This window comes from Hordeum vulgare, chromosome 7H (assembly GCF_904849725.1).
Source record: "Hordeum vulgare subsp. vulgare chromosome 7H, MorexV3_pseudomolecules_assembly, whole genome shotgun sequence".
Lineage (NCBI taxonomy): Eukaryota > Viridiplantae > Streptophyta > Magnoliopsida > Poales > Poaceae > Hordeum > Hordeum vulgare.
In genome coordinates this window covers 14,465,482-14,537,027 of record NC_058524.1, presented here as the reverse complement: position 1 = coordinate 14,537,027, position 71,546 = coordinate 14,465,482, and the positions used below count along the sequence as shown (strand labels likewise).

General features: G+C 45.9%; 3 protein-coding genes across 3 annotated transcripts; 2 read left to right on the top strand and 1 right to left on the bottom strand.

The window, feature by feature from the left end:
* Window positions 1-26,991: 26,991 nt before the first annotated feature.
* LOC123412891 (probable transcriptional regulator SLK2) lies at window positions 26,992-40,666 on the top strand. Its single transcript, XM_045105852.1, has 10 exons — window positions 26,992-27,237; window positions 28,870-29,689; window positions 29,768-29,896; window positions 30,293-30,341; window positions 30,948-31,162; window positions 31,278-31,346; window positions 38,236-38,336; window positions 38,443-38,536; window positions 38,654-38,723; window positions 39,257-40,666. The coding sequence occupies exons 2-10, from the start codon at window positions 28,976-28,978 to the stop codon at window positions 40,441-40,443; spliced, it is 2,628 nt and encodes an 875-aa protein (XP_044961787.1). The 5' UTR covers window positions 26,992-27,237; window positions 28,870-28,975; the 3' UTR covers window positions 40,444-40,666.
* A 2,473-nt stretch (window positions 40,667-43,139) lies between these two features.
* LOC123411088 (protein YAE1-like) lies at window positions 43,140-45,380 on the top strand. The gene is made up of 4 exons (XM_045104009.1): window positions 43,140-43,258; window positions 44,375-44,490; window positions 44,594-44,715; window positions 44,818-45,380. Exons 1-4 carry the CDS (start codon window positions 43,150-43,152, stop codon window positions 45,074-45,076), a joined length of 606 nt encoding a protein of 201 aa, XP_044959944.1. The 5' UTR covers window positions 43,140-43,149; the 3' UTR covers window positions 45,077-45,380.
* Window positions 45,381-45,462: 82 nt separating this feature from the next.
* On the bottom strand, window positions 45,463-47,736 carry LOC123411087 (E3 ubiquitin-protein ligase BIG BROTHER-like). The gene is made up of 8 exons (XM_045104008.1): window positions 47,583-47,736; window positions 47,122-47,281; window positions 46,839-47,019; window positions 46,681-46,745; window positions 46,519-46,581; window positions 46,223-46,353; window positions 45,959-46,070; window positions 45,463-45,853 (listed from the first exon to the last, which is right to left on the bottom strand). Exons 2-8 carry the CDS (start codon window positions 47,242-47,244, stop codon window positions 45,812-45,814), a joined length of 717 nt encoding a protein of 238 aa, XP_044959943.1. The 5' UTR covers window positions 47,245-47,281; window positions 47,583-47,736; the 3' UTR covers window positions 45,463-45,811.
* Window positions 47,737-71,546: the final 23,810 nt, after the last annotated feature.

The following is a 71,546-nucleotide window of genomic DNA, read 5'->3' as shown; positions in this document are numbered from 1 at the left end:
ATTTAGTGCCAAGGCCAACGGAGGAACATAATGTCATCGGGACCAAATGGATATTCAAGAACAAGCAAGATGCCAATGGGATTGTGATTCTAAACAAGGCAAGATTGGTGGCTCAAGGCTACTCCCAAGTCGAGGGTATCGACTACGGTGAAACCTTTGCCCCTGTTGCTCGTCTAGAATCTATTCGCATGTTGCTTGCATTTGCTTCTCATCATAACTTCAAATTACAACAAATGGATGTGAAAAGTGCCTTTCTTAATGGTCCTTTAAATGAGTTGGTCTATGTCAAACAACCCCCGGGATTCGAACATCCCAAGCTCCCCAATCATGTGTACAAACTTAATAAGGCACTCTATGGCCTTAAACAAGCCCCACGTGCGTGGTATGAGTATCTTACTGAGTTGTTACAAGATCGTGGGTTTGAAATTGGGAAGATAGATCCCACTCTTTTTACTAAGAGGGTTAAAGGGGATTTGTTCATATGCCAACTGTATGTGGATGATATTATCTTTGGCTCTCCTAACATTTCCTTCAATGAAGAATTTGTTGCACTAATGACTGAGAAATTTGAGATGTCCATGATGGGAGAGTTGAAGTTCTTCCTCGGGTTCGAGATTAAACAAGGCCTAGAAGGGACCTTCATCAAACAAGCCAAGTACACTCAAGACATGCTCAAACGGTTCGAGCTTGAAGATGTCAAACCGGTCAAATTCCCCATGCCAACAAGATGCAAGCTTGACAGTGATCCCAATGGTAAAGCAGTGGATCAAAAGGTATATCGCTCCATGATTGGATCCCTCCTTTACCTTTGTGCATCTAGACCGGATATTATGTTGAGTGTAGGGATATGTGCACGGTTTCAATCCGCACCAAAAGAAAGTCATTATATGGCTGTTAAGCGAATCTTTCGATATTTGGCTCATACCCCAAACTTTGGCCTTTGGTATCCCAAAGGAGCAAACTTCAATCTAGTTGGCTATTCTGACTCAGATTGGGCAGGAGATTGTGTGGAGAGGAAGTCAACTTATGGAGCATGCCAATTCCTTGGTCGCTCACTGGTAAGTTGGTCTTCAAAGAAGCAGAATTGCGTCTCTCTATCATCCACCGAAGCTGAGTATGTGGCAGCTGCAAGTTGTTGTGCACAATTGCTATGGATGAGGCAAACTTTAAAGGATTACGGTGTCACTTGTGACAAAGTGCCTCTTCTATATCACAATCAAAGTGCTATCAAGATTTCCCTCAACCCAGTGCAACATAGCAAAACCAAGCATATTGATATTCGCCATCACTTCATCCGTGAACATATCAAGCTAGGTGATATTGAGGTTCACTTCATCCACACTGAAGAGCAACTTGCAGATATTTTCACTAAGCCCCTAGATGGAGCAAGGTTCCGGGAGTTAAGGCATGAGCTAAATATCATTGATTCAAGTAATGTGGATTGAAGCTAGGCACGTTGCACCTCACTATGCATTCTATCTTGCTCTAGATGTAGGCATGGACATAGGGGGAGTGTTGTTCTCTCAATGAACTTTTCCTCCCCCCATTATGCATAAATCGATCTAGTCCTTCACTTTAGCCATTGTCAAATGGCACTTGTGCTTCAAAGACGAGCATTGGTCATGAACCCAAGGATAATTCTTCGCGGTGTCATACCTTTGTCTCAAACATAGGTGGCCTCGGCCACCGCCCCCCCCCCCCCCACCTTTCTCTCATATAGAAGGAAGGATATAAAATGACAAGTCAGTATATCTTGCTGGTGCTATCTTCTTTTTCACTTACTTGTCATTTGCCCACGTTCTTCTCTTATCCTAGGCCCCGTGGTGACATTTGCAGCGGTACTACCGCCAGGACCCCAGCGGTACTACCGCCAGGGGTAGCGGTACTACCGCCAGGGATAGCGGTACTACCGCCAGGATCCCAATCTACCACGACCAAACTAGGACATTTTTAGGGCTGTCTCAGGGGGAGCGGTACTAGCGCCAGGGGGAACGGTACTACCGCCAGGACCCCAGCGGTACTACCGCCAGGACCACAACGGTACTACCGCTGGCCCGTACCCCTTGGGCTATATAAAGGAGGGGGAGCCCGTTTTTCCTGCCTCTTTCTTCTTCCTCGCAGCTCCTCCCTCCCCAACCTCGAACTCCCCCGATTTCGATCTCTATTCGTGGAGCCCCTTCTCTCCGTTGAGTTGGAGGGTTTGCTCCACTTCTCCTTCCTCCTCCAAGTGCCATGGATCCCGGTAAAGCTCCTCTCCTTCTTCTCTTGATTATTGTTCTTGTTCTAGGGTTAGGAGCATTGATGGTTTGGATCCATGTCTTTGATATTGTGCCTTGTTCTTGGATGGCATGAAGGAGATGTTCAAGGGGAGTGTAGGTCCTATGAATATGTGCTTTTATTTTGCCATGCCCTAGGATTTACATGTTTTAGATCAAGCACTTGGACTATGTTTGGATTAGATCTAAAACTTGCTCTCTCTTGACTAGGCATGTGCTTATTTAGATGGTACTTGTGATCCTCATGTGATTAGGGCTATGGTGGAGTTCTTAGTGTTCATACACAGCCCATGGCCCTCGTCAAAATCCATGTAGCCATCTCTATGGGTTCTATTCATATTTCAGATCTAAAAAATCAAACCCCAGCGGTACTACCGCCAGGGTAGCGGTACTACCGCGAGGACCCCGGCAGTACTACCGCCAGGGGTAGCGGTACTACCGCCAGGACCCCGGCGATACTACCGCCAGGGGTAGCGGTACTACCGCCAGGAGGATTCTCTGTGTATTCTTTTCACGTGCTTGGCAATGAGTGTTTACTTTTCTGCCTTCTCTTGTTCATTGCCTTGACTCCTTTTGTCACTCTTTTTCGGTGTGTGTTTTGTGTCACACGTGGTGCTCGCCGCTCGAACCCCCCACGGGACACGCAGTCAAAGCATTATCGTAACCCAGAGGATCCAGAGGGCTCCGCCACTTCAGGTCTGCAACCCAAAAAGCAGGCCTTCAAGAAGACTGCTCACAAGGACAAGGGGCTCAACGTTCGCACCATGCCCCCTAAGGATTTTCTGCGGTTCCGCACCCAAAACCACTATCTCCAAGAGCGGGCTATGATCAAGAATGTCGAGCATGTGTGGACAAGGGATCACTGCAGGATCTACCGTGATATCATCAACCATTTCAAGAAGAACTTTGTCCCCGTCCAGTGGATTGACCTGGCTCACCTTTAGCGGAACATGGATTACTTTGGTGATGCTCTCTCTCTGATTGACAAACTGGGCATCAAGGAGATCATCTCTTTTAAGACAGACTTTGACCCCAATGTTGTTGCCCAGTTCTATGTCACGGTTCACTTCTCTCCTGATGACGAGCGCTCCATGGTGTGGATGACTGGGACTCAGAAGATGACCGGTTCCTGGCGTGAATTCATGGCATTCCTCAAGGTTGATTTCCAGGGAGCTGACACTCCACTTGGGTCGCGTCCTCATGCTGCAGCTCCCACTGATAGGGCCTCCACCAAGGACAGATTGCAGCTACTCTATGTGAAGAAGGGTGTGCTCCCCAGGCATCTGGACATCATGCATCGGATCTTCTGCAACACCCTCTTTCCTCGCATTGGCAACTTCGACGAGGTACATGGCTCTCTGGCTGAGATGCTACTGCTCTGTGAGGAGGCTATGACTAAGGAGTCTGCCCCTCTTGATATTTCTGATGTGATGTTCCCTGAGCTCTGGAACTGCATCATGATGCGCAAGGTTCCCATCTACGGGCCCTATTTGTTTGCTTATATCCGTCAGAAGTGGCAAGACACCTATCCGCAGGAGGAGTTATACATTCAGCCTAACTACATTGTGCACGATCCTGTCAAACTTCGCGTCAAGGACAAATGGGCCAACCCATCAACTTCATCTCAGCACATGGACACTGACACAGAGACTGCTGCTGACAGAGGGACCGCCCCTCGGTCCCGCTCTTCTGCCATGCCATCTTGGGCCATGAAGCTGCAGGATAAGATGAAGACTCTCTTGTGTATGCAAGCTAAGGTCCAGTATCAGACGCACGTGGCTCAGAAGGAGAACCGCCAGAGGCACAAGCGTGTCCTGAGGACGCTTGATGTGGACATCTCCAGCGGATCAGAGGACGACATCACTCCAGAGGCTGCTTGGATGCGGGCTCAAGGTTACCAGTGGTCTGGCGCTGAGGAGGAAGAGGACAACGAAGAGTAGCAGGACGATCCGGAGGGTACGGACGAGTCTGGCGATGCTGAGGATGAGGAGTAACCACCTGTCGCGTTAGGTGTGCCCCATTTTGGTGTCTTGTGCCAAAGGGGGGGAGTCTAGGAGCTGAATTTGCTTTGAGAGTTGAACTTTGCTTAGCTTTGCTTATCTTTCTTGTTTTGCTTCGAACTTGGTTTGCTTCTATTTTGCTATCTTTCGTGAGACATGAACTTATGTGAGATTTATTTCCATCATATGCTGTGAGTCATATGCTCTTTATTTTCATATTTCTCTATCTTTTTGTTCTCATATTATTCTCTGTGCAAATCCGGTATTGTCATCAATCCACCAAAAAGGGGGAGATTGTTGGGGCATAGTTTATGCCTAATTAATTTTGGTGATTGATGACAGTACCGCAAAGGACTAACCGTGTGTATTAAGATTTCAGATAACACACGTCAACGGCACAAGACGACTCGCCCCCTCTTTCGTGGAACAGAAGCACGGTGTTCTCTACGATTCTCTTTATTTGAGTCATAGGAAAGCCGTACTATTAAGAGGGGAACCGTAGTGGAAAGGTTTGGGTGGAATCAATCTTGCGCGCGCACACTTCACATATTTTCCCCCTTGCCGGCAACTTTGGAGTGGCTCCCGCCGTAGTGTTTCCTTCATCTCTGCAAAGGGTCCCCCAGCGGTAGTACCGCTGGCCCTAGCGGTAGTACCGCTCGCCCTAGCAGTAGTACCGCTGGAGTGCTAGCGGTAGTACCGTTGCAGCCAGCGGTAGTACCGCTAGCTGGCGGTAGTACCGCCCCTGGTCAGCGGTAGTACCGCTCCAGGAGCTTAGTACCGCCTGCCTAGCGGTTGTATGTGGACGGACCTTTTTGTGAAGCCTTTCCTGGCGGTGGTAGTGCTTATGCACTACCAGGGGCCCAGCGGTAGTACCGCTAGGCACGGGCTGTGAGTGAGAAAACGGTTGGATTTCCCCCCCATTATATAAAGGGTTCTTCTAGCTGTGGAACCCTATCTCTTACTCTCCCAAGCTCCATTGTTGCTCCCTAAGCTCAAAAGTGCCCGATCTCTCTCCCTAGCCAATCAAACTTGTTGATTCTTTAGGGATTGGTTGAGAAGGCCTAGATCCACACTTCCACCAAGAGAAAAGTTGATTCCCCCACCAATCCCTTGCGGATATTGTTACTCTTGGGTGTTTGAGCATCCTAGACGGTTGAGGTCACCTCGAAGCCACATTCCATTGTGGTGAAGCTTCGTGGTCTTGTTGGGAGCCTCCAAGCTTTGTGTGGAGTTTGCCCCAACCTTGTTTGTAAAGGTTCGGTCGCCGCCTTCAAGGGCACCTATAGTGGACTCACGGTACCTTGCATCGTGCGAGGGCGTGAGGAGAATACCGTGGCCTTAGTGGCTTATTGGGGAGCATTGTGCCTCCACACCGCTCCAACCGAGACGTACTTCTTGTCAAAGGGAAGGAACTTCGGTAACACATCCTCGTCTTCATTGGTTCCACTTGTGGTTATCTCTAACCTTTACTTTGTGTATGCTTATGTTGTTGTCTTTCCCTTACTTGTCTTAGTAGCTATCTTTGCTAGCTTCATTACGGTTCACCCCATTGTTGTCATATTTGTGAACCCGTATGTTGTTTACCCTAACTTACTAAGATTAATTAAAAAGTGGTCGTTGCCTATTCACCCCCCCCCTCTAGTCAACCATATCGATCCTTTCAACCCCCCCCTGTGTTGCAAACGCTGGATAAAAGTTTCAACCGTGTGTAGAAAAAGCTTCAACCGTTAAGAAAAAACAGTTTCAACCAAAAACTTCAACGAGGGAAAGTTGCAAACGCTGACAGAAAAAACTTCAACAGTGTATGAAAAAAGTTTCAAACACCGCTCCGAGTGTAGCATCTCGCGTGGTCACTCCTCAAAAGTTTCAACCGTGTATAGAAAAGCTTCAACCGTTAAAAAAAAGCTTCGACCAAATACTTCAACGAGCAAAAAGTATGATTTGCCTTGCAGCTTTTTATATGTATGATTGCAGCTTTTTTAATCAACGGTTAAAGCTTTTTTAAATAGTCGTTGCAACAATTTTGAGTGAGGTTTTGTAAACACCTGTATACGTGTGCCCCGACCATGGCGGGCAGACGACGAGGACGACGGGCGAAAGCTGGATTCGGCGATGCGGACGATCGACGGTACCGGGAACTGGCGATTCGGGCGGGTCGACGGGAGCAGGGACCGGCGCAGGGACGGCGGCGGCGCAGGGGCGCGCAGGTGATGGGGTGCACCGCGCGAGCCGTTTCAGGATGGGGAGGAGATCACGGGCCGTTCAGGATGGGGAGGAGATCGCATGATCAACGACGTGCGTGCACCGAATGTTCCGCCGGTGCACGGGCGGAAAACGTTTACCTTTTTGTTTTGTAGGGGTGGCTATACCGAGCCTGACATAGTGGCAACCGGGCCCACCAGTCTCTACACATGGGCCAGACCAATTAGGTTCCTCCACAGGTTCATTTTTCTCCTCTATTTTTTTCATTCGTTCGCTTTTTCTCCTTTTGTACATATTTTCAAAATATAAATTCCAAATAAATATTTAATAAAGCTTGAATTACTTTTAAAAAAAATTAACAAGTATAGAAAAATTGTTGGCATAGTCTGAATTCTTTTTATAAATAAAAAATAAATGTTTGTGGCATAAAAAATCGTTCACGTGTTTCAATAAATGTATCTCACATTTTTAAAAATGTTGATGGAAAGGAAAGGAGTGTTCATTTAATTTTGGGGAAATGGTCTGTGGCATTCCGAAAATCTAAGTTACATCTCAAAAAACGTTCATACATTTCCAAATAATATGTTTGCGTGTATAAAAAACTATATGATTTAAGAAATGTTCAATTAATTTTAGAAAAAAAATTAGCATTCAAAAATGTTTCATCATGTGTTTGAAACATGATTAACTTATATTCACAAGCATGTGCTCGAAAAAAACTTAATCATGTATTTAAAAATGTTACATGTGTATAAAAATGTTTCAAATTCATATAAATAATTAACAATAAGTATGAAAAATAAACATAACATATATTTAGAAATAGTATTAAAATATAATAATGCATTTGGAGAATCTTAAACACATACAAAAGTTGTTTTATATGTATACAAAAATTGTATGATGTGTATGCAAAAAGTAGACATCAAAATATATACTTTAAAACATGTTAATGATGTATTTGAAAAAATCTAAACATATATGAAATATATTTCTGATGTATACGAAAAGTGTACAATGAGTATGAGAAAAGTACACATGTGTTGATAAAAATGTAAAAACTAAAAATACAAAATATGAAGAAAAAAATGTTAGAGAAACAAAAACCCAACAAAAAATTGCTGAAAACCAACAGAAAAAACAAAGAAAAATTTGAAAATTGAAGAAAATAGCTAAAAGAAACATACGAAGAAAAAAAAACTGCTCAAGAACTAAAAATACTGGTTGAGGAAAAAACCTAAAAAATGGTTTTGAAGCTTCCCTAACCTTTGTAGGAGCTTTGAGGAACCTTCCAAAACCACCCGCTCGGGTAATGGTCGATGCTCTATCTCTTGGTTAATGGGTCGGCCCATTCACGGGATCGTTGAAGGCGAGCATAACTATGCCTTGCAACGTGTGAGAAGCTCTCATGTCTCGCACATGTCTTGTATGCGTACTCCGCAATTGCGCATGGCCGTTGCAATCTAAAACACTCTATTTACACTGAACATTCATCTAGATATACATGATTTACTATTTTCATGGACATGTGTGCATAGATCGCCACAAATTGAAGAAAATACACGCGTGCACCAATCTCATGACAGAGATGCCGAGATGCACACACTCAAAGTTTGGTATATTCACACATCATAGTAGAGGGGGAGAAAAAAAAAGAAAAAAAGTGCTCACAAAATAGCTACCTCCTTCTGGACGTGGAATTTTACTCGTGAGCTCAAATACTCTCCCATAAACAGTAATATGAAAATAAATAGTAAAACAAACAAAAAAATCTAACCTTGTTGGCAACAAATATTAACGACTTGTTTACATGCCTATAATTTTTTGTGAATAAAAAACATTTCCTAAAAGCTCAGGACAAAAATAATAATTCATAAATGCTCAAGACAAGAAATAAAATGGATGCTTGAAATGACTATTACTCAAAGCATTTCAGAGATTTTTTCTGCCCAAAACATTAGGAATGTTTTTTCTCGGTGAAATTTTCACGTATGTAGAAAATTCGCCAAAGTTTGTTGTAAAAAAGTCATATGTGTTTTTGAATTTTTTTTACTATTTATTCAGTATTGTCGTTTATCGCGGGTGTATTTGAGCTCACAGGCAGAAGATTTTTTTTTCCCACTTCCTTGTCCCATGCAGATGGTGAAATAAAGGAGCAGCCCAGAATGGCAAACCTAGACAGCCGAAAAAACACTAAGAAAACAAAACGTGTAATTAGATGTGACTTGACTTGACTCTTGTTTGTTTATTTTTGTATTTAGAAGAGAATGAGCAAATGCAGTATTTACGAGTGAATCAGAACTTGAATCCCGATGAACTGAAAATACCACATTCCTTCTTAACCATACAACTACATGTTGGTTCTTGGTGGGGGTGATGCGTGTAAACCCGGCGGTAGAGGTACGCCTAACGACAGCGATGGCTTATTGGCGACTAATTAACCTCCTCGTCACGCGCTCACGTGTGCCTTCCTCGCGAAGGATCCATTTATATGAATGGATGGCAGTGCTGCAATCTTTCCTAATTCGCATGCCCAGATGTACACGTAATTGGCTAATCTCGGCTCTTGGGGTTAGTTAGCTTGGCCGGGTTACCAATCGCTAACCCAAGGACGCACGCATTGGAATTGGACCGATAGATCGCAAATACCGGCTGCAAGTTTCACGATTCTTTGACCAACGAGCCCAACCCAGCAGCTGCAGGAGCAGTTATGTAGTGTTAATCTACATGTTTTTCTTTCCTGCCGGTTGGAACCGTAACCCAGAGGCCAACTTCCATCGTCCTTTTTCAACGGCTCCCTTCCGCCAGCCACCTCGGTCGTCGGTGATGATGTACAACACTTTAAAATTTATCCATATTTTTATTTATTAAAATTTTGCCAGGTGTGTAATTTTTTGTTTTTCTGGATCCTCTGTTGGTTTCAGAACCATTTTACTTTAATTCTAAAAAAATTCCCTACATATAGAAACTTTGAAAAATATTATGGGACTTGAATATTTGATTTAGAAGTATTTCTTTCTTTTTTTAATTCAAGTAATAAACGTTTTTGCCAAGCTTTATTTCTTTCAAATGACACTTTCATTCTTTTAAGGGTCTCTATTGCACTACAACCATTTTATATATTCATATAAAGTTTTCATAAAAATTTGGAGATGTCATGTGATGCATGTAGATCTCTTTTGTGCAAAAATCCTTCTTCACCTTTTGAAAATTTTGAGCAAACCATCATCATTTCTATTCTGGTCTAGGTTAGTAGTTTCAACTGCAACCCTATTTTATTTTGCTCTAATGACCATGAGATTTTTCCTGCTTATAGTCCTCCCTACTAAACCCTTAAGCCCAAGAGTTTAGCCCCATTCGAATATTTCAACTGCATAAAATAATTCCTTGTAGTTTTTGTCCAGAAATGTTTTTCTTCAAAACTTGCATTACCAAGTTTGCCTCTTAGCCAAACAAACCATACCACCTCTGCCACCACCTAAAGAGATCCCATCCTGGAAATGTTGGCCCCCAACAGAAAACCCTAGATGCCCTAGCATTCTGTCAAACACCATGTGGGCATGACAGGATTTAGCAAGCTCATAAGAGCAACTCCAACCGGCTGACCCAAACTGACGGCGATTTGTCCTGTTTTTGTTCGTTTTGGTTGGCCGCCCGCTCCGTGTCTGCCCGCTTTTATTTTTTGAATTGTACATGCGTCCAACGCAAGCGATCCATTTTATGTCCGCACATTTAGATTAAAAAGACCTCCATGCCAACGTCCAAGAGGTCATGTTGGCACCATGCCAACGGTTGACATACATTGCGAGCCTACAGAAAACCACCACACAATTCATGTTGGCACCATGCTAGCGGCTGACATACATTGCGAGCCTACAGAAAACCACCACGCAGTTCATGCCGGCACACTTGCCAATGGCCGACACACATACCAGCACACCAAAAAGGGCGGGAATTCGACCACGCCATGTCGGCTCAAAAAAGGGATTGTGATCTCCGTCGCAGATCACAACTGGTCGAACATGAGCATTTAGGCCTGCATCTTCTTGAACCATAGTCTCTTCCTCGGCGACACGGTGTTTAGATCAACCTTCATGATCTCCACGCTCGTCTTCATGCTTGCGAGGGCCACTTCTTTCGCCTTGGTCTTGGCATTCGTGACCTCGATCTCGAGCATCTTGGCTTGCTTCGCCTCCTCCAACTCAAGCATCTTGGGTTGCCTCTCCGCGGCCATCTCGAGCCTCCTCCTTTGGATTTCCATGAAGGCGTTCATTTGCTCATCCTTTTCTTGTCGGCGCTTCTCCTCCCTCAAGTCCTTCTTGCTTATCATGCCCTCCAACTTTTCAAGCAAGGCGATCGACATAGTGTCCCACTTGTCCTCCTTCTTTGAGTTGGTCTTCCCCCGCGGCCGGGCCTTCTCGCCGTCACCATGGTCCTCCACAACTTCTTTCCTGCCACGTGCTAAGAGGGTGGCATATTGCGCCTTGAACTTCTCCTCCTAGTTGATGATAGTCCAACAATGGGAGAGATGGAAGGCTTTGCCGTCATGTTGATCCTTGAATGCCTCCAAAGCTTGGAACACCTACAATTCAAACCAAGCAAGCATATGTGGGAAAATGGACATGCAATCCACGGGAAAAATGTGTGACACCAAAAGGGAATGAGAGGGCATGCATACCATGTCTTGCATGTCGAGGCCGCTCACGGGGCGTGCCTTAATGCTTTCATAGGTGGCACAAAACTTGTTGCACTCTTGTTGAATCACCCTCCAACGCTTCGAAAGTGACACCCATCCACGCTTGCTTTGCATTTGGTACAGGGGAAACTTCTTGCGCTCATGGAACTCATGATGAACACGAGTCCATAAGGCGGACCACTTTTGTTCGGTGCCAACCTTCGGGTCTTTCCCAATGTCCCTCCAACACTCACAAAGGAGTTTGTCCCAGCGTGTATGTATTCGTCCGCTTGCTCTTGCGCTTCGGCTTCACCCCGACAACAGTTTGCTTGGCGATCTCCTCCTCGAACAAAGGCTCCCCTTCGATGTCCATGTAATCCTCCTCCTCCTCAAGGTCGTGGTCCTCCGGGAACTCATGGTCGAGCGGGAAGCCGTTTAGGCCGACCTGATCTTGCATGAAGGCGTCATGTGGATCGTTGGTGGCTTGCGTGAATGGCGCTCAGCCGTCCTGGCTTTGGGTCTCACGGGATCTGATACGTCCATTTTGCATCATGCTTTCATGTTGATATTTATTTCTTTTTGGGCTGTTATATTACTTGTGGTACTATATTTATGCCTTTTCTCTCTTTCTTTTGCAACGATTATTTGAAGAGGGAGAATTCAGGCAGCTGGAATTCTCGACTGGAAAAGGAGCAAATCCTAGTCTACTATTCTACACATCTCCAAATGCCCTGAAAATTTACGTGGATTTTTTCTGGAATATATTAAAAATACTGGGCGAAAGAACTACCGGATGGGGGCCACCAGGGCCCCACAAGCCCCCACTCCGCCACCACCCCCCTGGTGGCGGTGGGCAAGCTTGTGGGCTACCTGAAGGCCCACTAGCCCCCCTCTTTTGCTATATGATGCGTCCTGACCTGGAAAAAATCATAAGGGAGCTTTTTCGTGGTTCCGCCGCCGCCACGAGGCGGAACTTGAGCAGATCCAATCTAGAGCTCCGGCAGGACGATCCTGCCGGGGAAACTTCCCTCCCGGAGGGGGAAATCGTCGCCATCGTCATCACCAACACTCCTCTCGCCGGAGGGGAGGCATCTTCATCAACATCTTCATCAGCACCATCTCCTCTCCAATCCCTAGTTGATCTCTTGTAACCAATCTTCGTCTCGCAACTCCGATTGGTACTTGTAAGGTTGCTAGTAGTGTTGATTACTCTTTGTAGTTGATGCTAGTTGGATTACTTGGTGGAAGAGTTTATGTCCATATCCTTGATGCTATTCATTACACATCTGGTCATGATTATGATTATGTCTTGTGAGTAGTTACTTTTGTTCCTGAGGACATGGGATAAGTCATGCTGATAATAGTCATGTGAATTTGATATTCGTTCGGTATTTTGATATGATGTATGTTGTTTTTCCTCTAGTGGTGTTATGTGAACGTCGACTACATAACACTTCACCATATTTGGGCCTAGAGGAATGCACTGGGAAGTAGTAAGTAGATGATGGGTTGCTGGAGTGACAGAAGCTTAAACCCCAGTTTATGCGCTGCTTCGTGAGGGGCTGATTTGGATCCACTAGTTTAATGCTATGGTTAGACTTTGTCTTAATTCTTCTTTTGTAGTTGTGTATGCTTGCGAGAGAGGTTAATCATAAGTGGGATGCTTGTCCAAGTAAGGGCAGCACCCAAGCGCCGGTCCACCCACATATCAAACTATCAAAGTAACGAACGCGAATCATATGAACATGATGGAACTAGCATGACAGAAATTCCCGTGTGTCCTCGGGAGCGTTTTTTCTCCTATAAGACTTTGTTCAGGCTTGTCCCTTGCTACAAAAGGGATTGGCCACTTGCTGCACCGTTGCTACTACTTGTTACTTGTTACTCTTTGCTTGCTACGTTTCACCTCGCTACACAATCACTTGTTACCGCTACTTTCAGTGCTTGCAGTTATTACCTTGCTGAAATCCATCTATCAGAGCCTTCTGCTCCTCGTTGGGTTCGACACTCTTACTTATCGAAAGGACTACGATTGATCCCCTATACTTGTGGGTCATCAGGATCGTATGCAGCCGCGGAGTAAGCAGCAGTCGTCGGTACACCGCCTTCGAATATCATGTTCTTGAGTAAATGGTTGGCCGTGTCATCGTCGACGGCCGCTGACATTACGTCGAACAGATTGCGGGCGTCGGTGAGCATGTCAGTTGGCATCTCGCGATGGCGTTTCCTCATGCCTCCGGACGATGATCCGCCTGCCACCGGCATGGCCTTGAGGTTGGTGGTCACCGGCGCGGGCGTGGAAGGGACCACAATGCTCACCTCAGGCGAGCATTCCCGGAGAAGCGGCTGCCTTGCGGCTAGACGTGGAAGCCGGGAATCGGCTGCACGGAAGACGCGTGCGGCGAATCCGACAACATCATTCGAGGATATGCTGACGTGCCCGTGCTGGCCGCGGCCACGACAAGTCTGTGCTGGCTAGGGTTTACCCCTAGGTACAACAAGGCCTCCCTCGTTGCCGTCTTCACCCGGACATTGGTGTCTTCCTGTTGTGCGGTGACGGCGATGGGGGCAACGGCAGCTACCTTGCCCTTGCATCATGCGTGTGCCTCCGGCCCTTCCTCTTGGCCAACTCTACGTCCGCTCTTCGGGCGTCAACTCTTTCTTCTTCTTCTTGGGCAGCGCGGGCCTTACCTCTGGCTTCAGCGGCGACGGTGGACGAGGCGAGGGAGGCGGCGTCCTCGAGGTCGTCATCCATGTGGTGGGAGCGGGCGGGAGGGTTTGGGGAAAATGTAGCCGCTTTGCTGGAGACTTGCGGGCCAAGGAGGGGAGTAGACGCGCAACGCGCATCTCCGCTTCACGTTTGCACCGAAGCAAATTAGGCTCAAAATTGAGCCGGGAAGAGAAACTCCTACAGGGCGACCCATCTCGCCCGTCGTCGTCCGTTTGGATCCGCGTGGACAAATGTGATGGCTCAATGCGCGGACCCATTTCCAAAATGGGTCCGCTTCGCGTCCGCCCCGACCCATTTCCAGCCCAAATCTAGGACTAAAATGCGCTGACGCGGACGCAAAGCGGACGCGCGCCCTCTCGGTGTCCGCCCCATCCACACCTGTCGGCCATCCAAGTACCCGCGGTCAACTTAATTAATGAAGACAACCCTTCGCGAGCCCACGCGTCAGCGACCGCGGTCGGCCTTTTTTAATCCGAGCGTGCGGAGGGGTTCGGCCTCATTTACTTCTAGACCCCCCGTCCCCATCTCGCCACCTCTCTGCTTCCTCGTCGGCGACCAAACCATAGCCAGCAGCCATGACCAACTCTGCCCAAAACAAGGGCAAGCCCCGTGTCGTCTATCCTCCCACGCTGCGTCTGGAGGAGGTCGCCTACCTCCAGCATAGGAGGGCGCTGCGCCTGGCGAAGGAGCGTGCCGTGCTGCGCTACCACCGCCGCCGCCGCCACCGGCAGAGCCCGCCCTCACGCCGGCACAACCCGACCTCACCGCATGTTGGAAATATGCCCTAGAGGCAATAATAAATTAGTTATTATTATATTTCTTTGTTCATGATAATCGTTTATTATCCATGTTATAATTGTATTGATTGGAAACACAGTGCATGTGTGGATACATAGACAAAACACTGTCCCTAGTAAGCCTCTAGTTGACTAGCTCGTTCATCAAAGATGGTCAAGGTTTCCTCACCATAGGCAAGTGTTGTCACTTTATAACGGGATCACATCATTAGGAGAATCATGTGATGGACTAGACCCAAACTAATAGACGTAGCATGTTGATCGTGTCATTTTGTTGCTACTGTTTTCTGCGTGTCAAGTATTTGTTCCTATGACCATGAGATCATATAACTCACTGACACCGGAGGAATGCTTTGTGTGTATCAAACGTCGCAACGTAACCTGGTGACTATAAAGATGCTCTACAGGTATCTCCGAAGGTGTTCGTTGAGTTAGTATGGATCGAGACTGGGATTTGTCACTCCGTGTGACGGAGAGGTATCTCGGGGCCCACTCGGTAATACAACATCACACACAAGCCTTGCAAGCAATGTGACTTAGTGTAAGCCACGGGATCTTGTATTACGGAAACGAGTAAAGAGACTTGCCGGTAAATGAGATTGAAATAGGTATGCGGATACTGACGATCAAATCTCGGGCAAGTAACATACCGAAGGACAAAGGGAATGACATACGAGATTATATGAATCCCTGGCACTGAGGTTCAAACGATAAGATCTTCGTAGAATATGTAGGATCCAATATGGGCATCCAGGTCCCGCTATTGGATATTGACCGAGGAGTCACTCGGGTCATGTCTACATAGTTCTCGAACCCGTAGGGTCTGCACACTTAAGGTTCGACGTTGTTTTATGCGTATTTGAGTTATATGGTTGGTTATCAAATGTTGTTCGGAGTCCTGCATGAGATCACGGACATCACGAGGGTTTCCGGAATGGTCCAGAAACGAATATTGATATATAGGATGACCTCATTTGATTACCGGAAGGTTTTCGGAGGTACCGGGAATGATGAATGGGTTCCGGATGTTCACCGGGGAGGGGGGCAGCCCACCCCGGGGAAGCCCATAGGCCTTGGGGGGTGGCGCACCAGCCCTTGGTGGGCTGGTGGGACAGCCCAAGAAGGCCCTATGCGCCATAGATAGAAAATCAAAGAGAAAAGAAAAAAAAAGGAGGTGGGAAGGAAGAGAAGGACTCCACCTTCCAATCCTAGTTGGACTAGGATTGGAGGAGGACTCCTCCTCCCCTTGGTGGCGCAACCCTTGGGGCTCCTTGAGCCTCAAGGCAAGCCTACCCTCCCCTCCTCCTATATATATTGAGCTATTAGGGCTGATTTGAGACAACTTTTCAAAGGCAGCCCGACAACATACCTCCACGGTTTTACCTCTAGATCGCGTTTCTGCGGAGCTCGCGCGGAGCCCTGCTGAGATTAGATCACCACCAACCTCCGGAGCGTCGTCACGCTGCCGGAGAACTCATCTACCTCTCCGTCTCTCTTGCTGGATCAAGAAGGCTCAGATCATCGTCGAGCTGTACGTGTGCTGAACGCGGAGGTGCCGTCCGTTCGGCACTAGATCATGGGACGGGTCGAGGGACAGTTCGTAGGATGGTTCGCAGGGCAGATCGAGGGACGTGAGGACGTTCCACTACATCAACCGCGTTTCTTAACGCTTCTGCTGTGCGATCTTCAAGGGTACGTAGATCGGAAATCCCCTCTCGTAGATGGACATCACCATGATAGGTTTTTGTGCGCGTAGGAAAATTTGTGTTTCCCATGCGACGTTCCCCAACAGTGGTATCAGAGCTAGGTTCATGCGTAGATGTCTTCTCGAGTAGAACACAAAAGTTTTTGTGGGCGGTGATGTGCGTTTTGCTGCCCTCCTTAGTCTTTTCTTGATTCCGCGGTATTGTTGGATCGAAGCGGCTCGGACCGACATTACTCGTACGCTTACGAGAGACTGGTTTCATCGCTACGAGTAATTCCGTTGCTCAAAGATGACCGGCGAGTGTCGGTTTCTCCAACTTTAGTTGAATCGGATTTGACCGAGGAGGTCATTGGATGAGGTTAAATAGCAATTCATATATCTTCGTTGTGGTGTTTGCGTAAGAAAGATGCGATCCTACTAGATACCCATGGTCACCACGTAAAACATGCAACAACAATTAGAGGACGTCTAACTTGTTTTTGCAGGGTATGCTTGTGATGTGATATGGCCAACGATGTGATGTGAATATTGGATGTATGAGATGATCATGTTGTAATAGTTAATATCGACTTGCACGTCGATGGTACGGCAACCGGCAGGAGCCATAGGGTTGTCTTTAAACTAACGTTTGTGCTTGCAGATGCGTTTACTATATTGCTAGGACGTAGCTTTAGTAGTAATAGCATGAGTAGCACGACAACCCCGATGGCGACACGTTGATGGAGATCATGATGATGGAGATCATGGTGTGGCGCCGGTGACAAGAAGATCGTGTCGGTGCTTTGGTGATGGAGATCAAGAAGCACATGATGATGGCCATATCATGTCACTTATGAATTTCATGTGATGTTAATCCTTTATGCACCTTATCTTGCTTAGAATGACGGTAGCATTATGAGGTGATCTCTCACTAAAATTTCAAGATGAAATTATGTTCTCCCCAACTGTGCACCGTTGCGACAGTTCTTCGTTTCGAGACACCACGTGATGATCGGGTGTGATAGACTCAACGTTCACATACAACGGGTGCAAAACAGTTGCACACGCGGAACACTCGGGTTAAGCTTGACGAGCCTGGCATGTGCAGACATGGCCTCGGAACACATGAGACCGAAAGGTCGAGCATGAATCGTATAGTTGATATGATTAGCATAGAGATGCTTACCACTGAAACTATTCTCGACTCATGTGATGATCGGACTTGAGATAGTGGATTTGGATCATGTACCACTCAAATGACTAGAGAGATGTACTTTTTGAGTGGGAGTTCTTAAGTAATATGATTAATTGAACTAATTGTCATGAACATAGTCTAATGGTCTTTGCGAATTATGATGTAGCTTGCGCTATAGCTCTACTGTTTTTATATGTTCCTAGAGAAAAATTAGTTGAAAGTTGATAGTAGCAAACTTGGCAGACTGAGTCTGTAAAACCGAGGATTGTCCTCGTTGCTGCGCAGAAGGCTTATGTCCTTAATGCACCACTCGGTGTGCTGCACCTCGAGCGTCGTCTGTAGATGTTGTGAACATCTGACATACACGTTTTTATGACTACACGATAGTTCAGTACAAAATACTTAATGGCTTAGAAGCAAGGCGTCGAAGACGTTTTGAAACGTCACGGAACATAAGAGATGTTCTAAAGAGATGAAATTGTGATTTCATTCTTGTGCCCTTGTTAAGAGGTATGAGACCTTCGACAAGATTCTTTGTCCACGAAGTAAAGGAGAAAAGCTCAATCGTTGAGCGTGTGCTCAGATTATCTGAGTACGACAATCGCTTGAATCAAGTGGGAGTTGATCTTCCAGATAAGATAGTGATGGTTCTCCAAAGTCACTGCCACCAAGCTATGAGAGCTTCATGATGAACTATAACATATCAAGGATAGATACAATGATCCTTGAGCGATTCACGATGTTTGACACTGCGAAAGTAGAAATCAAGAAGGAGCATCAATAGTTGATGGTTAGTAAAACCACTAAGTTTCGAGAAAGGCAAGGGCTAGAAGGGATACTTCGTGAAACGGCAAAGCAGTTGCTGCACTAATGAAGAGACCCCAGATTAAACCCAAGCTCGGGACTAAGTGCTTCTGTTATGAGGGGAACGGTCAATGAGGCGGAGCAATTCTAGATACTTGGTAGATAAGAAGGCTGGCAAAAGTCGAAAGAAGTATATTTGATATACATGATGTTGATGTGTACTTTACTAGTACTCCTAGTAGCACGAGGGTATTGGATACCGGTTCGGTTGCTAAGTGATTAGTAACACGAAATGAAAGCTACGGCATAAACGGAGACTAGCTAAAGGTGAGGTGACGATACGCGTTGGAAGTGTTTCCAAGGTTGATATGATCAAACGTCGCACACTCCCTCTACCATCGGGATTGGTGTTAAACCTAAATAATTGTTATTTGGTGCTTGCGTTAAGCATGAACATGATTGGATCGTGTTTACTGCAATACGATTATTCATTTAAAGAGAATAATGGTTACTCTATTTGCTTGAATAATCACCTTCAATGGTTTATTGAATCTCGATCGTAGTGTTACACATGTTCATGATATTGGTGCCAAAAGAAACAAGGTAATGATGATAGTACCACTTACTTGTGGCACTGCCGCTTGAGTCGTGTTGGTATAAATTGAATGAAGAGGCTCCATGCTGATGGATCTTTATACTCACTTGATTTTGAATCACTTGTGACATGCAAATCATACCACATGAGCGAGGCCTTGTTTTCATTGAGATGAAACGAGATAGTAACTTGCTGGAAGTGATACATTTTGATGTATGCAATCCAATGGATGCTGAGGCACGCAATGGATATCATTATGTTCTTACTTCAATGACGATTTGAGTAGATACAAGAGAATTACTTAATGAATCACAAGTCTGAAATATTGAAAAGTTCAATTCTGTTTCAGAATGAAGTTCGTCGTAACAAGAGGATAAACTGTCTACGATGTGATCATAGAAATGAATATCTGAGTTACGAGTTTTGGTACGCAGTTAAGACAATGTGGAAATTGTTTCGCAGTTCATGCCACCTGGAACGTCATAGTGTGATGATGTGTCTGAACGTCATAGCCACACACTATTTGGTATGGTGCATGCTATGATGTCTCTTATCGAATTACCACTATCGTTTATGGGTTATGCATTAGAGACAACCGCATTCACTTTACATAGGGCACCGCGTATTTCCGTTGAGATGACACAGTATAGACTGAGGTTTAGAGAAATCTAAAATGTCGTTTCTTGAAAGCTTGGGGCTTCAACACTTATGTGAAAAAGTTTCAGTCTGGTAAGCTCGAACCCAAAGCGGATAAATGCATCTTCACAGGATATCCAAAACAGTTGGGTACATCTCCTATATCAGATCCGAAAGCAAAGTGTTTGTTTCTAGAAAGGATCCTTTATCGAGGAAAGGTTTCTCTCGAAAGAATTGAGTGGGAGGGTGGTAGAACTTGATGAGGTTATTGAACCATCACTTTAACCAGTGTGTAGCAGGGCGCAGGAAGTTGTTCCTATGGCACCTACACCAATTGAAGTGAAATCTGATGATGGTGATCATCGAGCATCGAATCAAGTTACTACAAGCCTCGTAGGTTGACAAGTACTGCAGAGTGGTACGGTAACCCTGTCTTAGAGGTCATGTTGTTGAGCAACAGTGAACCTACGAGTTATGGAGAAAGCAATGGTGGGCCCAGATTCCGACAAATGGCTGGAAGCCATGAAATCCGAGAGAGGATCCATGTATGAAAACAAAGTGTAGACTTTGGAAGAACTACTTGATGGTCATAGGACTATTGATTAAAGATGGATCTTTAAAAGGAAGACAGACGATGATGGTGATAAGTCGCTATTAAGAAAAGCTCGACTTGTCGCAAAGATGTTTCCGACAAGATCAAACAGTTGACTATGATGAGACTTTCTCACTCATAGCGATGCTGAAAGTCTGTTAGAATTATGTTAGTAGTTGCTGCATTATTTATGAAATATTGCACATAGGATGTCAAAACATTGTTTCCTCGACGGTATCCTTGAGCAAACATTGTATGTGATACAACCAGGAGGTTTTGTCGATCCTGAAGATACTAGCAAGTATGCAAGCTCCAGCGATCCTTCAATGGACTGGTGCAAGCATCTCGGAGTTGGAATATACACTTTGATGAGATGGTCAAAGATTTTGGGTTTGTACAAGGTTTATGAGAAACTTGTATTTCCAAAGAAGTGAGTGGGAGCACTATAGAATTTCTGATAAGTATATGTGGTTGACATATTGTGGATCAGAAGTAATGTAGAATTTCTGTAAAGCATACAAGGTTGTTTGAAAGGAGTTTTCAAGGGAGTACCTGGATTACGCTACTTGAACGTTGAGCATCAAAGATCTATGGAGATAGATCAAAAGCGCTTAATGGAAGTTTCAACAAGATGCATGCCTTGACAAGTTTTTGAAGGAGTTCAAAATAGATCAGCAAAGAAGGAGTTCTTGGTTGCATTGTAAGGTGTGAATTTGAGTAAGACTCAAAACCCGACCCCGGCAGAATAAAGAGAATAGACGAAGGTCGTCTTCTATGCCTTGGCCGTAGAATCTGAAGTATGCCATGCTGGGTACCGCACCTGATGTGTGCCTTGACTCAAAGTCTGTTGAGAGGTACAGAGAGTGATCCATGATTGAATCACTAGCAGAGGTCAAAATTTATCCTTAGTAACTGATGTACTAAGGAATTTTCTCGATTATGGAGGTGGTTAAAGAGTTCGTCGTAAAGGGTTACGTCGATGCAAGCTTTGACACTAATCAGAATAACTATGAGTAGTGAAACGGATTCGTATAGTAAAGTAGATATTTGGAGTATTTCCGAATAGCACATAGTAGCAACATCTATAAGATGACATAAAGATTTGTAAAGAACACACGGAGCTGAAAGTTTCAGAACCATTGACTAAAACCTCTCTCACGAGCAAGACGTGATCAGACCCCATAACTATATGGGTGTTGGATTCGTTGGAATCACATGGTGATGTGAACTATATTATTGACTCTAGTGCAAGTGGGAGACTGTTGGAGATATGCCCTAGAGGCAATAATAAATTAGTTATTATTATATTTCTTTGTTCATGATAATCGTTTATTATCCATGCTATAATTGTATTGATTGGAAACACAGTGCATGTGTGGATACATAGACAAAACACTGTCTCTAGTAAGCCTCTAGTTGACTAGCTCGTTGATCAAAGATGGTCAAGGTTTCCCGACCATAGGCAAGTGTTGTGACTTAATAACGGGGTCACATCATTAGGAGAATCATGTGATGGACTAGACCCAAACTAATAGACGTAGCATGTTGATCGTGTCATTTTGTTGCTACTGTTTTCTGCGTGTCAAGTATTTGTTCCTATGACCATGAGATCATATAACTCACTGACATCGGAGGAATGCTTTGTGTGTATCAAACGTCGCAACGTAACTGGGTGACTATAAAGATGCTCTACAGGTATCTCCGAAGGTGTTCGTTGAGTTAGTATGGATCGGGACTGGGATTTGTCACTCCGTGTGACGGAGAGGTATCTCGGGGCCCACTCGGTAATACAACATCACACACAAGCCTTGCAAGCAATGTGACTTAGTGTAAGCCACGTGATCTTGTATTACGGAAACGAGTAAAGAGACTTGTCGATAAATGAGATTGAAATAGGTATGCGGATACTGACAATCAAATCTCGGGCAGGTAACATACCGAAGGACAAAGGGAATGACATACGGGATTATATGAATCCCTGGCACTGAGGTTCAAACGATAAGATCTTCGTAGAATATGTAGGATCCAATATGGGCATCCAGGTCCCGCTATTGGATATTGACCGAGGAGTCACTCGGGTCATGTCTACATAGTTCTCGAACCCGCAGGGTCTGCACACTTAAGGTTCGACGTTGTTTTATGCGTATTTGAGTTATATGGTTGGTTACCGAATGTTGTTCGGAGTCCCGCATGAGATCACGGATGTCGCGAGGGTTTCCGGAATGGTCCGGAAACAAATATTGATATATAGGATGACCTCATTTGATTACCGGAAGGTTTTCGGAGTTACCGGGAATGACGAATGGGTTCCGGATGTTCAGGGGGGGGGAGGGCAGCCCACCCCGGGGAAGCCCATAGGCCTTGGGGGGTGGCGCACCAGCCCTTGGTGGGCTGGTGGGACAGCCCAAGAAGGCCCTATGCGCCATAGATAGAAAATCAAAGAGAAAAGAAAAAAAAGGAGGTGGGAAGGAAGAGAAGGACTCCACCTTCTAATCCTAGTTGGACTAGGATTGGAGGAGGACTCCTCCTCCCCTTGGTGGCGCAACCCTTGGGGCTCCTTGAGCCTCAAGGCAAGCCTCCCCTCCCCTCCTCCTACATATATGGAGTTATTAGGGCTGATTTGAGACAACTTTTCAAAGGCAGCCCGACCACATACCTCCACGGTTTTACCTCTAGATCGCGTTTCTGCGGAGCTCGCGCGGAGCCCTGCTGAGATTAGATCACCACCAACCTCCGGAGCGTCGTCACGCTGCCGGAGAACTCATCTACCTCTCCGTCTCTCTTGCTGGATCAAGAAGGCCAAGATCATTGTCGAGCTGTACGTGTGCTGAACGCGGAGGTGCCGTCCGTTCGGCACTAGATCGTGGGACGGATCGCGGGACGGTTCGTAGGATGGTTCGCGGGGCGGATCGAGGGACGTGAGGACGTTCCACTACATCAACCGCGTTTCTTAACGCTTCTGCTGTGCGATCTTCAAGGGTACGTAGATCGGAAATCCCCTCTCGTAGATGGACATCACCATGATAGGTTTTTGTGCGCGTAGGAAATTTTTTGTTTCCCATGCGACGTTCCCCAACACCGCCCTCGACGCCGACGATGAGGGCGCATAGGGTAGCGCACGGTTTAGCTTTTTTTAACGTTTAATTATAATGTAATGGGGACGCGTGGACTCTCGCCGACCTTCGTGGCCGTCTTTAATTTATGTTTGTTTTTATTTTTGGAAATGTGTGCAATTTTTTTACGTGCCGTCACAAAAATGGGTCGGACCAGCGTTGGGCCCATGCGCCGACCCAAACGCGGAAGCAGACGTTGGTGTCCGCTGGGCCGACCCAAACGGACGGCCGGTTGGATTTGCTCAAATGGGTCAGCAGGCGGACAAAAAGCAGATGCGCGTCCGTTTGGGTCGGCGGATTGGGCTAACTTTTTGTCTCCACGGACCTAAAAGGACGGCAGCGGACGGAATGAGTCGCCTTGTTGGAGTTGCTCTAAGATTGCATTCTAGACCAGTCCTTATGACCAAACGAACATGTCCTAAACCTCCACCGAGACTCTTATAACCACCCTGCCAAAGGTTAGCTCCTCGGGACTAACCTAACGCACTCTGGCATTGCGGCGAGCACCCGGTGCGCATGCATGCCCAGAGCACGAGCAGAGCACGCCTATTGCAGGAAACCGTTTCGAGCCGCCGCGCCCCTCGCCTTTACCATCTCGCAGGGCCACGTTAGCGCCCCTCCCGCTCTCTAGCGCCGCTCAACGTTGCCGTTGTAGCCTCTTGGTAGCACGTCAGCGTTCGCGACCGCCTCTGCCCTGATCATTGCCGTCCAAGCTCTCCCCGCTTGCCAGCTGCCCCTTGAAACCGCACCGCGTCCGTCCGCTAGCTCCTAGATGCGCTGGCCTCGCCATGTTAGCTCCGGTGACAGTAGCGGCGAACTGCCATAGTTGTCTCCGAAAAGCATGGGACCGACATCGCCGCGCTATAAACAGGCCACCCCCGACTGTGGCACGCGTCTTATTATATTTCTCATTGTTGTTATATGCCCTTTATAAGGCATCGCTCAGACGCCCGATTGTGACACGCATGTTATTATTTCCTTTATGACCCCTTTTCGTGTTGTCGTTCCAGATGTTCGACTATGGCAACTCTTATTGTTTTTATGTAAGTCCTTTATGTGGCGTCGCTCATACGCCCGACTAAGACATGTTGTATATGTTTATCCTTTCGAGGCGTCGTTTTAGACATCTGATCATATCATTTTATTTTCTTGGAATTTTTGGGAGGACTACCACCCGATTTTCCATTTTATTTTATTCCTCATTCTTTGATTGTTTAATTATTTTCAGTACGAATAAATTTCATACTTACTTGCATTTATAAATTTATATTATGACTCATTGAATATCCATAAATAACTTTCAGTGCATATTAATCACCTGCTATATTATGTTTGTTTTCATTATGTTTGCGAGTACATTCAAAAATACTCACTAGCTTGTTCATGACTATTGTCTTGGTCAAATTGTGTATGTGGAGAAGAGCATTATGACGGCAGCCCCGAAACCTAGGCACCGAAGATAGCAACCACGCAAGATAGAAGTTATCCAGGTCATCCGTTCCTGTGGAAAATGGAGCCCCATAGATGCTGGAGATCCACGAACCGCTTCCGTCATCAGCCACTAGAAACCTTGTTGTACTTCGAAGACCATCATGGTCTTGTACTACAAACTTTGTAATTGCTTGAATATTTTGTATCAAGGATGTGTCCACCAGCTAACAAAATCAATCTTTGGGCTGGTGAGCACAAGGATCATTTGCTAGGAAATTTATATCCTGGAAATCTGGCCCTGACAACCTTAGTATGAGAGCCAGACTGACCATTAGCTAATCATATCTTAGCTGTGTCAATAAACCCTAGGTTACCACGAACCCAAACCTTATCCTAACCATAGCGCAACCTATCATAACCAATAGTCTGTATAGTGATAAACGACACCTTTCCGTAGTCCATACCCAACCTACCAGACTAGCCCAGTGATCATACGTCCATGACCGACGCCTAAGTTGTCCCATTCGCAAGCATGCAAGAACAGACTCCATTTTCTATAAAGGGAACAATTGCCCGAGCCAAGTACACTACACCCACTTTGCAAGAACCAAACCTCCAAGATGTCGGCCCCGTTGTTCACAACAAGACCACCGCATCTAAGCATGGAGGTTTTGTAACCGTCCTCGGCAACCTCACCCGCAGTGTCTTTGCATTAGAAGAGCCCCCAGAGTATGCTGCGTACCAAGAGCACGTGAGTGATGCCATCCCTCACTTCTGAGCCACAGTGCACGTCTACGGCAGGGGTATCTCACCAAAGCGCCCCTACCTGTTCACCGGAAGGTTAACTTCCTATAAGCCACAAGCCATCCAGCTAGTAGCTTGAGAGGATGTAGTTCAACATATAAACGTGTTGGACGTCCGTCAATCAAATAAGGCCTTTTTTAATAACCAGGGCATTTTTTTGTGTGTGGAGAAACACCAAGGCAATTTGTGTTTGGCATTTTTGTAGGTTTGATACGAATAATACATTATAAATTCGGACATGGAGTTTTTAATCCCGAGCTCATATGCTCCTTCATAAACAGTAAAATTGAAAAAAAATAGTAAAAACGTTCAAAAAATTCTGATTTTTTTTGTGATCAACTTTGACAAATGTTTTGTATGCTTACAAAATTTCAGCTCGAAATAACATTTGTGAAAGTTGTGACGAAAAAAAACAAAATCGCTACTCTAAAAATGCTAGTTTTGGATACATTTTGGACAGTTGATTTTGTTTTTTCGCTGCGACTTCCACGAATGTTGTTTCATACTGAATTTTGGTACGCATGTAAACTATTTGTCAAAGTTTACCATAAAAAAAATCATAATTTCTTAAACTATTTTACTATTTGTTTCGCTGTTACTGTTCATGAGGGAGCATTTGTGCTCGAAAGTAGAATATGTCTTTTTTATAAATTATGTTTTCTTTGTACCTAAATATTTATAGCCGAAGAGAACTAGTCTAGTTTATCCAAACTATAAATATTCAGAAATTGAGGGAGTATCATTGTGTTATTTTTGTGTGTTTTCCTTGTTTTTCTTTTTAGCAGCGTGTGTTTTCCTTGTTGTTGTTATTGTTGGGTACCAAAACACCCACCAGTCCCATGATTACGTCCCCTCCCCAAAACATGTGAGCAGCAATAATCACCAAAAGCTACTCGCCCCAGCCTAGCCTTAGCCTTAGCCTTAGCCTAGCTTAGCACACACAAAGCAAAACTAATAACAATAAACAAAAGAAAAGAAAAGAAAAGAAAAACAACTCGTAGTACTAGTCAAACTCAACCAGCCTGCTCCTCCCCGGCGGCCCCACCCCCGCAAAAGCAAAGCAAAGCAAGCGACCCGCCCCCCGCGCGTAGGCGCGTAGCAAACGCGCCCGCGGGCAAATGATGCGCAGTCGGCCCGATAACCAAAAAGCGCTGTCGAACCCCACCCGCCCACGCCGACACGCGGGGCCGGGACGCCCCCGGGCCCGCGGGTCGGTCGCCCGGGGTGGCGTGGGGGCGATCGCGCCTCTCCGCCGGAAAGACGCCCCCCGTTTGCTCCGCGCACCGGATCAGCCAGCAGCATAGCCGCTTACGGGTGGGCCCGCGTGCGCTCGTGGCTTTCGCGACCCGTCAGCGGCGGTCACCGCGTGCCGGGCCACGGGCTGGCCCCGGTCGCCCCCGCTCCGACGGAAGGAAGAATCTATTTAGCCCGGCCGCCCTCGCCCGCCCGCCGGCGACGCCACCGCCGCCCGCTCACGCACGCAGCCAGCCACCAGAAGCGGAGGAGGAGGAGAAACAAGAACTACGTAGACTAGTAAGCAGAATAAAAAGGGGGCAGAAAGAATAATATCCGGAGCACGAGGCCAGCCAGGAGGGAGGGAGGGAGGGTGAGCTCAAGAACAACGGCAGCATCATCACCGGAGGAGGAGCAGCGACCGACCACGACCGACCACGCCCGCCGAGCCCGCCCGCGAGCTCCCGAGGTGAGGATTTCTCTCCGCACCGCACTCGATTGGTGATGCCTGCCGCTCCGGCGGGGCAGTAGATTTGCTCGATTCGCTGCTCCGGCGGGAGCGAGTAGTTAATCCGTCCGTCTGGCTACTCAGCGGGGATTTGCGTTCTTGATGCGGGGGGCGGGGCGAACAGCGGGGGATTTCCGCCGTGGACGCGCCAATGCGGCGGCGCCGGAATTTCGGGGGCGGACGAAAAAAAAATCCTCTTCTTGCGCTAGGAAAGGTGTGGAGTCCACCGAAAGCGAGAGGTGAAAAGGGAGTCGAATTTCCCCGAAGCTCACGAACGCTCTGGATCTTGAGAGGAGCACCGCCTCTGGCGTTGCTTGAGTTGTTGGGGAGGCCATTATTGCCTGGAGTTCAAGGCTTTGTCTTCTCTTCCTCTGCCTGTGTTGGTCGGCGGTATCGGTTTGCCTGCAGCTTTTGTAACCACGAGCTGGGGGTGAGGTTGGCTCGGGGTGAACTCTGACGGCGCAATGCCGCTCCCTGCTCGCTAGGTTTAGTTTATCTGCTTGTGGTTTCTTGAATTGAGGCCACGCGCCTTGTGTTTCGATCGATTCCGCTTAGGATGAACCACACGATTTCGATGAGGAAAGGAAAGAAACCGATTTTGGGGAACCAACAGGGCGAGATGATCATTCACCTCTCCAATGAATCTTCGAATTCCCCTGTGACTGATGACCACCTTAGAAAAGGGCACTCTTGTCTGTATGGAAGGATATAATTCGTCTCCCTTTTTGTATTTTTTAACCTTTTCTTTATCTTGGTGAGGTGGACCTTCTTATTCCCATTACTTTGACCTTCTCTCCAGTGTCCTGTTTTACTTAGGTTTTGAAGCAGTTTTTGTTTATCAGGGTTTCTTGTTTTAGTTGCAGTCCTGCGTAGTCTGTATTTCAGGTGTAGCCGCCATAAAAGAATTTGTCCTTTCTGTATTTGTTTTTCTTTTTCTTGGTGAGTTAAATCTTTTTATTCATTACATTGACCTTCTCTTCGAGTTTCTTAGGTTAGGTGGTCTATCTGCTGTGTCCTGTCTAGTTAGGTTTTGAAGCAGTTTTTGTTTATCATCAGGGTTCCTTGTTTTAGTCATAGTCCTGCATAGTCTGTAGTTAAATATCCAAACAAAGTGGCAGGTGATCATGCAAGATTGTATTTTCTTCTAATTCCTTTTGTCAGGTTTAATAGAAAGCAACTCTCTTTGCTGTTAGGAACTTGGATCATGCGAACGTGTAGTTGTAATTTGCACTGATTGTATCTATGTGCTAGTTTGTAATTCAGGTGAAATATCCTGTCTCAGTCAACTTCTCTTGCCCTGTTTCCTCTCTATTTGTGTTATTTCTGGCTTTTTTTACGTCGGCCATATAACCTGTATTTTTTGTGGAAGTTAAGTCAATGTATTTCATCTCTTAAGATCGGATTAACACTTGCCTTTTGATGATGGCTATTTTTATCGTTGATGTCCTCAAACGAGTCCTAATTTGGAGACTTAGAAGTTAGTAACTTAGAATTATGCGTCCTGGACTGTTGGTTCATAACCTCGTTGGTTGTGAAATTTTGTGGTGACTGTTTTCTTGATTTGCATTGCTTACTGATAATTACATTTTGCAGTTTCCAGGGAAAATATCCGAAGATCCTTGCTAGTTTCCAGTGACGTTCTATCCCATTAAGCAAGACTCTTCAAGGTGATGGTTCGGTCTCAACCTAGCTGACCTCCATGTCCGGGGCCCCACGCTCCAACCTTGGACTTGTTCCCAGGGACATGAATGGTAGCCTTCCAGTTAGTACTACAAATTCCTCTGGGCCAAGCATTGGTGTTAGCTCTTTGGTGACCGATGGAAACTCATCACTTTCTGGAGGTGCCCAGTTTCAGCAAAGTACGAGCATGAATGCTGATTCATTCATGCGCCTTCCCGCCTCTCCGATGTCGTTTTCGTCCAATAACATTTCTGGCTCTTCAGTCATTGATGGCTCCATCATGCAGCAAAGTCCACCCCAAGAGCAGATGCAGAAGCGGAGAGCATCTAGTGTAACATCACAACCTGTGATTGATGCTGCTGCCGCATTTCATGCTCAAAAAAAGCCAAGAGTTGATATTCGGCAAGATGATATCTTGCAACAACAGTTGATTCAACAGCTGCTCCAAGGTCAGAGTTCTCTTCATCTCCAGGGTCAACATAACCCACAGCTTCAAGCCTTGATCCGGCAGCACAAACTGGCACAAATTCAGCAACAACAGCAGCATCAGTTATCGCAGCAATTTCCTCAGCATCAACATTCTCAAGTTGGCATACCTCGGCAACCACAGTTGAGGCCGCCGCTAGCACAGCCTGGAATTCAGCTAGCTGGACCTGTTAGGACTCCTGTCGAGAGCGGGCTTTGTTCTCGAAGGTTAATGCAGTATTTGTATCACAAGCGTTACCGGCCAGATGTGAGTTTCTGCGTTTTTATACATTTATTACAAGATACACAGCAATGGAAGTACAATTTACTCAAAATTGTCTTGTAGAATAATCCCATAACATACTGGAGGAAGCTCATTGATGAATATTTTGCACCACGATCAAGAGAAAGATGGTGTGTGTCATCATATGAAAAATCAGGGAATACCTCAGCTGCTATTCCACAGACATCCCCGGTCAGTAAAAATTTCATATCTGAAATTATGTTGAATAGATTTTTAAGTAGTATCATATACACCCATCTTTTTGAAGTTCTGCTAGGATTATTCAACACTGTTTATTATCGATTACCTTTGATGGCAGTGAGAAACATAGTTTGTATGTGTAGCCTCCTGAGGAAATGTTTGTTATTTTAACCTGCAGTAGTTATTTTAATTGAAAGTTTGAAACCGTCCTGCAATGCTATTTTAAATTTTAATTGTATATATCTATTTTGTGTAATGAACCCATTGAGAGCTGATAAAGCTAATTCTTTGTCTGCTCTGCATGCATTGTCAATATCCAGGTTACTTATTCCTTGATGTCGTATAAGATCTATGAAATTTCACATTCCTATTCTTTTCTTGTTACAGGGTACATGGCGTTGTGATATTTGTAATACGCATTCGGGGAAAGGATACGGTAAAATGTTATATCCTTGGTTGTTTGCACATTTCCCTTCAAGATTGCTCACTGAGTATGAATGCTAATTTGTTTATGCTTATTCTGTTATTCCTCTATTTGCTAAGCTCAATATTCTTGTACATGTCTTGTACTCCTTGACTGTCCATTACAGAAGACAATCAACAATATTACTTTCTAAGGAAGCCATAAGCATCAAGAGTGCAAATAAAAGTAGCTTTACAGAATACAATCAACAATATTACTTTCTAAGGGAGCCATTAAGCATCAAGAGTGCAAATAAAAGTATCTTATGAATTTGTTAACTATCTGGAGCAGTACAGAATACGTTATCATAAGTAGTGGGTTACTGTCATGAATGAAGAATAACCTTAGTTTTGGCATTTTATTTCTTCCACAGCAAAGCTTTCTTTGTGTTATCATGCACTTTGCCCATCTTGTTTTTTAGATGAACACCTTGACTGTCTGTTTTTTTGGGGCCCTTTCTGTTTTGCTTCTTCATTGTGCAATTCTCATAAATAAGATTTTAAGTTTTTCTCTGCAATGTAATCAATATATATTTTTGAGCTCACCCAGTTCCCCCCCTTTCTCTCATCTATCATACAGAGGCTACCTCTGAAATACTTCCTAGACTCTGTCAAATTAGATTTGACCACGGTGTTAAGGATGAATATCTATTCCTTGACATGCCGAACGAGTTTCGGTTGCCCAACGGACTGCTGCTCCTGGAGCATGCTAAAGTTGTTCAGAAGAGCATCTATGAGCACCAACATGTCACACATGAGGGACAACTGAGAATAATATTCACTCCAGAACTAAAGGTATGTTCCTAGTTGTAGTAGCTAGCCCATACCATAGCACCTTTTGGGTGTCCTCTTGAGCATTTGTGGATATCTCGAAGTGAGAATCATTCTTATGTGCTGATTGCATATGCAGATTATGTCTTGGGAGTTTTGTTCACGCAAACACGACGAGTATGTCACCCGCAAGTTTCTAACAGAGCAGGTAAAGTTCTTAGTTTTATGGTTGAGCTGTTGCCTGTGGTTCCAACTCCTGTTCCTGTTTGATTAACCTTTGGTTCAAAGGCTGTACATGGTTGAGCTGTTGCCTACATATACAGTGTGATTTAATACCTGGCATCTTGTAGTTTTATGTTTATGGCGTAAGTCTAATGGGCATTGCTGCTCCTGGGTGATTGGGGTGTGAAAAAACCAGATCCCTCCCATGGTCACTATGTTTTTCATCCATTTGCTTAACTGTCTACTCAACTAAGTTACAGATAGCTGCAGGCGGAAAACACCAAAGACGATTAAATTATACTCAACCTTTAGAGTAAGCCATAATTCATTGCAACCCTCATGTTTGCACTTTGCCATATCACCTTTCAAAATCACTTGCTACAAGTGGGGACATCTCTCCACCGTCTCAGCCATCTTGTTTTGTGATTCTAAATATTTACTATGATTATTTAATGGTTTTGCAATTTGAAAGCTTCCTGTCCTTTTCATAATTTTTTCTTCCAAATGGATTTATTTTTTACTTCGTAGGAAGTAGTAAAGCATGGGCATTTAACCAGTTCACCTAATTATAAATCTTAATATGTGGCTTTGTTTGATGTGCTTTATGTTGAGTAAATAGGCAATTTTCCGAGTAGATTAATCCATAAAATAATTACTAACATGGCATTGACTAGGTTCATGACATACTGATCACGGAGTATACTAGCAAGTACTACGCATATAGCAGAAACATCTACGCATATAGGCAGTACTACTAGTGCAGACAGAAACAGGAGAGAGATAAACATATCATACCCTTCGATCGACCAATTAGCCGTAGCAGCAGCGGTGGCGGCAGCAGCATCCTCTGCCGCCTTCTTCTCGGCTTCGGCCTTCTCGCGGACGAGACGGTCAGCTTCGCTTGGTGAAGACATGGCATTGACGAGGGCGACGCAGACGTAGACGAAGCAGATGGACGGAGGCGAGCAGTCGCGTGATCGCTCCCCAAAAACCTAATCGCCCCTCTCCCGTACAGGAACCGGAGAGGCGGGGTTTCGGAGGCCTGCTCTCCTGTCGACCGTGTACGCGGTAAACGGGACGGAGTCGCCGGCGGCAGCAGTAGCAAAAGGAACGAACGCCTGAGGCAGATGCGATCTGATTCTCGTGACGGCTAGGGTAGGCGATAGCCTGCTTATAAAGGCGGCTGGGTGGAGAGACGTGGGCCGAACCCACGTCCGAGTCGGTAACAGCCCCACGATCCGATGTCTCGGATCGTGCCGTGTCCGTTACGTATTCTCCGTTCCTGACCGGCAAAAATAAGCGCGTAGGTATGAGCTCGGCTCGGCTCATTCCCGCAACCCGCGGCGCGTCGTGACGAGGCGTGGCGAGGCGGGCGGCGGAGGAGGAGTGCGCGAGGGCACCTTCTCTTCTCACTCTCCAATAGCATGTGGAAGAGAGACCCTTATAAAGGGGTCCAACTTCTCCTCCACTAGCGTGGTGGGACTAAATTTCCCACCACCTTGTCATGCCACCACCTACATGGGCCCTTGGAGATTTTTCTGAAATTCTCTAGTGGGCCTAAAGCCCACTACCAATTTCAGCAATCCCCCACCAGATCTCAAGGGCACATTGTGTTCCCTCGTTCCAATCACTGTTTTAATATACCAACATTTCAGCGAAGACCTGTTAAGGTTGAGCTTCACCTAGAGCAAGTAGCTACACCCCTTTACAACTGAACAATGGACTATGCCTTGAATTGTCAGTTTGGCGTAAAGGAGCTTCACCACAAGTCTTACTAGTACTAGACTGCCGAAGGTGACCCCTCGGGTGGAGCATATTAGTCACACTCCTGGCCTATTCATGAGTTTACTAGAGATCACCCAAATCTCATAGACTGTGACCAACAGTCAAGCTCATATAGGTGTGTTCCTCCAAAGATCGCTCTGTAGGACAGCATCTTGCTTACATATAAGCCTTAGAACACATTAAGACAGTAGTCATCCTACCATACAGTATCCGAGAGTATTGCATCTCCAACGGAGTGGGTTAGTAAAGTTACTCTCCTCAGTTCACCACTGGCTTGTTTTCCCAGGTCCTACTTCACGGGATCTCCGATCATATAGGTTGGGTTACTACCATGGCAACTCATGTGGGTCTCATACCCATCTCCCTCGATGCACTATCTATCACAACACGTGATAGCCCTTTAGTAAAGGGATCTGCCAGATTCTTAGCCGTTTGGATGTAATCCAACGCTATCACTCCAGAGTTTCTCAAACGTCTGACAGACTTCAATCTCATTCTTATATGTTTGTTGGACTTCATATTGTCCTTTGAACTCTTCACTTTAACAATAACTGTTTGATTATCGCAGTTCATAAGGATAGCCGGAACCGGCTTCTCAACCACAGGTAAGTCCATCAAAAGATCTCAAAGAAATTCTGCTTCGACACCAGATGTGTCTAATGCTGTTAATTCTGCTTCCATTGTCGATCTCGTTAAGATCGTTTGCTTGCAAGACTTCAAGGAAACAGCACCACCGCCAAGAGTAAACATATACCCAGTAGTGGCCTTCATCTCATCAGCATCAGAGATCCAATTCGCATCACTATACCCTTCAAGTACCGATGGGTATCCCGTATAGTGAAGCCCGTGGTTGACAGTACCTTTCAAGTAGCGCATAATTCTTTCAACAGCACGCCAATGAACATCGCCCGGGTTTGCAACAAACCGGCTAAGTTTGCTCACAGCAAACGCGATGTCAGGCCTTGTTGCGCTAGCTAGGTACATAAGCGAACCGATAATTTGAGAGAATCTCAATTGATCTATAGCTGTGCCTTTAAACTTTCTAATAAGCACACTAGGATCATATGGTGTTTGAGAAATTTTGCAGTCTGAATATCCAAAGCGACTCAAAATCTTATCAACATAGTGGGATTGCAGAAGTGTAATCCCACCCTCATCATCTCTCAACAGCTTGATGTTCAAGATAACATCAGCCACCCTAAGGTCCTTCATCTCAAAGTTTTGAGACAGAAAAGACTTGACCTCCTCAATTACTTTGAGGTTGGTTCCAAATATCAGTATGTCATCAACATACAAGCACAATATAACTCCTTCGCCCCCACCATGGCGATAGTATACACATTTGTCAGCTTCATTAACAACGAAGCCAACAGATGTCAGAGTTGTATTAAACTTCTCATGCCATTGCTTAGGTGCTTGTCTCAGACCATATAAAGATTTCAGCAACTTACACACCTTTCCTTCCTGACCTTCTATCACAAAGCCATCTGGCTGTTGCATATAGATTTCCTCATTTAGCTCTCCATTCAGGAAAGCCGTCTTAACGTCCATTTGATGAACGAGAAGACCATGAGAGGCCGCCAATGAGAGTAGTACTCGAATGGTGGTCAGTCTAGCCACAGGTGAATAAGTATCGAAGAAATCTTCTTCTTTCTGGGCATAACCCTTGGCCACAAGGCTAGCCTTGTACTTTTCAATCGTACCATTGAGCCTAAGCTTCTTTTTGAACACCCACTTGCATCCCAATGGATTGCAACCATAGGGACGATCAGTGATTTCCCATGTCCCGTTAGCCATGATGGAATCCATCTCGCTACGGACCGCAACTTTCTAGTAATCAGCATCTGGAGAAGCATACGCTTCTGAAATAGACGTGGGATTATCATCCACGAGGTATACGAAGAAATCATCACCAAAGGTCTTTGCAGTCCTTTGTCTCTTGCCCCTACCACGGGCTTCCTCGTCATCCTCCTCAGGATTTTCATCATGTGTTTGTTCATAGTATTCCATAGGAATGGCAGGCTCAGGAGTTATCTCAGATTCCTGTCTAAAAGTGCTTTGCATATCTCTCATGGGAAATATATCCTCAAAGAATGTAGCATCCCTCGACTCCATTATTGTACCGACCTTCACGTCAGGTACCTCAGATTTCACTACTAGAAATCTATAGCCTACGCTATTCTTAGCGTATCCTAAATTAACGCAGTCCACAGTCTTTGGTCCAAGCTTACGCTTCTTGGGGTTCGGTACATTGACTTTCGCCAAGCAGCCCCAAGTACGTAAGTACGAGAGCGTCGTCCTTCTCTTCGACCACTCCTCGTAGGGAGTGACCTCATTATCTTTTGTAGGAACTTTATTCAGGACATGACACGCGGTCAATATAGCCTCCCCCCACCATGCCTTGGATAAACCCGATGTATCTAACATGGCGTTAACCAAATCAGTTAGAGTACGGTTTTTTCGCTCGGCAACCCCATTTGACTGGGGTGAATAGGGAGGCGTCCTCTCATGAATAATGCCGTGTTCCGCACAAAATGAATCAAATTCGTTTGAGAAGTACTCTCCACCACGATCAGACCGGACTCGTTTAATTTTCTTTTCAAGTTGATTCTCAACTTCTGCCTTATAGATTTTAAAGTAGTGTAGAGCCTCATCTTTAGTATTTAACAGATACACATAGCAATATCTAGTGGAATCATCTATCAATGTCATGAAATATTTCTTTCCACCTCTAGTCAACACACCATTCATCTCACAAAGATCAGAATGTATGAGTTCTAATGGTGCCAAGTGTCTCTCCTCTGCAGCCTTGTGAAAGGCTTGCGAGGTTGCTTTGCTTGCACACACGAATGTCACTTAGAACCTTTGGCTAAAGTGAAAGTTGGGATTAAATTCAGTTTTGCTAGCCGCGACATAACACCGAAACTTATGTGACAAAGACGTGAATGCCAAACTTCAGATTCATTAACACTCGAATGAATATTGTTCACGACTTTATTACAAAAATCTGCAAGAGAAAGGCGGAACAGACCTCCGCATTCATAACCTTTTCCAACGAAAAGTCCATATTTCGTAACTACTACTTTATTAGACTCGAATACCAACTTAAGCCCTTCTCTACACAGAAGGGAACCACTAACGAGGTTCTTCTTGATGGCGGGGACATGCTGCACGTTCTTCAGCTGCACGATCCTTCCCGAAGTAAACTTCAGATCGACCGTGCCAACACCAAGAACAGAAGCACTCGCGCCATTCCCCATCAATACGGACCCGCGACCGGTGGCCTGATAAGAAGAGAACAATGATAAGTCAGCACACACATGAATATTTGCACCCGCGTCCACCCACCAATCGGTGGACTGACAAACTGTAAATACAGTAAGTAAATTACCGTACCCAGATGCACCACTTTCATTGTTGCCCACAATCATATTGGCAGACTTGGAGTCCTGCGTCGGCTTCTTGTACTTGTTTGGGCACTTGTTCGCCCAATGTTCCTCTGAACCACAAGTATAGCAGCCATCTCCCTTCTTATTCTTCTTGAAGGGCTTCTTTCCCTTCTTCTTGAAGTCGGTATTCTGTTGGACATAATTCTTTCCCTTGGGCTTGTGGGAATTGAGGTTCGTCTGATGTACCATATTGGCAGCAGAAGAGCTTTCCACCGCTTTTCCATTGGAGTCCTTTGCTCTCGAGTTCTGCTCAACACTCAGATGGCCGATGATGTCCTCTACTGAGAACTCACGCCTCTGATGTTTCAGAGTAGTAGCAAAGTTCCTCCAGGAATTAGGGAGCTTAGCAATTATACAGCCCGCGACAAACTTGCCCGGCAAATTGCACTTAAGAACCTCAAGTTCTTTAGCTATGCATATTATCTCATGAGCCTGTTCCAATACAGAACGGTTGTCAACCATCTTGTAATCGTGGAACTGCTCCATAACATACATCTCACTCCTAGCATCGGTGGCCCCGAATTTAGATTCGAGCGCCTCCCACAAGTCCTTGGCAACATGCATATGTAAATATGCATCAACCAGCTTCTCTCCGATCACGCTAATGACTGCTCCAAGGAATAGGACGGTGGCAAATTTTCCGAGTAGATTAATCCATAAAATAATTACTAACATGGCATTGACTAGGTTCATGACATACTGATCACGGAGTATACTAGCAAGTACTACGCATATAGCAGAAACATCTGCGCATATAGGCAGTACTACTAGTGCAGACAGAAACAGGAGAGAGATAAACATATCATACCCTCCGATCGGCCAATTGGCCGTAGCAGCAGCGGTGGGGGCGGCAGCATCCTCTGCCGCCTTCTTCTTGGCTTCGGCCTTCTCGCGGACGAGACGGTCAACTTCGCTTGGTGAAGACATGGCGATGACGAGGGCGACGCGGACGTAGACGAAGCAGACGGACGGAGGCGAGCAGTCGCGTGATCGCTCCCCAAAAACCTAATCGCCCCTCTCCCGTACAGGAACCGGAGAGGCGGGGTTTTGGAGGCCTGCTCTCCCGTCGACCGTGTACGCGGTAAACGGGACGGAGTCGCCGGCGGCAGCAGCAGCAAAAGGAACGAACGCGTGAGGCAGATGCGATCTGATTCTCGTGACGGCTAGGGTAGGCGATAGCCTGCTTATAAAGGCGGCTGAGTGGAGAGACGTGGGCCGAACCCACGTCCGAGTCGGTAACAGCCCCACGACCCGACGTCTCGGATCGTGCCGTGTCCGTTACGTATTCTCCGTTCCTGACCGGTAAAAATAAGTGCGTAGGTATGAGCTCGGCTCGTTCCCGCAACCCGCGTCGTGACGAGGCGTGGCGAGGCGGGCGGCGGAGGAGGAGTGCGCGAGGGCACCTTCTCTTCTCACTCTCCAATAGCATGTGGAAGAGAGACCCTTATAAAGGGGTCCAACTTCTCCTCCACTAGCGGGGTGGGACTAAATTTCCCACCACCTTGTCATGCCACCACCTACATGGGCCCTTGGAGATTTTTCTGAAATTCTCTAGTGGGCCTAAAGCCCACTACCAATTTCAGCACTTTAACGTTGGTACCCTTCTATATTTTTCTTATGCACATGTTTTTGTGTTTTCAGGTTACACATATGCTGCGCGCAACCCAGAGTTATCAAGCTACTCTCACTAAAAATGGACCTGCTGGCCTATCGAACGATGAGGCACAGAACGCTTGCAACCAGTTAGTTAAACTAAAATCACAAAAATATGTAGTTGATTCTCTCTAGAGTTGAGTTTCTGATATTCTAATCACTACATGTAAATTCTTTTTTGTATGAAATTTGTAGGTTTGCATTAGCATCCCGACAACTAGCGAAAAATATAGATCACCACAGCCTCAATGAACATGGTCTTTCTAAAAGATATGTTCGCTGTTTGCAGGTAACTGGAGTTCCCTATGTAATATTTACCTTTCTATTTTCCACATGGCGTGCATTATATGGTTTTATTCCGTATATGTGCATTATGGCATGTTGATTACTTATGTCCTCTTGGCAGATATCAGAGGTGGTGAATCACATGAAGGATCTAATTGAGTTCAGCCACAAGAACAAGCTCGGTCCTATAGGTAGGAGCATGCACATACACCAATCGTCTTTAGTACCTAGGTGCTGTATTAAGTTTCATTTAAACAGTTTTGACCAGTGATTCTCATGAATATGGTAGAACTAAGCATCATTTTGGTTCCTTCCAAAAAGTTAAGCCATAGTTCATGTTCTATTGTATTACCTCCGTACCAAAATATAAGACATTTTTGTGGACTAGGCTAGTACTTCATAAGAAACATATACATGATTAGAAACTACCTTCAAACTCCAGCTGAGCCAAAAACCCAGCTAATATCATGCAACTTTGGTCGTAATGCAACTTCTGATAGTGAGAGATGTGGACTGTGAGGTGTGAGCTTGAATACGTACAAATTGGTTGTGATGCAAACAACGCACAGCTAAACATTGTACCTTTAGGGCTTCATCATATTTGCTGCTCGTAACAGCAAATCGTAACAACTGAAGAGAAACATTTGTGACAATAGTGACAGTGCTTTGCCTATTGATCCATGAGATAGTTTAAATGTTTAATATTTTGCCTGTTCATCTGCAGAGGGCCTGAAGAACTATCCCAAACAAACTGCTGGACCAAAGCTCACGGTGCAGAATTTGCATGACTCAAAGGCAGTCAAAACAGAAATGAGCCCCTATGTGAATAACGAGGTTCCAGGTGTTGGAGCAATTAGTAATAATCCGCAGAATCCTGCACCACAAAGCAATTACCAACATATTCTGAGAAGCTCAAGTGCAAATCAGAGTTTGCTTCAGCAAGAGGCATCACAGAATGCTGCTGCAATGAGCAGTTACCAGAATATGTTTAGAAGCTCAAGCGCAAATCAAGGTTTGCTCCAGCAGGAGACATCTCAGAATGCTGCTGCGCTAAACAATTACCAGAATATGCTTAGAGGCTCGAGCCCGAATCAAAGTTTGCTTCAGCAGGAGACATCGAGTATCTTCAAAGGTCCTACAGCAGTGCACAGTGGCATTCAGCTGGAAGCATCTAGGTCGTTCCGTGCGGCTCAGCTTGGGCAATTCCAGCATCCCATGTCGTTCCAGCAAGGTATGCCCCAGCACCAGCATAACAATTTCCAAGGCCTGGGCGCTAGTCCACAATTCCAGCAGCATGTGATCAATCAGCTGCTGCAAGAAGCCAAGAATACCAATAGCCGCGCTCTTCAGCAGCAGAACCATCAGCAGCAGCAGCCGCAGCAGCAGCAGAACCATCAGCAGCAGCATCAGCAGCAGAACCATCAGCAGCAGCAGCCGCAGCAGCATCAGCAGCAGCATCAGCAGCAGCATCAGCAGCAGCAGAACCATCAGCAGCAGCAGCCGCAGCAGCATCAGCAGCAGCAGCAGCATCAACATCAACAGCAGCAGCAGTCTCCTAGCACTCCCAATGCAAATGGTGGTCTCGCATCCGGAGCCGCGGTCGCCAACACCGCTGCTAGCGGAGAGCAGGCACAGCACATGAATAATGGCGCAGCAAAGGGCGCCGCCCCGATGGGCATGACGGGGCCTAGCAATCTGATCAACAGCGGAGCTGGCATGGTCCAGCGAAGCAGCAGTTTTAAGTCGGTGAGCAGCAACCCGGCCGCTTCTGGCGGCAACGTGGAGACCCCAAAGGCGGAGTCTGTGCACGACATGGATGAACTGGAACATCTCATCTCCCACGAACTCGTGGGGAGTGGGCTGTTCATGGGGGAGCAGCCGGGGGACGGCGGCTTCTCATGGAACATCTGACGTCATTGTGAACCAAAGTCTCGCTACTCCGAGAGCTGTGTTTGATGGTGATGTCGCATAGATTATTAGAAGTTCTTCTTTTTTTCGAGCCGCCTGGAACAGTCTCTGGTGATCATAGATTGATGAACCTTGAGTTATGTGATGAGAGTGTGAGTTGGGTTTGGATGGCAGTGCAACCCAGTGTTATTTAACTAGTATGGAATGACATGCTGTGGTTGTCATTTGTGCTGCTGCTATCGTGTTACCAGTGTTTGGCTTGAATGCCCTGCCATGATATATCCATGAGATGAGAGAATGCCCTGCCATGATATATCCATGAGATGAGAGGTGTAGCAACCAGTATTGCATAACTACAGTAGCACTAGCAGGCACACTCATGACCATGGCATGAAAACTTTGATAATATTTAACCTTGTGAAGCATGAAAACTTTGATAATATTTAACCTTGTGAAGCATGAAAACTTTGATAATATTTAACCTTGTGAAGCATCAGGACAACTTGTGCATGCCAAAAATCGGTGGGGACAGCATATGTTTTTGGAACAAAAATCTGACGTGTTTCTTCTTCTGCCCCTTGCTTTTCTTTTTTGAAAATGGAAAACTTGTGTTGCTCTTTTTTCTTCTTCTTTTGTGCTATGGCCATGCTAGGAGGAATACCCCAAAGACTTCATATTTGCAGGTAGGACAGCGTTTGGTAGCGAAGGTGCGTCACGTGCGATGCAGATCCCGTCGCTGACGCTGACGGGGTACACCTCCTGGGCGATCAAGGTGGAGGCAATACTTAATGCCCAGGGGCGTGGTGGCGCCGGCGGTTGGAGCAGCGGTGGATGCCGGCATGTGCAGATCCCGCCGCTGACGCCGACGGGTACACCTCCTGGGCGATCAAGGTGGAGGCGATCCTTGATGCCCAGGGGCTGTGGGGCGTGGTGGCGCCGGCGGCTGGAGCAGCGGTGGACGCCGGCATGTGCAAGACGACGCGCGACATGCTTTTGACGGTGCTGAGAGAGGACATGTTGATGCAGGTGGCGTCGAAGCTCACCGCGATGGAGGTATGTGACTCCCTCAAGGTGCGCTTCGTAGGTGCCGATTGGGTGAGGGCCGCTCGGCTGGCGACGTTGCGCGGTGAGTTTGGCCGCCTGCGGATGGACGACGACGACGATCTGGACGTGTACGTCGGGAAAGTCTACGGGATGGCGGCGAGGTAGGCAGGGGTTGGGGCGGTCCTCGATGACGCGACGATGGTCAAGAAACTGCTCGATACGGTGCCGGACCGCCTGTACGCGGCGGCGGCGGCGGGCATCGAGCAGTTTTGTGACGTTGACGAGATGCCGTTCCAGGAAGCGCTGGGGCGGCTCAAGGCCTTCGATGAACACACGCGGCGACGCGGTCAGGGCAGCACGAGATCGGAGGAGAAACTGATGCTCACGGCGGTCCAGTGGCAGGCTCGACAGCGACATCACGACGGCAGCTTCGACGACGACGACGATAGCAGCACGACGTCGAGCAGCAGAGGGAAGCGGCGCGGCAGGTGCTACAACTGCAGTGTGCGAGGCCATTTTCGGTGGGACTGCCCGAAGCCGAAGAAGGCGGAGGCGTTAGAGCAGGCAAGTGGACAATTACTCCGACGTGCAAGGGCTCCTCTAGGTCGCGGCTTAGGGGGCGTGTTGGAAATAACCCGCGCCTGGGTCGGACGTGGGCGTGTCTGGTGCACGTTGGGTGTGTCATGGCGTGAGCCGTGGTGAGCCTCGGGCGTAGGTGTGTGTGCGTGCATGTGTGCCCCGAGGGCGTGTGCGTGTGAGTCAGTGTGTGTGTGCTGAAGGCGGTTAGCGCGAGCTGCAGATCAGAGACCGCGTCGGGCGCGTTGGCGCGCGTCGAGCGCGCGATCATGGAGCGCGGGATGTGGTGGAGTGCGTGCGTGGGAGCGCCGAATGCGTGTGGCAGCGTGTGAGGGCGCGCGGCTATATAAGCAGCTCCATCTACAACTTGTAATCGCGGGGCGTACGAGTGTGTGCTCGAAGAAAAACAGAAAAGGCCGTCGCTGCGCCTTAGTGTTTGTGCGCTCGAAATCCTTCTGCGTTCATCCCCTCTTCTCCCACCTTGTCTCCGGTGATCACCGGCCGGAGGCAGTTCCATTTTTGCGCCAACACCACGGTGCTGCGGCCAAAGGAGATCAAAGCCGACATCCACTTGATGCGGTGCAGAGAAAGACAGGGTGTGTGTTGAGCAAATCCAATGATTTAGGGGTAATGGATCTCACAGCTTAGAATCTAACTAATTTTATGGAGAAATCAATCGAATGATTTGTAGCAACCTCCTTTCACATTTTCCTTATGGCGGAACGGAGGAGGCAACCAAAACATGCTAAGAAAAGAAAGAAAAACATGCTAAGAAAAAAAAAAGAGAAGCCACAGCTTGTTGGGCCTGAATTTACCAGGCCGTGTCCAGCAAGGCCTGCAACAGGCCTAAATTAACCGGAGCCTGGTCTTCTTCTTCCCCAGACCTCAAATCACACACGACGCCGGCCACCCGCCGGAATCCCTCTCCACCGGCCGAGCTCCCCCCCTCCAAGACGCTTGTCACCCGCCGATCTGTCGCCGTCTCACCGTCGCGGGGCGGCCGGGGGACCGGTTGCGGTGCTGGATGGCGTCGGCCGTTGATGGCGCGGGGAACTGGAGGGGGGGGGGGGGGGGGGGGGGGCGCCGTTGATGGGGGCTGGAGGGGACGAGGGAGAGACGGAGCCTGTCGTAGATCCCTGCAGCGTCGACGCGCGTGACGCGGAGCGCTGGGAGGCGCCGGCGACGACCGTGCACTCTGGTAAGTAAAGATGGCCGCTGTGCTGCGACTGGTAGTACTACATGTTTAGCCCCACATCGCCGTACATCTTTAAATATAAGCTTTTTTAAAGATTTCTATGCGGACATATATAAATATATATTTTTAGAACGTAGATTCACTCATTTTGTTTTTGTAACGTATTTACTTTGTATCGGAATATCTAAAAAGGCTTATATATATTTAGGAAAGGGGGAGCATATCCCGCCTTTGGTGCTTCATCGTGTTTGCAGAAGACATTCACTGCAGAACTAAAGGAATGTCTTGTGGGTGTCTTTTTTTTTCTTCTCGGGAGCATTTGTGGGTTTCTGGATGTTACACATGAGGGCCAAAATGAGAATCGTTTTTATCTGCCGATTGCCCTATGCAGATTAGGTCCTAGGAGTTCTGTTCACGGTGACTTGATGACTTGATGAGTATGCCACTCACAAAGTTTCTTACAGAACCCGGTAGAGTTCTTAGAACAGCGCGCGTGCTTCCTGTTTCATTTCCTATCCGATTAACCTTTGGTTGGAAGGCTGCATGGAATTGACTGCCTGTCGCCTACGTATACACGGTGTGCTTTGATTCCTGGCATTTTCTCCAGTGAAGTTACTAATGGCCGTTGCTGATCCTGTGTAATTTTCTTTTTGAAACGCGGTCCCTTAGGGCCCGATCAATTAAAAAAGGTCGAAGAGAATTGCTGCGTAATTGGGGCGTGAAACAACCAGTCCCCTCTCATGGTTATTTTGTTTATCATCCATTTGCTGATCTATGCACTGAACTGAAGCTACAGATAGCTGCAGATGCAGAATACCAAAGCCGATTGAATTGCAGGCCATAATTCCTCATGTTTGCCGTAGCACCTCCTTCTTTTAGAGTCATTTGTCGACGAGTCGGCCCATCTCTCCACAATCTCCACAGCATTTTTTTGTGGTAGTATCCTAGTAGCCTTGTTTTGATGCAGTATCACTAGATTTTGCAACCTTCTGTCTGTCTGCCTTTTGTTGCCATGTATGTTACTTGGATACAGTTTCTAACAACGTAGCTTCTGTCTGCACGTGAACACTAGCATTCCATGTCATCACAGCTAGTTGTTTTCCACCAATTTCGATCCAGGCAATGGTGAAGATGTTGCTGCGGATGATGACTCCTGGTGTGATGCCTCAGATTCTCCAGGATGTGATTCCAGCTTGCACAGAGAATGGACCCACAGACAGGACCACTTTCATAAGGTACATGATTATTTTGACCTCCATCGTTATTGATTAATCATGAATCATGAATTTGTGTCGATGTCCAAAAAGTTTGAAAGCAAGGCTTTCGGTTTCTTTGTAGATGGGCTATAGGGATGGTGTAACAGAAGGGCAGAAGGATGTTGCCCAAGAGGGGTTCAACCTTGGGCATAGGCAATCTGCGCATGTTGGATACAAGTGGGGTCTCGTTCGGGGGATTACTAGGTAAATTGCATTTCTTGCTGTGCGAATAGCAGTTTTCTTGTATACAGTTCCTCTTGTGTCATTCTCATTTATTATATTTCCCTTTTGCTGTCCTTCAAGCAGTGCATTAGCTAGTCTTTCCGACAGTCTAAAAGAAAAGTTGCTGCTTGACCCCCAGCGTAGAGGAAAACTTGAAGATTTGCACAACTCCGTGAAAGAAATTTCAGCACTGGGTGCGCTGCAGCTGTTTCATGAGAGTACTCTTCAGGATAATCGTCGACCAGAGGAAAGCGAGCTCCAAACAATTACGAAGGACCTTCTACTGTTGTTGCACGAATGCCCAGATGTTCATGTTAGTGAAGAGTTGAAACGAGTTCCATGAGCAAGGTCATACATGAAACTGCAGGCACCACTGATATCGAAGTCCGGTAGAATCACTTGGACCGAGTCTTCTGAAGGATGGAGTAATTGTAAATCCTCTGATAATAAGACTTTCATATATCGATGAAATCTTTGGTTACCTGAGAGAGTGTGAGTTGGCTTGGATAGCAGTTCAGCTCTGTATTAGTATTAACTTAATCTACCATGACATGCTGTGGTTTTTATTTGTGCAGCTGGAACAGTCTCCGCTGATCTTAGACTGATGAGACATTCAGATATCTTTGTTATTATCATCTTTGACTTGAGTTGCCTGTCCCCATATGTAGTATCATATCCAAGAGAGTTGTAACATTGTAGTACTACAATAGCAGGTAGAGGCATGACAAGGACAGGAAAAAGTTGATGTATATATATCAGGACACTTGCACATGCCAAAAATTACAGTGGGGGAGACACCCTTTGGGACAGTGAACTTAAACTAAAAATCTGTTTTTTTTTTCCTTTCTTTTCTCTACCTTTGACAGTGAAATCCAACTAAGTATCTGCTTTTGAACTTAAACTAGAATCTGTGTTTTTTTTTTGTTTTTTTTCCTTTTTTTCTGACAGTGAAATCCAACTAAGTATCTGTTTTTTTTTCTTCTTTTCTTTCTTTTGTACTGAATGAGTAGATGCGGCAAGCGAGCAGCATGATGACGTGTCGCCGCCTTGTGAGCTTCGATTGGCAGCTGATGACGTGTTAGGAGGGTCCAAACACTTCATATTTGCAAACTGGGCAGGTCTGTTTCACCAACAGTTAATCCCATGTCAGCAATTGCACTTTGCAAAAAGCCATAATTTTTTTCTAAGCTTTGACAAAAGGTATAAAGTAAAAAATAAATTTTACCTTGTCGATCTTGAGCCACTTGGTGATGCAAGTTGCATGGTAATTATGTTTGCAGGGCAAGGTTATGATGTTCTCCCTGTTTTTGAAAGCTGACAGACACACAGTGCAAGTCCTGCATCCATTGGTTGGAACAGAGAGAGAATCATCAGTGAAAGGAGGGAGATTTACAGCCAAAAGATTAATTAATTAATTACCAGCAGTACACTGGTGATTAATTCTCATCAGTAAGGATTTTATATTTTATTGAGAAGGTTGTGGGCTCACTCATCATTGTTTGTCTTCTTTGAAAAGAACCCTGATCCTGACTTGTACTTCCATGGCACCAAATATGACATGAGCTCATCAGACAAACCTCTGCTCTCATTTCCCACTGATTCCACTAGTTCCTGCCTTTCCTGGAATTTTTTTGCAGAAAAAAGGGACTGGAATCAGCAAGCAATATTTCTGACAAACACAACTAACCGCGGCGTGCTATTTATTGACAAAGAATTCCTGCATTCCAAACGGGGCCTTTACAGGTAACGGAAAAAGAAACTGTGGGACATTCATTGAAGACAAACCTCATATGTCATGTTGTCCGGATCAACATCGATGTCGTTGTCATCATCATCCTGCCTAGCAGCCTGCAAACCATTCTCGGAACTTTTAGTTTGATGCAATTAACAGATAACTAATTTCACAAGCAAGCAGCTCTAGTTATATCGATTCACATAATAAATCACCTCCTCTTCGTCGCCGCGATCATCATCGTCATCGGTGTCGGATGGGGAAGGCACACAGCTTATATCTGAATTTAAGCCACACAGAACACCCAGTATATCAGATGATGATCAACAGACATCACGTGCCTTCTCTGAACTGAATCAAAAGCATAGCGTACCGTCTTCCTCATCGTCGTTGGGAGGCGTGTCCACATCCAGATCCTCCATATCCTGCAGCATCCTGGCGTATTTGAGGTCGGCCGCGATCTGTTCATCTGAAGTTCCGGAGGTTTCTGCTGCTGTGCCTCTGCTGCTCTCCCCATGGCAGCAATGTGTGCTCCAGGACTGGTGCAGGCCGTCCTAAGAAAACAGATCAGAACTGTTACTTTTGAGGGGGAAAAAATGGTTTCAGTTGACCACAGAATTTTTCTTGAAAAGTGCAGATGTTAATATGAAGCATACCTGGTGTTGGAGAACATCGCCGATCACATACTCGAGGAAGTCATCGTGGTTCGCATCGTCGCCGGCGGTGCTGTAGTGCACGGTGATCCTCCGGAAGGCGCCAGGCGGCCCGACGGTGGCCATGGCCACCGGCGTGAGGCAAGAACCACCGGTTAGTTACCTACAACAACCTCACCCAGTGTTAGTTAGGATCAAAGATACTTTCTGATTAAGAAGCAGATTCATTCCAACCTCCCTTGATTGAGCATGAGAATTCTGCTTGCGAAAAAAAGAACTGAAAAAGAATCCCCTGTCTCTCCCTTTAGAACAGGCAAAAGAAGCAGTAGTAATGATTTCTGATGAGGATCTTTCGTTCAGAAGATCGACGAAGGCGCGGAGCGGAACCGAAGCGCGAAGCTCCGTTGTGACGAAGAGGAGAGAAGGATGAAGAATCATGAACAGGGTTGATTGGAGGTGCTTACTTTTTCTCCGTTTCTTCAGAGCCTGATGATGATCTCCCTTTCCTGCTCTTCTCTTCTCTTCTCTTCTCTTCTACCAGCTGAGCTCTCACCTTCTCAAGGTTGGAGGGTTGGGTGCTTTGTTAATGAGGGGGGTGGTTGGTTGGTTAGCTCCCTCCAAAGTACTTACTCATATATATATACGCGGGCTGCCCGCTCTCGCCGTCTCTGTTTTTTCTAGAAAAAAGAACCGTAGAAGAGGCCCCGACGATATATAATTTTACTAACAGAAATACAAATAAGTACAAGAGGGAAGCGCGGGAGATATACAGAATGTGTGCAGGGAGAAAGAGACCAGGCCTATAGATAATCCTCCTGTCTCTGTTCACTGCATCCCCCAACTGAACTAATTGCTGATGAGCTTTCATCTCAGATTTCATGATCTGCCTTTATTTTCTTCCCCCCTTCCTCTGTTTTTACCTTTACATATGCAAACAACATCTTTTTAATAGAAATATGCACTAGGAATTCCTGAAATTACTCACCAATGAAAAACTAATTATAAATTACCACTGGTGCTATTTCAGAAAGAGATCTGACTTAGGCCTGAAGATAGCCTGTCTCTATCCTTCACAGGTGGCAAGGCAAAAGGTTCACTGCATACTCCAACTGAACTAAATTAGTGTTCAACTCAGGATTGTCTTGTTGATCAGTAGTTATGCGTGATAATAATTGTGCTTAGGGTCATGCCAGTTCCAGTTGTGAACAGCTGCATGATCACAACTGGCTTGTCCTGACCTCACCCTGGTGACTTGCACGGCCGCGTCATCAGGCGGGTCGTCGACGTCGCTGTTCGTTGCAGCGCCGGCGTCGACTCCGAAGTCTCCTCTCCTGACTGTAATGATCATCATCCACCACATGTTGCTTCTTGGTTTGGAGGCTTTTTTATTTGTTTAGTTTAAAGGCAGTTGTGGCTCCTGTGGTGATTAAGTAGACGCGTCACATGGAGCTGAATTCAGACAGGGATTTTATGCTCTTGGGATCATAAAAAAAATACCACATGTAGCTTCCTTGTAATTGCAAGATAATAATAGCAATAATGCAGACAGCCCTCTGAATCTAGGAGCATGTTCATGGACCTGCATCCAACAAAATATTTTATCATCTTATATGAGACAGTATAGAACAACAACAACGCCGTAATATACGGTTCCTAATTACATGATTAGTTAGTTCCATCCAGGTCATGCTCAAACACACCTAGTTAAGAAGTTTGCTATGTTCAAAGCTGATCTGCCACTGGGTGCCACAAGTGTGTGGAGAAAGAATCTTGACAGGTTCAAACCAGGCACTGGCATGATTATCAACGCACAGGATTAGGTAGCAATCCCTTTCGCGGCCCCTCCCCTGCCCAATCGGCACCGGTCTTATGTGGCTAAGAGCACCGACCACGCAACCGATCTCGACATGTCGCGTCAGAGAAATCTTTGTGGAGACAGATTTTCCGAGTAGTGTTGATCTCCAGTGTCGACACGGGGGGATTGGGTGCCAAGAAAAATAGGCCAAAAGGGTTCATGGTCAACAGTTAAGTAATGGTGATGAGTGTTGGAGGATGCCAAGCTGATTCAGCCTTGCTGCTAATACAAGTGGAGGGAGGCAAGATGTGTGAGATCATGGCTGATGGCCCGATGTGTGCAGCCTAGTATTTTATGTGCAGTGAGGATGTCAAGCTGATTAGGCTTCTTGTGTTCCTAGTTTAGGGTGAGAGAAGCAAAATCTATGAGATCATGGGTAATGGCTATTATAAATGTCATTCTCCTCTCATGAAATCAGGGGCCTCCAAGTCTTCTTCCCCTTATCCCCCTTCTATCTAAACTTTTCATCAGCACAGTCTATCTGATCTGATCTGGATCTGGTTTCAAAATGGCAAGCAAGTAGACAGCATTATCCCAGTATATACCATAGAGGAAGAAGAAAACTTCTCTTAGTGGCACAAGCAGAAATGAAAAGAGATCCCGAAGTAGGGAGATGCATTTGAAGTAAAGCCAGGAGCCCGCGAGCCAGCGCGACGTGTCGCATCGAGTGTCATATCTCCCAGCTGGCTCCGGTGAGCGCCGCCTAACCACGTGCGTGTGGTGCGGCCGCCCTCTCGATCTCGACATCCTGCGCCGATATCGACGTCGGGCAAACCTTGGTGGCCGTCTGTTGGGGTGGGGAGGTTGGTCGGGTGGGTGCCAGGGAAAGGCCAAGGATTTGGGGTCCAGGGTCAATCAACCAACCGAGTGACGGAGGACTCCAAGCTGAGCTAATTGGATTGGTTCAGCTCATCGTGTCCCTGATTCATCTAATTTGACAGGGCACTGCTATTTTGGTGTCAGTTGGTTGAGATGGATACCCTTTTTTGTGCCTTGGTGCCTTGCTGTATGTATCTCGTACAGTACATATTATCAATGAAAATTACCGGTATGTATCATGTACAGTACATATTATCAATGAAAATTACCGTAGAACAATTGTTCTATGGTTCACGGTTCAGAGTAACTGTGAAATAATACGTCGGAGAAAAACAAAGTGATGGCACACGTGAAATTATCCCAGTATAGCTCTGTACGTTCAAGATGTTAATGCATTTTTCTATAGGTTTGGTCAATCTTGAACAAGTTTGACGTGAGAGAGACAAACATAGAACTTGAATTATTTTACAATGGAGGTAGTACTGTCCAATCCCCCGGAAACGTGCACCTGGTTGGCATCTCTTGGATGGCCATCATATCAGACAAAAAAGATAATCCCATTCCCAAAAGGAAACAGAGATACACTTGTTTACCTTCACCCGTCCACTTGTGACTTTGTGGGTGCGGCAAGTTACCTCGATCGACTGTGCCTTGTGCTCTAACTAGTTTTACAACTTGGAACTGTGAAAATGACATGAATGGGAGTGTTGTTATTCACGTGTCTTGCCTGAATCGTCGACACCGACCGGTGCACGCCTCTCGATCCTAAACAGTGAAGACGACCTAGACCTGAATGGAGTTGTTCTTCACGGTCATTGTACGTACATACCTATCTTAATCCTCGGCATTGTCTGTGTGAAGTCAAGTTTACGTTGAGTTAGTATTTATCAAGCCAGTCTCGTCAGGATGTGTCGATTTAACCATTCGAGGATGAAACGTCGATGGCTTTCTTAGGATGCATCTCTGCAATCTCGTTCAGACACATGGGGTGGTTTTATCTTAGCTGAACGTAGCAAGGCTGCAGGATTGCACAAGTAACGTGGCGACAGTGAGACTCGGCCTGTAGTTTCTCGGTGTTCAGTTAGTTATCATACATTAACATGATCCCATTTTCTTTTTTGACAATACATTGTCCCAGTATATAACCATATATGGAGGAGGAACTGAGAATAGCGTTTTGGTTTTAGAAAGATTCAAAATTCGAAAATTTTGGCTTCAAGATATATGAAAATAATTGCACGACCAAACAAGGATGTGAGCGAGGCGTCTGTGTGCAGAATTTCAGAACGAAATATGTTAAAATGCGACTGGATCCATCGAGATTTCGCAAAACAAATAATAATAATAATAATAAAAATCCACCGATAGCCCCTAACCATGTGTGGCTAAGAAAGATCCGGCCAGGCTAGATCGCAAAATCTTTGCGGCCGTCTCATGAGAAGATTTTGATTAGTTGGGTTGGGTGCCAAGAAAAGGCCAAATACTTTGGGGTCCTCCAGGGTCAACTAACCAACCGAGTGATGAAGGAGAGGACACCCAAGCTGTTTCATTCAGCTCATTAATTGTGACAGGGACAAGACTATTTTGTGTCAGTTGGTGGAGATAATTACCATTTGAAGCTTTATACGCCCATAATTATTATTAGGCAGGGCTCCTGCCAATCACGCTTGTACTACAAAGCTGAAAATAGCCCACGGGGATAGTTTCCCCCTAAATTTTTTGGAGCTGGCTTTAAAACTTGGCCCTGTCTTTCAGGACATGCGACGGATCGCCGGCCACGCTAGATCTCCACTTTTCGACGTCAAGCGAATCTTCGCGGCCGTCTTTTGAGACGATTGCGCGCCACGGAAGAGACCAAAGACTTGGGGTCAAGCAAATGGCACTGAGCAACGAGGAGGATGCCAAGCCGATTCAGCCTATTGATTGTGTTCTTAATTCAGATTTGACAGGGACAAGAAGGCACTGTAGAGTACATTTTTTGTGTTAGTTTGGGGGGATAATTACACGCCCTGATTAGGCAGGGCTCCTGCGCTCATCAACTTTTTGTCTGCCTAGTTTGATATGGTTTTAGCTTAGCTCTTGAGGACATGAGGTGGTAACTTTGTCAGGTTAATCTGTGTAGCTCACTCATCATGAGTAGTGTGACTCAGATGGTAAATTCCTAATGAGCTGAACGAATCCTCGGCATTGACCACTGTCCTCCTTCTGGAGTGTCCTGTCTGAACATATGTTCACACCTTACCTTGGGCACACCGCGACGGCTTTCAATATCTAGACTGATACACAACGCGTAATTTTTTCTTACTCCACTAGTCTTTTACATGCGGATTTGAGCTGGCATGCATGGCGAACGACTTATTATTAGCAAGCTATTTCTGCAGGAGGCACACATAACGTGGCGACAGCGAGGCTCAAATCTCCAGTTTCGCAATGTTCAGTTAGTTTATCGCACATAACGTACATCATCCCAGTGTATGTATATATAGAGGAGGAACAGGACTTCTCTTGGTAGCACAAGCAGAAAATAAAAACAGATCCTGAAGCACAGAAATGCATCTGAAGCAAGGCAGGAGCTCGCGAGCGCGACGTGCCGCACCGAGTGCCTTACGATCCGACTAGTTTGATTCCTACGTGAAAATGACCTGAATGGAATTTGTTCTTCACGGTCACTTTTGCCTTTTCTATCTGAATCCTGAAAAATTGACCGACCGCTGTGCTCCTGGCCCTGGACTGCTGCATCATGTCCGTGTACAGTCAGTTCATGTCCAGTTATATATGGTTATGGACACTAACTACCGTTTGTGTCTGCCATGTGTCCATAACCATAACTAGCTAGTGCTCTTGCCAAGTCGATCACCTGGAGAAAACAGTCCACAGAGATAGCTTCTTCTCCTGCTCCTTAGTGCCCTGTCTGAACTCATCACTCCCAACAGCTGACATGTCTGAAGTCTGAACATGCCTTCACACCTTAGGCAGACAAGACAGCGACGGCTTTCGATGTCCAGATCGACGCGCACACCACACCAGTCAGCGCTTGCGAGTGCTGCAGCTCACATCGATCGACTGTCTTGTGCTTTTTCAATTTTTCAATTGAATTTGTGACTGCGAAAAATGACCTGAATGGAAGCGTTTTCGACGTGCGTATTTTTTCGACAAAGAGGGTGGATTTTGTTTGCTCAGCATGAAGCACCAAAGGATACAAATATATAGTGAGCAACACACCCGGCCTCTGCATAACATCTTTCTGCAGAGTACAGAACCCACTCCCCATCAGGCATCAGCCCAAGTTACATGTGCAGTTCCAGTGTACAGCTCAAGCGTAGGTAATGGCTGATGCACTCACTATATATGTGGCCTGCTACTATATGGACATCGGGAAAAACGGTCTCAAGGTTGAGGCTGAGTGCGTTAAGAAAACAAGAAAAAGAACAATTGCCAGAGCTTTAGCAAAGTGCACAGAGATTACCCATGCGTGGCCAAGAGAGGTCACCGGCCAACGCTAAATCTTCGGAGAAGATTGCGTGCCACGGAAAAGGCCAAAGTCTTGGGGTCAAGTCAACCAGCCGAGCAATATGGATGACGGCAAGTAGGCTGATTCAGCCCATTATTAATTCTGGTTGACAGAGACAGCGCATTTCTACTTTTTTTATTTGTGTGTTAGTTGGTGGGGATGGATAATCAGCCGTCTGTCCATCCGTGATTAAATTATCCCCCCTGATTCATCTGTTTTTCAGGACGTGAGATGGTAATTTTCTCCGGTTCATCTGTGTAGCTTGCTCATCAAGTGTAGTACTCCCTCTGTAAACTAATATAAAAGTGTTTAGATCATTTTTTAGTGATCTAAACGCTCTTATATTAGTTTACGGAGGGAGTATTAGGCTTCACAAAGTAAACAAATTCCTACTGTAGTTTTAAAAATAATTTCACATGTGTCTGAGACCTCGGCATTGACCGGCGTCCTTCTGGAGTGGAGTGTCCTGTCTGAACATACGTTCGCACCTTACCTTGGGCACACAGCGACGCGACGTGAGACGGATTTTGATATCTAGGATGATGTACGCAGCAGATCAAGGCAGGTCTCTTATCAGCGAAGCTATTTAGCTGAAGCCAGCAAAGCTGCAGCCTGCAGGAGGCACACATAACGTGGATGTAGTTTCTCAATGTTGAGTTAGGGATTGTTTGGTTTGTGACTAATTTTGCCAAGCTAATTCTTCCAAGTTCCAAGGCTTCTTCTAGTATATATAGAGAGAGGCAGAAAAGAGCTTCTCTTACTGACACAAGCAAAAACCTACTAAAACATATCCTGAAACAAAACAGGGAAATGCACTTGGATGTATCGCCGTCTTGTAAGTCGCGAGCGTAGCAGGTCGCATCGAGTGTCTCATGATTCGACACATCGATTCCTAACCGTGAAAACGACCTGAATGGAAGAATCGTTTTTTCTTCAGCCACTAGCTTCTGCATATCTATCTGAATCCTCAGCTTTGACCAGCGTTCTCCTGGTTCTGGGCTCAGTGGACGGTGTTCCTTCCTGTTGCAAAACATATCTTCCCGCGCAAGTTCTTGGCCGCTGCACGAGGAGTTGAGGCTGACGCTGAGTGCGTTGGGGAAGAAAAACACAGCTGACAGAGCTATAGAAAGTGTACAAAAGTTGCCGGTGCGTGGCTGTGGCTAAGAAAGATTACCGGCCAAATCTTTGTGGCCGGCCGTCTTTGGAGAAGATTGCGTGCCGCGAATGAGGCCAAAGACTTGGGGTCAAGGCAATGGAGGACGCCAAGCTGATTCATTACACTGTCTTCTTAATTCAGGTCGACAGGGATAGATGATTACCGCCTGTGCGTCCATGATTAAATTACACACGCCCTGATTAGGCCGGGCTCCTGCCCAGCTACATACCAAGGCCTGTGGGAAAAAGAAGAAGCTAATATATATTTAAAATGAAACATAGTAGGCAATATATATTTAAAATTTTGCCGTTAAGTTTTAAAGTCACAAAGTATACCAAAAAAACATGACACAAAACTAAGAAAACTTTGTTACAGTGTAAACACAAAAGCAATCGCTTTCAAATTTAAATTTCGTACTTCCTCTGTAAACAAATATAAGAACATTTAGATTTCTTTATGGAGGGAGTAGCAAAGATGGAAACAAAGCTAGTGGAAGAATGGTTGATAGGAGAGAAGCCCAGTGAGTCCAGGGTGACAGAGATCCCATTCCCGCTAGTTTTTCTTTTTCTTTTGTGAGATCAACCCGCTAGGGTTATGTCTCGCTCCTTGCGAGATGGAGCTCCATCTGGCCCCAAGCGTGCGGTATGGTAGCCCAGCCCAATAACATGCAACCTTACATCTGTCTTGACCGGTTTGGTTAGGTTCCATGCGCATTTTTTGTGTTTTTATTCATTTATTTATGGTTTTCATTGATTTCTCTTTGGATTTCCTATTTTTATCCATTTTCTTTGTATTGTCATTTGTTTGTCTTTTTCTTTTTTCCTTTTTATTTATTTTTAATACATGTCTACTTTTTTATTACACGTTATAAAATATTTCGTATACACATGTAATTGTTTTACGCAGGTTGAACATTTTTCAGATACATGCTAAAGATTATTTCAAGTACATGTTCAAAAGATTTCGAATACCCTGTTAATTTTTTTCCACTGTTTTCGAATGAAACATTTTTGGAAATCGTGCGTACATTGTCTAGATTTATTTTTCAAAATTTCACAAACATGTTTTCAAAACTTGTGAATCTATTTTAAATGTCACGGACATTTTAATGAATGGTATGCAACATTTTATGATATTACACACACATTTGATTTACACCAGATAATAATTTTTAAGTGGTACAGTTGTTTTTAATATGCTTATTTAAATCTCACTCACTATTTTTGAATGGTACACACATTTTTATAAATTATTCAAATAAGTTTTTACGCTGTGTTAGTATTATAAAATTTAGGGTGTGTCTAGGGGGCATGTAAATGTGCCCTAGTTATCACACATCTAAGTGACTCGGTCAAGGATAAAGAGAGAAAAAAAGGAAAAAAACCTACAAGAATCTCTGTGTAAGATCAGTAACATACGACTTAGATGTGCAATACTTTTGTCATATCTAGATGTGCTTTAGTGAAACTGTTAGATGTACTGCTCATTTTTGCTATGCATTCATCCTTACCATAATTGCAAGTCATGCATGTTAGCCGTAAGTTTGTTTTTTGCATTAACACATCCATGCAACCAAGCCACATCAACAAGTCATGCACGTCAATCATAAGTTACTATTTTACATTAGTTTTTTGTTGTTGTTGTCACGAATGTGTTGGTCGCTTTGAGCGTACCTAGGAGGATTTATGCTTCAGATTTTTCTTAGAAAATGACATTCTTTTGTACACATGTCAAAAGTATTCCATGTCATGCATTATTATGTCACATAAATATATTTTTCTAAAAAATATAACTTTAAAAATAATTTTCATTTTCTTTGCATTAGTTTCTCCCGTCTTCGAGCACCGCCTGTTAGAGGGTTCTCACCCCAACCCTCGGGATACCATCAATTTAAATAAATATAGTTAGTTACTTGTTTTTGTCTGTGGAGAACAAAGAGCACTCCCCATGCTTGAATCTTAGCATGGTGTCATAGGTAAAAAAAATTCTAATATGGCACCCTATTTAATGGAGAGAGAGAGAGAGGGAGGGAGGGAGGGAAGGATGAGAGAGAGAGAGAGAGAGAGAGAGAGAGAGAGAGAGAGAGAGAGAGAGAGAGAGAGAGAGAGAGAGAGAGAGAGAGGGAGGGAGGGAGGGGTTGTTCTCTCTTTCCTCAATCAATATGATTATTTTAGATAAAACACTACTATAACTAACAAAGTTTTATAGGTAAAAAATCTGATGTGCACCCTATTTGATAAGGATCGATTTAGATACATTAAACATGAGTATAGCTTTAAGATACACTACCTCCGTCTGGGTTTATTAGTCACCATCGCATTTTGGGTTAAACTAGACCACATTTTGACTTGCAAAATTTAAATGTATGTCACCAAAATATATATTGTTGGATTCATTTTTGAATGGAGTTTCCAATGATATTATTTTTGCTATGTGTAACTTATATTTTATTAGTTAAAATCGTGGTCAAAATAAGAATCAAAATAGAACACTAAGCCAAACTGGAAGTCAAACCAATCTATCTTTAGGAATCGTGCCCCTTGCCCGGTCAAGATACGCGAGTACTGATTTGTATGGCAACTTGTTATCTGCACTGCATAGATCTCGACATGTAATTAAATGCATTCTACTCCCTCCGTACCTAAATATAAGTTTTTTAAGATATTTCATTAGGTGTCTACATACGAAGCAAAATGAATGAATCTATACTCTAAATTATGTCTATATACATCCGTATGTAGTCCATTAGTTGAACCTTTAAAAAAACTTATATTTAAGAACGGAGGGAGTACATAGTATATGCCAACACCACTAGGACAGTCTTCCATCTTCATTTTCGTCAACTGATATTTTTTTCTTTGCTTCAAATCGCAGCGGCGGCTGTGACTATGGTGTTGTAATATTTTGGACCGAAAAGCATAAAACCACCATATTCTCGTCTAGGGTTCCAAAGAAATCACCACGTTGTTTTACTTCTAGAAGAAGCTGCCAACCTGGGCATACTTTTTCTCAAAAAACAATAGTGAGCCTATTTGCTCAATTTAAACGCGTATCTCACATGCCAGGCCCGCCAGTCACGCCGATGTGGTACTAAAAGTCGACACCACTTGCGTAGAAAATTTAGTCGGATGTGGGCCCCATTCGTCGGTGTTAACACTCCTCTCTTAATGCCCTATTTTTGAAAGTTAGGACCTATTTGGGACTGTTCAACTCCACCAAAATCAGCTTCACACCACCATATCCACTTTGGAGCAGTTTCATCAAGGAGTTACATTCTACCAAAGAGCATTTTATCATGTTTAATTTTTAGCTAGCTCCAGCTTCAAGAATGAAAACATTGGTGAAAAGTGTTATATTTCCTCTGTCCTATAATGTTACTAGTCTAGGTTATTATCTTTACAGTAAAGAGTAACATATGTACGATGTCATGCGGCATTATTTCTCTTCTTATTAAATCATTGTCACCTAAGAAAATTTGTTGAGCTGGAAGCTATGTTATTGCTGAGCCGGAGGGAGTATATGATGGGATGGCGTGAGGACAACCGAAGATGTATCCAATTACGGCTGGTAATGGTAGGTAATGGTGGATAGTTTTCCCCAACTTCAACTTCTAGAGTTTTTGAAGCACCCATTTAAGAGTGTCACAAACAAAGAAGTTGTATCTCATATTTTAGAGTTTTTTTTTACATAACGACATATCATTAAACCACCCTATTTGGCTTGTTTGTTTTTAGAAGGGAACTGAATTTTAGGGAGCGGGGGCCCTTAATGCTTAGACCCATGACCGAGGTGAGGCGTAGTCGTATTTGTTCGAATCTGATTATTATGTGTTTTCTGTACAGAGATCCAAGCCTAACTGAAAGTCAAAACCAAACTACATGAGGAAGGATGCCCCGTAGACCCGGTCAAGACAAGTAGTATACGATCGTATTTTTATGTCCACTTGTTACCTGCACTACGCAGATCTTGACATGCAACTTAATGCATTCTATAGAGCATACATCAACAACGATAAGTAAGTTGTACATCTTCCTAACTGTCGCACTGTATTTTTTGGTTCGAATCTCAGCGGGCAATGTGACTGCGGTGTTCATATTCTTTGAGAACCCATGTACATCAGCACCCATGATTCTTTTGATGCATTCCACATCAAGTCTGATGTCGAGTTTAACCCAGTTATATTTCAAGTATGATTATGATTCCAGCCAGACTGGAAGTCAAAACCAATGCATACAAGGAATCGTGCCCGGTCAAGATATACAGAGTACGTTGTATATACAGACATGCGACTTGACGATTTAATATTACATATAGTACACACACATTAATTTTTACATAGTAGTATACGAATGTCAACTTGTAACTTGCATGCGCGGCACAGTTCTCGACGTGCGACTTGAGGCATTGTACGTAGTATGATCTTTGGCCGTGCCTACTATAAATAACCCTGCCTTCTCCTACTTCGTACTCACACCAGGTTAAGTCGATCTTCTCCATTTTTTCGTTGTAGGTACTTTCTTTTCTACTAATGGCTTCAGCAGGCCTCGCTCTCAAGGCGACAGCCATGGCCGCCGTCCTTGCCATGCTGATCCTACCTTCCTCGGGCCGCTGTCCATCGCCGGAGCCAGAGCCGGCACCGCCATCACCGGCTCCTGAAATGGAGCCGTACTGGCCCGAGCCGACACCGGCTCCGGAAATGGAGCCGTACTGGCCCGAGACGACACCGGCAATGCCAGCGCCAGCGCCAGGGCCGTCGCCGTCATGGTCGCCGGTGCCACCATGTATGGCCGACTGTTACTTCAATAACACGTGCATATACGCGTGCTCAGACTCCATCCGGCTGATATGCACCGTTTGCAATTTGATGGATGGTCCTGACTGCGGCAAGTGCATGAACGCCGAGCTCGACAAGTGCGCAGCCAGCTGCACCGGCGACGGCTGTGACTACTGCGGTGACGCCACCAACAGTGCATGCGCCACCGCCTGCGCCTTCGATGAATGCAACTCGTGTAGGCAGGAGCGTGACGAGGCGTGCGTGGCCAAGTGCGGCTGGCCCGCCGAGTGCTACGGCTGCTCTAGCTGGTCCCCGTCGCCGGCGCCGGCGCGATAGCCTGTGCACTTACTTGTGTACGCATGAATGAGGGGCTTCAACTCGTGCAGTTTTCTCTTCCCATTTTGGTGGATTCGGCACCGGATGCGGTGATATCCTTACTTGTAAGCGGTGCAAAATTTCTGGTGTGTGAATAAAGGATGATAAGTTTGTCAAGAAAAAGGCAGACATAACGTGGCACATGGTGAAGCATGTGTATTAACTCCCACCTCGTTTCACATCTGTAGGCGCGATGCATTAATTCTCACCTTGTTTGTTGTTTCTTGATATGAATAAATGAATCAGAGGGTGTTTGGATCCAAAGGAGTAAAACTAGTCTGACTAAAAATAGTCTCTTTAAAAGGCTAAAGTTCCAAGCATCCCTGACTAAAGAGAGACTAAAACTAGTCTTGAGGCTAAAATCTTTTAGTCAGGGGTACCCCTACTAAAATGTGGATTAGTCGTCTCTCTTCTCATTTAACTCTTCTCCTTTAACAAATGCAAGTTCTGGATTGAAGGGTTTGGAGGATAATAAATGCTCATTAACTTGATTTTAGAGGGTGCTTGGATAGGTTTTAGTCCCATGACTAAAAATAGTGAGACTAAAACTTGCTAGCCTCACCCATGCTTGGATCCAAGTACTAAAGAGACTAAAATCAAGTTAATGAGCATTTATTATCCTCCAAACCCTCCAATCCAGAACTTGCATGAGGAGTTAAATGAGGAGAGAGATGACTAATGCACATTTTAGTAGGGGTACCCTTGACTAAAAGATTTTAGCCTCAAGACTAGTTTTAGCCTCTCTTTAGTCAGGGGTGCTTGGAACTTTAGCCTTTTAAAGAGACTAGTTTTAGTCAGACTAGTTTTAGTCTCTTGGATCCAAGCACCCTCTTAGTCTCTTTAGTATTTGGATCCAAGCATGTGTAAGACTAGCAAGTTTTAGTCTCACTGCTTTTAGTCATGTGACTAAAACGTATCCAAGCACCCTCTCAACTATTTTATGCCTTGATACTACTCGCACGACATGCAGTGATTATTAGTTCATTACATGCAATGATATTAATTAGCAAATAAACATTAAGTTTTTTTTTGTTTTTTTACCTCCGCATTAGTCGTGGTGGGCACCATAAAATGACTTATGCATCGATATGGAGGAAGTAGGCCAGGGAATACGCTTCACAGAGGATCGCGCTACCACACGCGTGCACCACCACGTCAGCTGAAGCTGAAATAAACCAAAGCCGTGAAAAGGAGTTTGGTCCACCACGACAGTTTGGTGGAGATGGTAGCACATGAAACACCAGGCCATGAAGAGAATTCCGGGCTGTTTGCATCCATGTCATAACTTGTCACACTTTGCCAATCTCATCTTAGGCAAATTTAACCAAGTTAAATATGTGTTTGGCTTTTGCCACAAGTAAGGAAACCATTTTTATTAGCACTAAGCTCCATATGTCATAGATACAAAAAGTACGGTAAGATTTTCTAAACAAGGCAAAGCGTGGCTAACTATTTAAACACCTCAGCTAAGGCAAATGTGCCAAAATAGTGGGGCAATACGTGACAAATATAGTCACAATCCAAACATGCCAACACAAACCTAGGGCTGTTGTCTCAATCCCCATACACCATGGGAACATGGGCAAATTTATAGTGCACCAAACCATCTTGTACTACCTGTACATCTAGTTAATATATCTCTACTATTAAAGCAGGATCGAACATCGTGATGGTTCAACCTACCGATGGTTCGACCTCCCACCGATCCCACCTCGTCCCCGAACAAAAAAAAAGAAACGACCTCGCAACCCCAGATCTCTCTCCCCCACCCCCTCCCTCGCAACCACCCCCTCTCCCCCGTCGGTCTCCATTCCCAGATCTCTCTCCCCCACCCCGTCCCTCGCAACCACCCCCTCTCCCCCGTCGGTCTCCATCCCCAGATCTCTCTCCCCCACCCCTCCCTCGCAACCACCCCCTCTCCCCCAAGACCCGGCGCCGCCTCCTTGTACGTCGGAGCGCAGTCACGCATCAGGGTCGGGGGTTCTGCGAGCAGCACCCGCCCCGCGAGCTTGCGGCCGCTCCCGCGCCGCTCGGGTCGTCGCCGCGGCGGCCAGGCACCTCGTCCGCGTCCCACCATGCCGGAGCCCACCAAGCCCCTCTCCCCCACCCAAGCCGCGGCCAGGGTCGGGGGTTCTGCGAGCAGCACCAGATCCTTGGCTTCCTCGACGGCGCCACCAGCGCCGCAGCCCTTCCCTTTCAGCTCCCTCCCGTCGCAGGACGCGAGGAGCGCCACCAGCAGCAGCAGGAGCGCGACGGCTCCTCGCTGCTGGTCGCGGCGGCCATGCTCTAGCTTGCAGCGGGAGGAAGGGCTCAAGAAGGTTGAATCATTGGGGAATGTAAATGTTCTGTGGATTCATTGGTTCTTTATTACTACTGTCGATTTTTTGTTGTTGTATATACTTACAGATGCATCCGTGAGCGGATTGATGACGCGAGGAGCGCTACAAGTTCGGGGAGCTCGCCCAGACCCACCCCGACATGCTCTTCCTCTTCGTCGACGTCGACGATGTCCTGGTAACCAATCATTCTGTTAATTCCCCCTAATTATTCTCACCTCATGGCTCGTTATTGTTTATGTACTTCAAAACATCACATCATTCTTCAACAACAAGATTTAGGCTGAAGCTTCTTTAGAGAAACAAAAACTGACGCGACATTTCACCGAATCAGTCAAAAAATAACCAATCATTCACCCCCCCTAATTATTCTCAATAAACAGTTATTCATCCCCCTAATTATTCAGTTCGTAATTTGCTGTGACGATTTTTGTTAGATGTAATTTGGTCTCAAGAAGGCTACTTAAGCTGATGAACTGCAACGATGTGTGCTGTACATACATGCAGGACGCGTCTTCCAAGCTGGGGGTGAAGGCCATGCCCACCTTCTTCCTGATCAAAGGCAAGGAGGTGGTGAAGAAGATCGTCGGCGCCAACTCACACGAGCTCCACAAGATTGTGGACGACGATTCGCTCGGCTCTGTCGTTACCACTCTCCCTGACATAGGCTGTCTGTTGGATATTGGCTTGCCGACAGTATCATGGAGTCTCCCTGCGAGGCCCGAGAGTCCCTCTTGCATCGGGTTTGTGTGATCTGATTCCATGTACATTTCCTGTGCACACTTTGTCCATGGTAGTTTCATGTATACTTCTCCGATCGCTTGTCGAAAATCGGAAATCGAATGTAGAGATATGATGTATATACTATTTTGATCCTGCACTATCCAGTAGGATTACTGTTGGTTGGTTCATCATTTATTTCAGCTATACTGTGCACTTCTTTTGCCTAAAAGGTGTCTATTCTTCCATCTTATCCACAAAGTTTTTAACAAAACTGTAAACATCCTAATTTCCTCGTTAATCTTTTGAGAAACGCAGTCAATTTTCTTGGATTTTAGATAGCTGCAGATGGTATTGGTGTTAGACTGTCAGTAAAGGTGTGGCATCTGTTTCAAATATTTCAGCAATTAAAGGACTCCCAGAAAAAAATTAAGATTTGTGGATGGTTGCTTCAATGTGATTCTATTAAGTTTTAGATAGCGGAGATGCCATTTCCATCCATTCATCTCTTCCTCAGGCTTGTCTAAATGTTATGATACAGTATGGCCTCTTTGTTTCAGGTTGGGCGAAGACGAAGAACAAGGTGGCCTCTTTGTTTCACTATAATGTAATCTTTGGAAATTCAGGAAGGTGAAGCATATCTGGAGATCATTGCAACTATCAGAAATGAGGAGAGGGCAAGCATTGTGAAGCCCTTGCACTACTTGAAGCGGTGCGAATCACTTAGCCCATGGGAGCTCACAATGGATGAATTTCTCCACTGGTTGTAAATTTGTAATGGAATGCATGCATAGTAGTGTTCCTTTCAAAAAAAGAAAGAGAGATGCAGTCGTCCATTTGTAAGGCATAGTAGTTATTCTTGTAACCGGTGCAGAAGCACAACATAATATGAACAGTTTTCATCACAAATGACAGAGCAGGCTACTCCACATCACACTGGAGTAGTGTTACAGAGCATTCAGCTACTAATTTCGTTTTGTTCAGTGTACAGAAAAATTGATAGACATATATCTCTCCCTAATAATAAAGCAAATAGGGTTTCTGGTCATCCGTCGTGGCATTTTTACGAAAAAGTCCCTCCGTTTTCAGTTAATCAACCCGCAGTCCTTTCTTAAGTGGAAAAAAACGTTTCATTTTTCAAAACAGCCCCTGTCCTCCACCGGTCCAGGGATGGGGTGGATCTGCGCCCCCGCCCGGCGCCTCCTCCGCCACGACCCCATGTGCAGCCGGGTGCGGCGTCTTGGCATTCTTCCAAACAACCGAATTGGCCGGGGCGCTCGCGGCAGTAACTGAGCTGGTCAGCGGTGCCGAAACCATCGCTGGTGTCGCCGGCGGCGTGATGCCCGGGAGCTGCGGAGCGGATGGAAGCTTCGGGTTGAGGGGGCTCGCCAGAGGGGGAGCAGCCGAAACGGGCGCTACTGGCGGCGGCTTGGACGGCGCCGGGGAAGGCGGCGACGGGGTCGAGAAGCTCCACCACTCAATGGCGTGGATCTCCGTGCTCCCCTGCGTGGACGCGGAGAACCCGACGAAAGCCTGCTCCTTGACATAGCCCGCCAGATTGACGGGCGTGGACAAAACCGGCGCCGCGGGCCGCTTGGCCGAGTAGGACACGAAGACATCCATGGCCTTCCCCGGCGAGTACTTGATCCAGGCGTACACGGTCCGCCCGCTGGTAAGCTCGACCCCGGCCAAGCCCCGATCGGCGGCGGCGGCGGAGACCATGCTGCCGAGATCGACGCCGACGTGGTTCCCGTTGACGTCCCCGAACTGGAGGTCCATGAGCGTGTCGAACTCGACGACGACGTCGGCGGGGGGGTCGAGCCCGATGAACGCCCCGGCGTCGCCGACGGAGGCGGCAACGGGGGCGACGGCGAAGGCCAGCCCACCGCAGACGGAGCCCTGGTTGGGCGTGGTGACGGTGAAGGCGGAGCTGGTGGAGAAGCCTGCGAGGAGGCGCACGGGGGCCGCGTAGAGCGCGTAGCCCGACGCCGAGGTGGGCACCGGCAGGTCCCGCGTGAGCCGGATGGTGTTGTTGTTGAGGTGCGCGTCGCCGAGCAGCTCGAGCGTGGCGAGGGTGAGGGTCGCGTAGTCGAACCGCACCGCGGCGACGTCAGCGAGGAGGAGGAGGAGGAGGGTGATGATCAGGAGGAGCGGCGGAGGAGGGGTGAGCGTGGTGCGCGTGGCCATTGCGGGCGGCATTGGAGGTGGCGTGGGGATTGGGATACATTTACATGGGATGGAGTGCGGAGGCGAGTGAGGTGAGGTGAGCTGAGCGGAGGTCGACCGGGGGAGAGTAGGTGAGGTGGGAGATGAGGCGGGGACACGTGCGCGCGACCGGGGTGGCGTTGTGGCGAGGCAACGGTAGGATGGAGGAGGAGAGCGGTGCGGCGGTGGCCGGGGGTGGCGGAGTCAGAGTGGTGGGGGAGCGCGCGCGTGAGCGAAGCAGAGGGGAAAGGCAGTGACGGGTGAGGACGAGGAGGGCTCTGCTCTGCGAGCTTTTGCGGCCGTGGCATTTTCCCTCGTGCGGTGCGGTCTAGGTGCGGGTTAAAAGTTCACGAAGTACTTTTTATAATGAAATTGTGCAAAATTTTGTCAATTCTAAAAAAGATCATGAATGGAAAAATATTATAAAAGTTCAAAAAAAAATGATTTGTGACTTATAAAATAGTTTTTCATTTATAAAATGTTTGCTGATTTAAAAAATTATCATGCATTTCTTTATCCCGTTGCAACGCACGGACCCTTTTGCTAGTATCTATTAATAATAGGATTAATGCTTTTATCCGCCCATCATTAAATTGCTTCTGGAGTTGTCAATAATTACCTCTCATGTCATTAGTACTCCCTCCGTCCGGGTGTATAGGGCATGCGCGTAGTTCTAGGTCGTTAATTTAACTACATAAATATGTATTATATGTAATAAATAATATATCATTAGATTCATGTGGAGATGTAGTTTATGAATATGTAATTTTTATCGCATATAATATATATTTAGCTAGTTAAATTGACAACCTAGAACTACGCGCATTGCCCTATACACTTGGACGGAGGTAGTAAGTGGAGAAACGATTCACTCTATTGAAAGAAGATGGATCGGCTGTTGCTTCCACTCAATGCCATTTCTAACTGACCCAATAAAAGTTAAGGGAGGACCTGACGGGTAAAAGTTACCGGAGTAAATTTTTACTCCACTAATTTTTGTCACACCTAGTCGATCCCCTATAGTTAGTGAAGTAAAAAACAAAAATTTGTACATTTTGACCAGCAAAATTTAAATGCATATCACAAAAATATATAATGTTGGATTCATATTCGAATGGAGTTTACAATGATATTTTTTTTTGCTGCGTATAACTTATATTTTATTAGTTAAAATCATGGTCAAAATATGAATCAAAATACATGAAGAGTAATAAGGCAAAACGGAGGTAGTAGTGCACTAAGGCTGGTCATAATGAAAGTATCATGCATGCCAACTAGGCATATTTAATGCGATGACATAAAAAAAAAAGAGTTGAGTATCATATTATGGTACCGTATCATGTTAAATATGTTATGCTACTACTCCCTCCGTTCCTAAATATAAGTCTTTGTAGAGATTTCACTACTGAACTATATACGGATGTACATAGACATACTTTAGAATATAAATCCAATTATTTTGCTTCGTATGTAGACCTTTAATGAAATCGCTTAAAAGACTTATATTTAGGAAAGGAGGGAGTATGTGTCATGCATGACAATAAATGAACTGTTTTATGATATTAATATATAATACTATGCATTACAAATGTAATACCATACACTAGTATCATATGTACGATACTATTATATGATACTCCCTCCGTCCCAAAATAACTGTCTCAAGCTTAATACAAATTTATACTAGAGCTAGTACAAAGTTGAAACACTTATTTTGGGACGGAGGGAGTACTTCCCAGCCTAAACCAAACTAGAAGTCAAACATCCATCTTGAGGAATCATGCCCCTTGCCCGGTCAAGATACGTGAATACTATTTGTATGTCAACTTGTTATCTGCACTGCGCAGATCTTCACATGTAATTAAATGCATTCTACATAGTATCCGTCAGCACCGCTAGGTCAGTCTTCCATCTTCATTTTCGTCAACTGATTTTTTAATTCTTTGCTTCAAATCGCAGCGGTGGCTGTGACTATGGTGTTATAATATTTTGGAAAGAATAGCATAAAACCATCATATTCTCGTCTAGGGTTCTAAAAACTCACCACGTTGTTTTACTGCTACAAGAAGCTACTAACCTTGGCATAATTTTTCTCCTAATTAATTAATTGTCACATAAGAAAATTTGTTGAGCTGGAACCTATGTTACTGTTGAAGTTATTCCCATTATGCGCAGGGGGTATATGATGGGATGACGTGGGGACAACCGAAGATGTATCCAATTAATGATGGTAATGAAGGGGAATGGTGGATAGTTTTGTTCAACTCCAACTTCTAGATGTGTCACAAACAAATAAGTTGTATACATATTCTAGTTTTTTTTAAAGAGCGACATATCATGAAACCATCCTGTTTGGCATGTGTTTTTTAGAGCGGAACTTAATTTTTAGGGAGGGGAGGCCCTTAATGCTTGGACCCATGACCGAGGCTATTTGTTCGAATCTGATTATTAAGTGTTTCCTGCACAGAGATCCAAGCCTAACTGGAAGTCAAAACCACACTACACGAGGAATGATGCCCCGTATCTCCGGCCAATATTTGCATGTCCACTTGTTTCCTGCACTTTGCAGATCTTGACATGCAACATGCAACTTAATGCATTCTATAGAGCATACTCATACCTCAAAAACGCTAAGTCAGTTATACATGTTCCTAACCATTCCACAGGATTTTGTTGGTTTGAATCTCAACGGGGACTGTGACTGTGGTGTTCATATTCTTTGAGAATCCACGTAAATCAGCACTAATGAATTTTTTGATGGATTCTACATCAAGTCTGGTGTCCTGTTTATCCCCATTATATTTCAACTCTGATTATGATTGTTACTCAATTTTTATTTACTCTATGTAGTAAAAGAAATGATTGTTGGCTTTTGAACGTGCGTATGCAGCTGTACAGGCGTGGCTAGGCGATTCTTGCTTCGGACGGTTACTTGACGGAATTTGCGTAACTAGCGACACGAATAAAACTGATCGATGGATTTGATGGCTAAAGGCCCGTGTCGAGCCTTTGCTTTGTATTGCTTTTCGTTTTTCTGGTGTTACAATCAACACCCCTAGGGTGTCTTTTATACACGTCCACAAGGGACTATGGAAATAGACTAGGACTAGGAATCCTAATACTACTAGGATTCGGTTTGGCTTTCTTTACTAATCCTAAAGAAACAACATGATTAACTTCTACATTCACCTCCTTAATCTTGTTGCTTGACTTCACTTCTTGCACTCCGACTTTCCTCCTCATCTCGATGAACTTCTGTCGACCGAGGGACTTGGTGAAAATATCGGCAAGTTGGTCTTTCGTGTTCACATGTTGAACCTCGATCAACCCTTCTTCAATGCACTCCCGGATATGGTGGAACCGTGTATCTATGTGCTTGTTCCTTTTGTGATGAACCGGATTTTTGCACAACGAAATTGCAGCTTGGTTATCGATCTTCAGTGACACCTTCTGCACCTCCCGCTTTGCAAGAATAGCTAGGAGTCTTCTCAGCCACACTGCTTGACAAGCCGCCGTGCTTGCCACTATGTATTCTGCCTCGCATGAAGACAGTGCCACCACCTTTTGCTTCTGAGAATTCTAGCTAATCGGATTCGGGCCAAGGTAGGAAACCATGCCCGTTGTGCTCTTTCGGTCATCAACATCACCTACCATGTCACTATCTGAATATCCGCGAAGGATCAATCCTTCCTTTCCCTTTCTGTACGTGCAGCCAAGATTAATTGTGCCTTTCACATAGCGTAGAATTTGATTGACCGCGCTCATGTGTTCGGTTGTCGGATTCTCCATGAAACGACTCACGATCCCGACTGAATAAGCCAAGTCAGGTCGGGTATGCACCAAGCATCTTAGGCTACCCACAATGCTTCGATACATTGTGGTGTCCACTGGCGGATTTGAGCTACGCTTGCTCAACTTGTGACGTTGGTCCACTGGAACTTGTGTCGCGTAGCAATCTGACATGCCACACTTGTCCAATAACTTGACCGCGTAAGCCGATTGACATAGGGAAATCTCCCCGGAGCTTTGCTTCACTTCGATGCCCAAGTAATAGCTGAGTAATCCCAGATCACTCATGCTAAACTTGTTCTTCATTTGCGCCTTGAAACGTTCAATTTCTTGTATGCTATCTCCGGTGATAATCAGATCGTCGACATAAACTCCAACTAGCAGGTTTGAGCCTTTGGAGTTCTTTGTATAGACTGTGTGCTCGAGAGGACATCTCTTGAACCCGAGCGAGACCAGACTTCGGTCTAACTTTGAGTTCCAAGCTCTTGGCGCTTGCTTCAACCCGTAAAGTGCCTTCTTGAGCTTGTAAACTTTCCCTTCTTCGCCTTTCTTCTCGTAGCCGAGGGGTTGTTCCACGTACTCTTCTTCTGTGAGATCGCCGTTGAGGAAAGCGGATTTAACATCCATATGATGAACCTTCCAATCCTCTTGTGCCGCCAAAGCTAGGAGCACTCTCACCGTCTCGATTCGAGCAACCGGTGCAAACACCTCATCATAGTCAACTCCTTGACGCTGAACGTAGCCCTTTGCAACGAGTCTTGCCTTGTACTTCACAATGGCACCCTCCGTGTCCTTCTTTAACTTGTAAACCCACTTCAAACCTATCGTCTTTTGGTTTGGAGGTCGGGTTACCAAAGTCCACGTGCCATTGCTCTCAATTGCCTTCATCTCATCATCCATGGCGTGCGTCCAGCTAGGACTTTTGCTCGCCTCTACGAAGTTCACCGGCTCCTCAACTCCGAACAGACATAGTCCGGAGCACTCGAGCATAACTGGCTTTGTGTACTTGTAGACTTTCTTGAGGGTCTTGTAGCGACGAGGCCCTCAGGAGTCCGTTGTGGCTTGCGAAGGAGGCGACACAAATTGTGTCGGTGTTGATGCACTTGAGGAAGATGGCTGAGACCCTGGTGTGTCATCGACATCCGTGTCGTCGGCGTAGTCGTCGTGACCGTGACCATCATCTTGATTGTCGTCGTCACTATGCGCCTCGTTGTTGATGTTGTCGTCAAGATCTCCGCCTGTGTCGTGCGTGGCGTTGTCGCTATCTCCTTGCGACCTATGCGCGTCGTCGTCGGTGTCGGCACCATGATGATCACTACCATTGTGGTCACCTTGGTTGGGCGTCTTGCCAACCACCTGGACATCCTCCCCTGCATCATCATCAGTTGGAAATTCAACTGCAAATATGTTACTGTTTGGAGCATCGTCGGCTGCGGCGCTCCAATTCCACGCTTGGTTTTCTTCAAACACGACGTCGCATGAAATCCGTAGACGCTTGGTTTGTGGATCGTAGAAACGGTATGCCTTGGTGCCAGAACTGCTCTCGTATCCGATGAACACCATCTTGGTGCTACAATCGACAAGCTTTGAGAGGTGCGGCTCCGCCATCTTCACATGTGCCACGCACCCGAATGTCCGTAGATGAGACACATTCGGCTTACGTCCGTAAATTGCTTCATACGGAGTCTTGCCGATCACCGCCTTCGTTGGAGCCCGGTTGAGAAGATAGACCGCCGTCGAGACAGCTTCTCCCCAAAAAGTCCCCGGCAGGTTCTTGCTCTTGAGTAAACTCCTTGCCATGTCAACGACGGTTCGATTGCGCCTTTCAACGACCCCATTCTGCTGCGGCGTGTAAGGTGCCGTGAGGAACCTCTTTATGCCAATCTTCTCGCAGTAGTCGTTGAACTCATTCGACGTAAACTCTCCGCCGCGATCTGTCCGTAGAGCGCGAACCTTCAGCTTGTGTTCCATCTCTGTTGCAGCCTTCAGCTTCTTGAATGCTTCAAACGCCTCATCTTTAGACCGTAGGAGAACGACCCACATATATCTCGAATAGTCGTCTACCACAAGGAAGAAATACTTCTTTCCAGCGTGACTTGCCGGGGTGATAGGGCCACATAGATCACCATGGAGCAGCTCGAGTGCATCACTTGCACGATAGGTAGACTAAGCAGGGAATGGCCTGCGGTGCTGTTTTCCAACCAAGCACCCGTCACATACTCGATCAACATGGTCGATAACTGGCATCCCGGATACCATCTCCATCTTTGACATCTTCTTCAAGGCGTAGAAGTTAACGTGTCCAAATCTAGCATGCCATAACCACAAATCATCATAACTCTTGGCGAGCCAACACTCCGGTTGAGATTGATCAAGGTTGAGGATATATAGCCTATTCCGTGTGCGATTAACACGAGTTAGCACGTTTTGGAGGTTGTCGAAGATCGTCATCACTCCGCTCTCGATATTCACCTTGCATCCATTCTCGTCAAGCTTCCCAATAGAGATGATGTTGTTGCGCAGCCGTGGGATGTAGTACACTCCGATGAGTATGCGATGTTCGCCTGTGAGACCCTCAAAGAGGACAGATCCTTGCCCGCAAATCTTCATAGCTGAACCATCACCGAACTTGACCGAGCCTTCAACATCGTATTCCAGCTCGAGGAATTTCTCCTTGCACCCCGTCATGTGGTTGCTGGCACACGTGTCGAGATACCACGACACGTTCTGATCACCGGATAACTTTGGTGTCACTTTTTCCTCATGAAGTAGCACCTTCCGGGTTGGTTTCACAACCACCGTTTCAGCGAGATCACAAACTTCAGCCATCAGAAGACCTGGACCTTCGTCTTCCTGCTTTGCCAAATTTGCCTTGATCTCCCGCTTGT

Excerpts from the sequence above, each read along its gene's own strand:
- LOC123411087 (XM_045104008.1), bottom strand. The coding sequence starts at position 47,244 with ATGGCCACCGTCGGGCCGCCTGGCGCCTTCCGGAGGATCACCGTGCAC. Across the intron at positions 46,354-46,518 it reads CGGACAACATGACATATGAG|GAAAGGCAGGAACTAGTGGA; the intron begins GTTTGTCTTCAA and ends AAAAAATTCCAG. Across the intron at positions 46,071-46,222 it reads AAGAAGACAAACAATGATGA|GACTTGCACTGTGTGTCTGT; the intron begins GTGAGCCCACAA and ends CAATGGATGCAG.
- LOC123411088 (XM_045104009.1), top strand. The coding sequence starts at position 43,150 with ATGGGGGCTGGAGGGGACGAGGGAGAGACGGAGCCTGTCGTAGATCCC. Across the intron at positions 43,259-44,374 it reads GGCGACGACCGTGCACTCTG|GCAATGGTGAAGATGTTGCT; the intron begins GTAAGTAAAGAT and ends ATTTCGATCCAG. Across the intron at positions 44,716-44,817 it reads CTCGTTCGGGGGATTACTAG|TGCATTAGCTAGTCTTTCCG; the intron begins GTAAATTGCATT and ends TCCTTCAAGCAG.
- LOC123412891 (XM_045105852.1), top strand. The coding sequence starts at position 28,976 with ATGTCCGGGGCCCCACGCTCCAACCTTGGACTTGTTCCCAGGGACATG. Across the intron at positions 31,347-38,235 it reads GCAAGTTTCTAACAGAGCAG|GTTACACATATGCTGCGCGC; the intron begins GTAAAGTTCTTA and ends TTGTGTTTTCAG. Across the intron at positions 38,537-38,653 it reads GATATGTTCGCTGTTTGCAG|ATATCAGAGGTGGTGAATCA; the intron begins GTAACTGGAGTT and ends TCCTCTTGGCAG.